General features: G+C 40.0%; 1 protein-coding gene across 1 annotated transcript; it reads right to left on the reverse strand.

Moving 5' to 3' along the window:
- Positions 1–10,517: 10,517 nt before the first annotated feature.
- LOC128734410 (receptor-type guanylate cyclase Gyc76C) lies at positions 10,518–54,491 on the reverse strand. Its single transcript, XM_053828607.1, has 14 exons — positions 54,405–54,491; positions 42,331–42,569; positions 42,092–42,214; positions 41,851–42,037; positions 41,027–41,277; positions 34,663–34,734; positions 31,979–32,124; positions 31,761–31,911; positions 22,830–22,920; positions 22,137–22,324; positions 21,532–21,816; positions 21,226–21,472; positions 19,851–21,159; positions 10,518–10,713 (listed from the first exon to the last, which is right to left on the reverse strand). The coding sequence occupies exons 1-14, from the start codon at positions 54,484–54,486 to the stop codon at positions 10,518–10,520; spliced, it is 3,567 nt and encodes a 1,188-aa protein (XP_053684582.1). The 5' UTR covers positions 54,487–54,491.
- Positions 54,492–72,089: the final 17,598 nt, after the last annotated feature.

Below are 72,089 nucleotides of genomic sequence, written 5' to 3' on the forward strand. Positions count from 1 at the left end.
TGCAATTTCTCTTGTAAACTATGCGCTATCGTTTGTCTTGCCTTTGCCACCGAGGAACGTACATCAGATTGAAATTGAAATCAATGATAACCTTCCAGCTAGACCAAGGCGGCAGAATGCGCCGCCATTCATTGCGACGAAGAAGCATACAATACATATATGTATGATGTGGGCGAAAGATTACCGATACCGCAGTTCGAGCAAAGGGCAGTTCGAAAATTTATTTTGAGCTGATGAATGAAGCACACCGTTCTTCCGCTATTCATACGATAGATAATAATGTGTGAAGCTGACAAATATTCTCATTTTCAGCAATTCTGTGTGTAATCAGTGCAAATACACATGAAGATTTCAATTTTAGCTATTGCGACTGCTAGTTGTTATGAAAAATTATATTTTTGCTTATGGTAGATAACTTAAGTAAAAGTTTTACTAAAACTCATTTCAATCCACATCAAATGGCAGGTAAAATGCAAAAAAGTTTAAATTGTTCAACCACACAGGTTTTTGAGTACTACTAGTACTACTTTTCTACTAGGTACAAATTAACCAAGTTTTGCACAGTTTCTCTGTAATATGTATTGTTTAAATCCTGTAAATTTCGTAGTTATGTATTTTGTTTTTGACAAGATGGAAGCCACGTGGAGGTGCGAAAAAAATTTTGAACGATCATGTGGAAAATCCCATCATGCTTTGGGAATAGCTGAAGATCTGTAATTCAGCCATCTCAAGGGTATTGAAAAGGTTCCAAGATCGATTGGCATAGGATCACAATCCAGAAACTGGAAGGAAATCAGAATCGATCGAGCAACTTGCAAAAAGACGGAGCCCTTACCTTTATTTGTGATGGTACTCTCCGTTTTGATTCAAAATTTAGCGGTCTTTGCGTGTCTCGTCGCCTCTGTAACCTATAGTCTCTGTAGTATTGCCTGAAGCAGCCTACATGGCCGAATATAAAATATCTAAGTATTGCCACTAGAGCGAACCTGGCCAAGTACTGACGAGCTAGGAACAAGTTGACCACGATCCTGAGGAGAAAAAAGCGCCAAAAGGAGGACAGAGATCGTGAAGAATTGGAGCAACTATTCCGAGCTAATGACACGCGCAAGTTTTATGAGAAGGTGAACCAAACTCGGAAGGGCTACATACCGATACCAGACATGTGTAGGGACGAGGGAGGGAATCTAATTACAAACGAGCGCGAGGTGGTCGACCGATGGAAGCAGTTCTTCGATGAACACCTCAATGGCGAAGTCGCAGAAGGAGGCGGAACGGAAATTAACCTAGGAGCGCCCATGGAAGATAGTAATGTCCTAGCACCTGATCTCCAAGAAGTCAAACGAGAAATCGGGCTGCTGAAGACCAATAAAGCCGCTGGGAAGGACCGCCTACCGGCAGAGCTTTATAAACATGGCAGAGAAGCGCTAGCAAAGGCTCTACACTGGGCTACTTCGAAAATTTGGGAGAAGGAAAAGCTACCAGAGGAATGGATGGAAGGAGTGGTTTGTCCCATCTACAAAAAGGGTGATCGGCTAGACTGCTGCAACTATCGTGGTATTACGCCGCCTACAAGGTACTCTCCCAGATCCTGTTACGCCGGTTGTCACCGACAGCACAAGGTTTCGTAGGGAATTATCAAGCGGGTTTCATGGGGGCTCGCACAACTAAGGACCAACGCATCACATCTTTATTGATTTCAAAGCAGCATACGATACAGTCGATCGAGACAAGCTATGGCAGATAATGCACGAATACGGTTTTCCGGACAAACTGACGCGGCTGATCAGAGCTACATTGGATCGAGTGATGTGTTTCGTACGCATCTCTGGGACACTCTCGAGTCCCTTCGAGACGCGGCGAGGGTTGAGACAAGGTGACGGTTTATCCTGTATGCTGTTCAACATCGCTCTTGAGGGGGTGATCCGACGAGCGGGCATCGAAACGAGAGGCACGATTTTTACCGAGGGTAGCCAACTTCTAGGCTTTGCAGATGACTACGATATCATAGCCAGGAACTTTGCGACGGCGGAGGCAATCTACGCCAGACTGAAAGCGTAGTCTAGGAGAATTGGGCTAAAAATAAATGCGTCGAAGACCAAATACATGAAAGGAAGAGGTTCCAAGGAAACAAACGCGCGCCTCCCACGGACGGTAACCGACGGCGACGAACTAGAAGTGGTAGATGAGTTCGTGTATTTGGGATCGCTGGTGACCGCGGACAACAATACTAGTAAGGAGATCCAGCGGTGCATCCAAGCGGGAAATCGAGCCTACTTTGCCCTTCGTAAAACACTACGATCAGGAAGCGTACGCCGCCGCACTAAGCTAACAATGTACAAAACTCTTATTAGACCGGTAGTTCTTTATGGACTTGAAGCCGTGACGCTGCTCACGGAGGACATACGCGCCCTTGCCGTGTTCGAGCGGAAAGTGCTGCGGACGATATTTGGCGGAGTACAAACTGAAAGCGGAGAGTGACGGAGGCGTATGAATCACGAGCTACATGTACTGCTTGGGGAGACTCCCATCGTACATCTAGCGAAAGTTAGCAGGCTACGGTGGGCCGGACACGTCGTAAGGATGCCGGATGGCTCGACCAGGTCGAAAGCGATTTGCGACTTCTGAGACGACTAGGAAATTGGCGACGAGTGGCCCAAGACCGAGTTGAATAGAGACGAGTGCTTGAAACAGCACGAGCCACCCCGGCTGTATGCTGCTGAAGAAGAAGAAGAAGAAGCCATGACCCGACAGAAACTGGGTCAAGTGGAATCCTACTTCTCCATGTTTCCTGTTCAACTAGGTCGACAAAACCGATATGAGTCTGTATATCCATTTACCATTCTCCGCCGTTTCTCGATCTTGCTACCGTTTAGGCAACGATTTCTTTCTCACCAGATTCCGAGCTCGTCTCGTGTTTCTTCGCCCAAAACAGTCGTTGACTTCCTCAAGCATGACAACCATGGGGATAATTCCAATGATAACACATACTGCCTCCTTCGAAATTGTTCTATATGCACAAAGAATCTCACGGCTATTAACCAGAAAGTACTCTTCAGTTCACCTCCCAGTTGGCCTCGAGGTATAATGCTGACATAATAAACCAGTCGTCGTATGTTCGAATCCCGACTGGGAGAGGCTGTTCGAGTCATAGAATCGTAACAACTGACCCTGCAATTGTTCTGCACTATAACAGCTGCGAAATCTGTCGTATAAAAACAGAAGGTTATGTTTCGATAACGGAATGTAGCACCTAGGATTTGCTTTGCTTTTTACTCTTCAGTTTTGGTTCGTAGTGCTGTGATCTAGGCTAGACCTCCGAATCGCAGTATCGACGATGATACATTAGCCAGCAGCAGCCGCTTGCTACTACAAGACCCGTAGCTGTTGTGATGACCGTGATGATTGCCCGCTGTACCGTTGCACAGTTACTGACCAGCAGAACATCCGTTTTGCAGCTTAGCCCCAGCATCCAGTTTTCAATCGCTGCGATTGACTCGATCGCTAGCTTTTCCACCACCCGTAGTATTTCGCTTGTCACCGACGATACGACGTCATCAGCGAAACCCACGATGGTCACCTTTGAACAGCTGGTCTCTCAGCTGGCACTGTTAAATGTGTTTTATGGCGCATAAACGATCTTCTCTTCATTTCTGTTTGGACGCCTTCTCGGCTCGCCCGACTACCACCGTATAACATTCACCGTGGACTTTCCTTTCTAGAATCCGCTTCCTTCTGTGTACCTAGTCAGCCTATTAAAGATAATCGTCTCCAGGAATTTACCACTTGCGCCCTATACCACGCCCGATCTCTGGCTGGTTTTCCTAGCTTCGCCAATAGCCCCTCTTGTCCGGAAAGCTACTATCTACCAGATATTTCTGCAGCACTCTCCTGAACATGTCCGGGAACGCGTGTATCGCTGACCTTCAGCGTTATCCCTCTCTTCTGCACCGTACGGTGGCAGTCGCAGGTCTTTTGATTTTTGTCAACACGATGCGGTACGCATTACCCCAGGGGTTGACGTCAGCTTCTCGGAGCAGCTCACTGAAGCAGTTACGTTTCCCCGGCTTTGTCTCACGTTTTAATGCAGCCCTGGCCACTCTGAACACCGCGCTACGCTCTTCCCGATCTGCTGTAGTTCTAGCGCTCTGGACGTGTCTTCTGGCTCTGAGACAATTAGTGCAAAGGTTGCTGATTTCCTAAATCCAAAAAAAGGCACTGTTACGATACTCGATGTTCACTTTGGTTACAGGTGCGCTACAACATTAACTGCACTACAACGCGGTTGACAACATTCCAGGGATTTTCCTTTCCACACACACACTATGTATGTTGTCGACGCTCAGAGGTGGCATCTCGCTTCGCACCACGTTTTCACATCTTGGACATTCGAAAACACTGAACGTAGCTGTAGTGTTTCTAGCATCACTTTGCATTCCCGTTAGAAAATGGACCAAGAAGAAACCGACAATACCATGGATCTTGTTCAACCAGCAGCGGTATGACTCGGTGTGTCCATCCAAAAGGAGCTTCCGAGCTCCTCTAGTGTTTTTTCTTCCGTAACAGCCATTGTCTTCCACGAGCGTGATAATGATGGAAATTATTCCAACGATAAAATATACTGCCTCCGACGATATTGTTCTATACTTCTCTCCTATTGTGATAACTGCTCGCAATACTACTTTACAGTTACTAACCCTCCGTTTTATAGTGGAAACTTAGCAACTTTGCACACAGCATCCACATCCAGTTCTCGGCCGTTACAATCGCCTCTGTAACCAGCATTTCTACATGTTTCAGTGACGCGCCCATCACCGATAGCACGATGTCATCTCCAAAGCCGACGATCACCGCGCTTCCCAACAAACATTTTTGCTTAAAAGTAGCTTAATCAACTTTGTATAGCTAACACCCGTGGAACAAACGCTTAATAAACTACTGTCTGTCTGTCTGTCGGTATGTTCCTTATAGAATCGAAAACTACTGAATCGATCAACGTGAAAATTTGCATGCAGCGGTTTTTGGGGCTGGGAAAGGTTCCGGTGATAGTTAGAGACCCCTCCCTCTCCTAAGAGGGGGAGCTCCCATACAAATGAAACATGAATTTCTGCATAACTAGAGAACTAATCAAACAAATGGAACCAAATTTGGCTGTGAGGGTTTTAGAAGGCAGAAATTTTTTCTATAGTGAATTATGACTCCTTCCTCTATCTATAATAACACTAGATCATTCAGGGCGAGACGGTCGCGAGTGTTGCCAACGGCGCGCCGTTGCGTTGGAAGCGCCGGTCACTGAAGGAGGGCGGGGGACTATCCTCCCGAGAGGATCACCCCTGCCAAATAATACTTTCCACGAAAAAGTTTTCCGTGAAGTGGTACATTCTGCTTAAGGTTTTTTTTGTGGAATGGTGTTCGGCGAAATGTTATACAATCACGCAGGGATGGTTCGATCACTTTGAATCAATTTTGATTCATTCGACAGTACCGTTTCAGCGGATCTAAATATGACAAAGTTATATATGGGACATTTGTAGAGTAATCTATAATTTTGCTGAATAAAGTTTTGCTGTATCTTTTGTAGTTACGGTGCTACGATGCTAGTATCTTATTAGTAACTAAAAGAACGTTCATTTAGTCACTGATGAGTTACTAGCATTGTAGTTGTAGCACCGTAACTACAAAAAATATATCAACACATTGTTCAGCATACTCTAGGGAAGATTCTAGAGATTTGCAATCTTCTGCAAAAACGTGTATTTTGAGTGCTTCAATAATCGCCTAGAACAATATATTCCTGTAAAATGCAACCAACATAAGCTGAGTATGAAAAACTAATTTTTAAAGAATTTACAAAGAAAATGCTCTATAGCTCTGCACTCGATAGGAATAGAAATGCCATTTCTTTAGCAAAGTTGTTCACCTATATATTTGCTATAACTTTGCCGAAGAACTACTAACTAAAAACAAAGGGACGTGTATCGAGCCTTTAGCGAACGCGAAACACATAAAACGTATGCTTGCCGTACACTCATTTGGGTGGTTGGAGACAAGCGGAGCCCATACAAGTTTATAGTACTCGACTTTAGCTTCAAGATGAAGCGCTGATTTCATAAATCCGCGTGCCCCATTTTACCCCATGGACTCGTGAAGCTATGAAAATTTAAAGCTTGAATATGCGATAACTAAGCAAGTGAAGGTCCAAAAGATTTGCGGTCTTCTGTAAAAACGTGTATTTTGAGAGCTTCGATAATTGCCTAGAACATCATATGCTTGTAAAATGCAACTAACAAAAGCTAAGTATAAAAAAACCATTTTTAAAGAAGTTTTAAAGAATATGCCCTATAGTTCAGCACTCGATAAAGATAGAAATTTTATTTCTGCAGCAAAGTTGCTTGTTTTTACAATATTTACAACTTTACTGAAGAAACTATGTCTATATTTCCTAACACAAAAAAGTTTTTTTTTATTTTCAGCAATGACGAACTTTTGACAGTTTTATATTAGGGGGGATATTCATAAGAACAAAGGTGCTGAAGACCATTAGTGATAAAAAGAAAGCAAAAGACACTAGGAAAAAAGTTCTGCTTTTCGCCCTTTTGGACCACTGTGCAATGGTGATATCCGTTTGTTGTACGATATTTCTCGCCGCCTTAGTGGTGCCAGGATGAATACAAAGATGCCGCTAAAGGACAGAGCTGGTCAGCTACTGACTGACCGTACAGAACAGCTTAAGCGATGGACTGTACATTTTGAACAACTCTTCTGAGTCAGAGACCAATTAAACCAGCAGCGTATGACGCCTACAATTCGTCAAATTATTCGCGTCACCTCGGAGGTGCCATCGCTGGATGAAATTGTAACAGCCATCAAGAGTATGAAATCCAACAGAGCGCCAGGGATTTCAGCTGAAATGCTCACAGCTGACCCATCTTTGTCAGCCTAGATGCATCAGCTTTTCAGCAATATATGGGAGACCTTGAATGCGGTAATTGGCGTGGCATCACGTTGCTCTGTATTACTCTCAAAGTACTCTGTAAGGTAATCCTCAACCGGATCCAGGAGAAGATCGACGCTAATCTCCGGCGGTGGCAAGCTGGATTCCGTACTGGTCGATCATGTGTTGATCATATCAGTGAGTGAGACAGGGCTGCATTTTATCGCCGCTTCTGTTTCTCATCGTTATGGATGAGATATTAGTTGGAGCAATTGACAGTAGACCAAATCGAGGATTGCCTTGGAATCCTATAACTATGGAGCTGCTAAATGACCTCGACCTAGCCGACGACATTGTCTTGCTCACACAACGCCGAAACGATATGCAGAGCAAGTTAGATGACATCTCGCCGAGAACTCTCAGGCAGCAGGTCTCACAGTCAATGTAGCAAAAACTAAATCTATGGTAGTGAACACTGACAATCCCATCAGCTTCACAGTAGCGGGACAACAAGTTGAGCAAGTAGACGCCTTTCAATATCTTGGTAGCCAAACAACGCCCGTTGGTGGTACCAAGACTGATATAGCCACACGGATCAGGAAGGCCAGGGGTGCCTTTGCAGGTCTGCGAAACATTGGGTGCTGAAACCAGATCACCCTACGTACGAAAACCCGAATCTTTAATTCAAACGTTAAGTCCGTACTGCTATATGCCTGCGAAACGCGGTGCGTCTCAGTGGAGACAACGCAAAAACTGCAGGTATTCATTAGCCGGTGTCTGCGATATATCATTCGTGCGTGGTGGCCTGACAACTGAATATCCAATGAGGAACTCCATCGTTGGTGTCATCAACGGCCGATAGCCACAGAAATTCGTGTACGTAGGTGGAACTGGTTCGGACACACCTTGAGTAAAGGAGCGAATGAAGTCTGCAGAGAAGCGCTCGACTGAAATCCACAAGGACAGCGTAGAAGAGGCAGACCCAGAGGCTCATGGCGACGCAGCTTAGCCAATGACATCCGGGCTGTAGACGAGAACCTGTCCTGGCGACAGGTAAAAGCCAAGGTGGGTAACCGTCAGCAGAGGAGATCTCTGATTTCATTCCTTTGTTCTGCCGGACCGGCAGACATGGACATTTAAGTAAGTAAGTAAGTAAGTAAGAAACCTGCCACCATGTACAAACAAAAAAGTTTAGAATTTACTGAGCTCAACATGGCACGTCAGTAGGACACGGTGAAATATTTGTGACTTTGAATTTGAGTTAAATCTGAAATGTGTGCGGGACTGTAGAAAATAGTCACAGTGTAAAATTAAGTGCACAAAGAACTCATTTTAAAACCCCCAATATTCTATTAATAGATTTGAACTTTGAATTCCACATTTATCTGCATAAAAAGATGGTTGATCTTGTTGCTTTTCTTTTTTTGTCAAATGATTCGCCAGTGCACATTGCCAAGTATAACTCAAAAACCACCGATAGCATATTTTTTGTCCAGCTGGTGCACATTAGCGATATGCTGATAAAAATATTTCGCATCTACGGTTGGTGCATGCTGCGAATAATGGTGTCGGTCGGGTGACGCCGAGAACTTATGCGCAAACTTACGCACGCAGCAGCAACAATTGAACCGGGGGGCAATGAAATGGGCACTTCGGTTTGACGTCTGGTTGGTTGCGATTGCAAAATTATGATACGATAAGATGCACTGACGAGCTGAAATTGCCTGTCGAGATATGTCAACTCAACTCGGCAACTCGCGACGGCAACGGCTTCAGCAGGCGGACATTCCGACGACGGACTGACGGACGAGACTCATCTGAGCGAAAGGAGAACAAATCATCATATGAAGCACGCCTGGATTGGGGAAATATGTTTGCATCTTGCACGGAGATGTTAGTCCAGTCTAGCCGGTTGTTACATATCAGTGTTATTATTGCGTACATTATAATATTCTCTTTTTGTTCCTCAAAGCAAGCTTTACTATTCGAGAATATATTTCAAAAAATAGTATCAGGGACCTTTGAAGTTACATAAGTCAATCTGACTAAACGAGTTTACAAAAATCATAAACTACAGTAATACCAGTGGGACTTAAACATTGGTGCGTCGCCATTAATATTTTTTTATATTTCAGATCTGAATTAGATGCTTTTACGATGGTTATCAAACTTGTTCGGAATTTTTGCCTCTTTTACTCAAGTCTTATTACGGCACATAATAGATACTCAAAATATATATTGATACAACCATTTGTAACATGCAAAATAAAATGGCCAACATTAAAATATCTCAGCTAGTTGGCAAACTACCAATCAACGCAACAGCATTGCACTTCATTTTTCTGGATTCTGCGATTGTTTCGATTGTAATCATAAATGCAATTTTCTCGGAAATGCGAGCAATCATTGAATTACTTCTACCCTTCCGTGTTCGTTTCATCTTGCAGTTGCGCGACACGATGATTAACAAATTAGATTTTCTTCCTTGCATTTCTAGCGGCTGCTACCTTCAATGTAGTAACAGTACACTCAACGTCTTCCTCAAATAAAGCTTCTCGGCATCCTTAACGTACAGAATAGTTAAAGGCAACGCAAATGAAATGATGTACTTACTTCAAAACGATCATTTCGTACGTATTTTGCTGCTGAATTTGGATGGATGCCTACAAATAGTGTTTGAGCCCTGAGTTAGAATTTTAACATGGCTAACAAACTGTAGTGCACATGTTAAATCTCATGCAAATTTTAAATTGCTTCAAACTTTATTAGACACGGTTCATATCAGCAGTATTAATTGCTCACAGCAATCGTGCGCGCTTCCAGCAACTACCGCACATATTACAGATTGATGCCAGGCGTTCGTGAGTGCCGTGAGTGCCATTTGCCGCTCACATTACCATCCTTAGAATGGAAACACTGGTGGGTGGTGTTTTAGATCATGGACAAACGCCAAAGCATATACCATGCTAAGCTTTTATGGTTCAAAGCGTATCTTATCTAGATCAGTTTTTCCTAGACGCAAACCACTCGTAAAACCACGGATATTTTAGGTAACGGCTTGAACGAGCATAGAATGGTTCACAAACTTAGAGAAGAAGAGACCCCTGCTGCATTTTATAACGCTGCTTTGATTATAAGAAAGCTAACTGTCTCTAAGCTTACGTTGAAACTTTTCCAATTTCTCAAAACCGAAAATGTCATTCAAATAAAACTAAAACCGTCTTGACACCAAACAGAAAGGTTTATTTTAGCATATCATAGCAAATATACGAACTTCTATCGCTGTCTAATCATCGCAAAGATTATTCTTATAATGTTTACGCCAAATTATCCATCTTCTTTCAACTATCAACACTAGCCTTTGTCAATCTGCTACCAAACACAATCCGATCTTCGTTTCCAACCCACCGTCTATTACCCTATTAAGTGTATTTGATTATGGTTTATCACATCGACTTGAACATGACTATTTTTACACGTAATGACTAGATATAGCTCAGTTTTGTTTTTTTCCTTTTCTTTTTCTTTACGAACATCAAGTTTATCATTCTAATCTAATTTCTTGAGCTTTTTCCGTTTCTCGATGTTAAGTAGCAATGGTGTTGGCGAGCAACGGTGTCGTTACCGTCGGGCAGTTCTGAATTAGGAACCGTTCGGTGTTCAGACCGAGGTTGTCAATGCACGGACAGGACGTGGTGATGTCCTCCATGTCCACCAAACTGTTGTCCGATTTGCGCGTACTGCTGTCGGAAATCACTTCCATCAAGGCGTCGTCGCTGTAGCTGGAGGAAGAAAAATAAATGCGTTACTTATTCAATAACGTTGTCACACTCTTTTTTCACTCTTTACATACTCTTACTAAAAATTTAAACTTCAAAACATTAGTTCCCACCAGGTATAATGGGAAGAAAGTATACTATTTATTCAAGCTGGGAAAAATGTCACTTCAACCGACAATTCCGTTATAGTGTTTTGCGTAAAACTACGTCCTATACGGAAAGATGCTTACTGTCGCATCTTGAAAAATATAAAAGCGTGATTGTCACGAAGCCTTGGTTTAGGCCTTCAAAGCTTAAAACTCATTTTCTAAGTTTTTTTTAAATACTATAATATACAGCGTATTGCAAGTACAGTATCAATCACAGTGCTCTTTTGACCGTTAATAAAAGCCAAGAATAAGCCATCGAAAGGGTGAATACCAGTTGGTATGTATTGCTATCTTACACCTCTGCGCCAAATTTAAAAAGATCGGACTAATTTTTGAGCTTTTTTTTTTGACTACAAATCCCCCCCACTAGAATTTAAAAAATATATCGATGGAAGCTAAATCAACTACCTTGAGCCGTCGATCATATCTGGACATGTTCCAGGGACTCCCGGGGAAGTGGTCAGTTTCGAACATGAGCAAAAACCCACCGTACGATATTTTTAATCACTCTGGAAAAGCTGGATCAATGGAAGCCAAATTTACGATCTAAGATCACGTTGGTTATAAGAGGAAATTCAAAAGACTCCGGGAAGCCTCAGAGAAGTGATCAGTTTCGAGCATGAACAAGAATTCATCATATGACACCTCAAATTACACAAAAACTCTAGAAACAGGTCCATGTAAGTCAAATTATGGCTAGATAATGCGTAATGCAGACCCCATAGTGGTCCTTAGCCTCTTATCCAGCAACTCTTACTCCTACCCAACAAAGCTAATTTAAAATGCTACTGATTTGGTTACAGCTGATTTAACTCTGAATACAGGTGGTAGACGCTGAATAAATTTAAGCAAAGGCTTCTGTATTCTATAAGTGTTTAAGCAGCCAACGAATGCGCTGTAAATCAACTGCATCACATAATAGTGTCACAAGCAGATTAGACGCATCTTCAACCTCTCCACAACCCGTCAATATTCTCAATAATTGTGCTATACTAGCTGAATAAACGATTTGGCATCTTAATAAACAGCCCTCCCACGAAACAGTTATGCGCTGATTAAGCATTTTAGCAGACATTATTAGTCAGCCATGGCTGAATATGCGTCGAATAATATTTATGTAAACAAATCTACAATACTTATTCAGCCGAAATTGGAGAACTTATACTACCTATTTCGTTTGAGGGAGAAAAAATGCTTGTTAAGCAATTATATCGCCCTTTATATAATCTCTGTGCGCCTTGTTTCCAGCTTTGCGTAAATTGGTTATTTAAAAACGCGCAAAAGTCTCTGTTAAGACTCATTGCAGCTTCGAAAGCAGCTATTAGCAAGCCCGAAGCTTGATAAAATCACCAAATTTACATGTTTAATAGCTGAAAAAAGGTTTTTATTTCTAAAACTAAACCATAGTTCAGCCTCAGGTTGAATAAATTCAGCTATAAAAGCGTTTGATCAGCCTGAAATTGTTACTTGGATAGCTGCTTTCAAAGCTGTAATGAAGCTTAATAGAGGCTTTTGCGTGTTTTTAAATAACCAATTTGCGCAATGCCGTCAGTTCTATTTTTAGAACTAGAAATGGTTTTGTAATGCTTTTTCAGTCGCTTAATCAACGTTTCATCAGCCTTTATGCAGTGCAAAAATAATCTATTTTTAAATTGAAAAAAAAAGGAACGCGTCAAATTTATTTTGCTATGGCGTCATAGTAGATCATACGGTGAGTGCTTATGAATCAGAAGATGGCGGTTCAATTCCCGAAAGATGACGACATGCATTTTTAATTAGCTTGCATATACGAATTCAAGTTATTCGAAATTTAAAATATGGCGTACGACGCCATAGCAAAATAAATATGACGCGATCTATTTTTTTTTAATTTAAAAATAGATTATTTTTTGGCTGCATAAAGGTTGATGAGACGTTGATTAAGCGACTGAAAAACAAATTGCCATACTATTTCTCGTTCTAAAAATAGAATTGGCAGTATTGCGCAAATTGGTTATTTAAAACACGCAAAAGCCTCTATTAAGCTCCATTGCAGCTACCCAAGTGACAATTTCAAGCTGATCAAACGTTTTTTAACTGAATTTATTCGACCTGTGGCTGAACTATGGTTTAGTTTTAGAAATAAAAACCTTTGTTCAGGTCTTAAACATCTAAGTTAAGCTTCGGCCTTGCTAATTACTGCTTTGCAGCTGTAATGTAGCTTAATAGAGGATTTTGCGCGTTTTTAAATAACCAATTTGCGCAAAACTGGAAACAAGGCGCCCAGAGGTTATACAAAGGTCATATAACTGCTTAACAAGTGTTTTCTCTGCCTCAAACGAAATAGGTTGTATAAGTTCTCCAATTTCGGCTGAATAAGTATTGTAGAATTGTTTACATAAATTTCATTCGATGCATATTCAGCTATGGCTGAATAATAATGTCTGCTAAAATGTTTAATCAGCGCATAAATGATCATTGGGCAGTTCTTAGTGGTACCAGCCGAAGTACGAGCAACCAAAATGGAGATCGGGTAACCAACCCCGGTGAAAACTGAGGTCGTATACCAACAGGGAAGGAGGCACTGTGTTGTCTCGGCACTATAGGATGGCAGCCCCATCACGAGACTCGGTAGCGTGACCCTAATAAGGCTACCTACCTAAACCCACCTCACTACAAACATTCAAACAAATACGGATTAGAATACTCGGCATCGATCTAGGCGATGAAATAAGGACGACGAATGACTCGAACCTCGCCAACTCGGCATCGTAGCTCTGCAGGAAATCTGTCACAAAGAAGAGAAGGGTTGGAAGATCCGCGGCGAAAAGACCCTGTTCCAACAGAGCGGTGGCACTACCAACGACAAATTGGGATCGGGTTTTGTAGTGATGTGCAGAGTGCAGGATTGCGTGATAGATTGTAAGGCGACCAACGATTTTAATGTGTCTTTCAACCGGTAGTTTGTTCGCCTCAAAACGAGGAAATGTGTCTATTGAGGATAAAAGGCCGTTTCTTCAATTCTACAGCAATATCAACGTGAGCTACGTGCACGAACATTGGTAGACCCGACGACAAGTAGGAAGCGTTCAAAGCGAGGCTGGAGGCAACATTCGACAGCTGTTCGCCACGGAACATCAAGATCGTCATCGGGGATATAAACGCCCAGGTCGGTAGAGAAGAAATGTATAGACCGGTGATAGTATCCCATAGCCTGCACGCCGATACGAACGGTAACAGCCAACCTGACAGACCTCTTGGATCACCAGGCCGATCCGTAATTCCCATGCAAAAATACCCACAACCTGACCTCACCTGACCAACGTACAATGAACTAGATTTACCACGTTCTTATAGAAGGCAGGTTCTTCCCTAATATCACGAATATATGTTCCATACGCGGTGCGGATATTGACTCTGACCATTACCTAGTAGCAGATTATGTGCGCTCCAAACTGTTAATCGTATACCAGACACGTCAAATCTGCCGAGAACTACGCGCGAATACTGGATGAGGCACTGCCTTCTTCCGAGGAGTTAGGTGCATCGAACCTCGGAGACGGTTGGGGCAGAATACGGTTGGCAATCAGATAGATGAAGAGCCGCGGAGAATGCCAAATGATTGGTTTGATGGAGAATGCCAACAAGCGGTGGATTGAAAGGAAATTGCTTAGAAAAATTATCTGAGTAGTGCCATTAGGGAGTACTTGGTCAAATACCGACGAGCAAGGAACCAGCCCAAGAAACGATTCTAGGTTTAATTATGTTCCTATAGTGGTTTTCATGACCAATTTCATGAAACCGCTAATAAAACTCAACCAGAACTTTTTGATGACTGCTATAAAACTGCCTTCTGACCAAGTGGCCCACTCCTCAAAATGTGTTCATAACCTCTGTAAGAATCAGGTTGTAAGCTCAAGTATCCCTATCACGCTCTGCTGAAAGCAGCAATAAAACCGATTAAGCTTTCGCTGCTTGACAGCCACCGCCATAATTTAATAAAGCTTTTCGCTGTTGTTAAAACTAAATCAGTTCGTCAGCTTTGTCAACTTGAAATCCGCGAGCAGAAAAGTTCAAACTTTACTGTCGAAGCATTCTGATCGATTTGGTTTATACCGCATATTAAAATATCCCATAGAATAATTAATAAATTTTGAGCAATATTTGTTCGTTTGCAGCATATGCGTATTAAATTTTGACGTAGGACTACGTCTTACGGCAAGTTTTGAGATAGGGTGTCATTCCAAAAAATCGAAAAATGTGAGCGTCACGAAAAATGAAAGGTTTTGAGCGCTAATAGCTCAGCGGTTTTCCGATCGATTTTCAATATTCTTACACCAATCGATCGGAAAATCTTCTAAGAATTAACCCAAACGAAGAAAAGTATGGATTCTTGATGTTGAACTATTGAAAAATTGAAAATAATGAACCTTTGTTTTACCAGAATTCTCGCTTCGTGATTGGTTGGAAGATTCTTTACGATGATCTAAACCTATACCAATTTGACATCTGTGCTTGGGAAGTAAGCCAAGACAAGTGACAAAGTTCCCTTATTTCAACAAGATTTCTTAACACCGCGGTTAAACCTAGACCATTTTGATGTCCTTGCTTGGGAAGTACGCCAGAAAGAGTGACAAAGCCCCCTCGTGCCAACAGATTTCTTACGAACGCGATTAAACCTAGTCCAATTGGATGTCTGTATTAGGGAAGTGTGCTAGAAAAAATGACACAAGTTCGTTATCCCAACAGATCGCAAATTCTTTACTGCGAGACGATTAAACCTCGGCGAATTTGATATCTGTGTTGGAGAAATGTGCTACAGCTGTAGTGTCCGGTTATAATATGACTCTGTATGAATACGCATGCTTGCCGTTTCATTAGAAATGTAGTGAAAAGATGTGCTGTTGATAAAATAGGATTGAATTGGTAAAATCTTTTCAACGTGGGGAACCATGGGTAATAAAAACAATCTTTAATTTCAGTAAGGTAGCAGGAAAGTAATAGTTTGTGTTCTTGATTTTGTTAAATTGTTTTCAAATGCATAATCTTTTGAGAATTGAACGTATGCAATGTTACTACTTTGATAAATGTTACATACAACGCATGTAGCGTGTATATATGTTGCATATAGCATGTATACATGAGGAATCGAATGATTACAAGCATGGATACATGCTACTATCACTACAAAGAGACTTACGTAGTCCTGCGTCACCTATAAATGCGGTCGTGTCTTGTACACAACCCCTCTGATTTTTTTTCGTGTATTTTGATATGATAGGTGGATAAAATCAACGCGCCATTAAAATTTTGCAATTTTCGAAAACTGGTTGTTTTAACAGAATAAATATATTCAAGTAGTCAGCCTCAATTTCTAGTAAAATCATTTTAGTTGCTTCTAGGACTAAAACCGTCAGGAAACCGATTGATAATAACTTTCTTTCCACAAACCACTTTGCTTTGATGAATTTGGTTTACGAGCTATAACAAAGTACTGAAATATGGCAATATGGCCCCGCGTAGCAAAACGATTTTGGTGTTGAAACATGGCCGAGAAATACTGGCAACAGCTCCACACTGAGTAATTTCCGAGATTTGAAAGGAGGAGAAGCTACTGGAGGAATGGATGGAAAGAGTGGTTTGTCCCATCTGCGAAAAGGGTGATCGGCTCAACTGCTTCCACTATCGTGGCAAAACGCTGGTAAACGACGCCTACAAGGTACTCACCAAGATCCTGTTATGCCGAGGCCGACTATGATCGATAGCACAGGGTTTCATAGGGAATTATTGGGCAGACTTCATGGGGGCTCGCGCCACTATGAACCAAACTTTCACCATTTGACAGATCTTGCAGAAATCAGGAGCACAACGTGCTCACTCATCACAACTTTATTGATTTCAAAGCAGCATATGATACAGACGATCTAGACCTGCTATGACAGAACAGTTATGGCATGAACACGGTTTCCCGGATAAACTGATGAAACGGATCAGAACTACATTTGATCGAGTGATGCGTTTCGAGCGCATCTCGGGGACACTCTCGAGACCTTTGGAGACGTAACGAGGATTTGGATACAAGGTGACGGTTTGTCCTGCATGCTGTTCTTGAGGGGTGATCCGACGAGCGGGCATCGAAACGAAAGGGACGACTTTCACCAAGGGTAGCCAACTCCTAGATTTTGCAGATGATTTGGATATTGTAGCCAGGAACTTTGCGACGGCAGAGGCAATCTACGTCAGATTGAAAGCGGCGTCTGGGACGACTAGGCTAAAAATAGATGCGTCGAAGGCCAAATACATGATTGGAAGAGGCTCAAAGAAAACAAAACACGTGCTTCCCACGGACGGTAACCGTTGCTGGCGACGAACTAGAAGTGATACACGAGTTTATGTATTTGGGATCGCTGCTGACCGCGGACAACACTAGTAAGGAGATCTAGCGGCGCATTCAAGAGGGAAATCTGACCACCTTTGACCTTCGAAAACGCTACAATTAAAGCATACATCGCCATACAAAGCTGACAATGTACAAAACCCTTATCAGACCGGTAGTTCTTTATGAACTCGAACCTGTGACGCTGCTCGCGAAGGACATACGGGCCCCAAGTAGTATACTATAGGTTCATTTGGTTGAAGCAACCGGATTACAACTGAAATTAGTCATCTTTCGGTTACCACAACAACTTTGTCACAACCGTGCTAGCAGGGGCCCTTGCCGCGCTCGAGCGGAAGATACTGCGCATGATATTTGGCGAGTACAAACTGGAAACAGAGAGTAACGGAGTCGTATGAATCACGAGCTACAGGCACTACTTGGAGAGATTCCCATCGCACATCTGACGAAAGTCGGTAGACTACGGCCGGACACGTCGTAAGGATGCCGGATGACAGTGCCACGAAAATAGTTTTGATCAACAAACCGGCGCCAGGAACAGAGGGACTCAACGTGCAAGATGGCCTGACCAAGTCGAAAGTGATTTGCGACTTCTGAGACCATTGGGAAAGTTGGAAGTAGTTGATGAGTTCAAAAATTTAGGATTTAGGATAGTCACCGCCGACAAAAATGCGAGAGAGGAGATTTAACGACGCATTCAAGCTGGAAATTGGGACTACTTTTCCCTCCGTAAAATGTTTCGATCAAGAAGCATGCGCCACGGCAAAAAGCTGATGTACAAAACGATAATTAGACCAGTAGTGCTTTATGGAGAATGTAATTTTGCTTACAGAAGATATACGTGCACTTGCGGCCTATTTTTGCCGGAAATCAAACGGATAGCGGAGGGTGCCGTAGACGTATGAACCACGAGTTGCAGACAGTACTTAAAATGATTTCCATCATACATCCGTCGCAAGGATGCTGGACGACTGTGCAATATCCTTCCGTTGTCTTCAAGAACCGCACTGGCACCAGGAATAGAGGGGCCCAACGTGCTAGACGACTCGACCAGGTTGAAGCCGATTTGCGTGTGTCGAGACGCTCAACAAATTGGCAACAAGTAGCCCAGGACCGAGTACACTGGATAGGAATTCTTGATACGGTTGGAGCCACCCTGGTTCTGTGCTGGTAGAAGTAAGAAATAAGTGCTTTACAGATTTGAGAGTGTAACTTTGCTTACGGAAGATATACGGGAACGAACGAAAGGTGCTGCGGCCTATTTTTGGCGGAGTATAAACGGAAAGCGAAGAGTGGCGTCGACGTTTGAATCTGCAGGAAACAATAAGAGAGATTCTAATCGTACATCTGACGAAAGTCAGGATCAGGAGACTACGGTGAACCGGCCACGTCGCTACGATGCCAGAAAATTGTTTGACGAAATCCGTTCCCTTCGAGAACCTGATCGGCATCAGTGATAGAGGGGCCCAACGTTGCAACGTGCTAGACTGCTCGACCAGGTGAAGGCGAAGAGTGGTCAAGGACTGAATTCTATAGAGACAGGTCTGATATAGTACGTTCTATTCCGGCTGTATGCTGCTAGAGGAAGAAGAGTAGTGGCTGCAAAGTTCCTACTTCCGGAAAGCTAATGCGAGGACTGATGATCGAGACGTACAGACTCCGAACGAAATGCTAGCGTACGGTTTTCGAGAGGGACTCTCCACAATAGACTAAATATTCACTTTGCAACTTACGAGTATTCAATTTGCAGACGCATCTGCTATTCACAGAGATTTTAAGGCGGCGTACGATTCAGTTAAACGAAGTCAGCTGCAGTGAACTATGCTTGAAATGGTTTTGCAACAAAACTGATTACGCAGATACTTAAGTTACCTTTGATAGGTAAAACATCCATCGAATTTGCTGTTCAACATTACGTTGGATGGTGCTATTCGCAGGACATGCTTGGACAGGAACAAAATCTTACATGACCATGTACCATTTACCCAAATGCTCACATATTGGCAAATACATGGCTGCGTAGCAGTCATTTAGATTTAAATCAACGATAAAAGAAAAATTGGAAGATTGTCTGCCAACACACAAAAAGTGGTAAAACGTGGGACCTAAAAGCCAGTCAATTGAGTATTGATGTGAAGCATCCACAGCGATTATCTCGATAGAAAATAGCAAATTTTCTGTATTCGGTACATGGTGAGTACAGTTGTACCCGTACCACTTAGCTAGTGAAGACTGATCCCGCTGAGAAGGAAAGTGACCAATCTGGGAGATAGATCATACCGATCACAGCATAATTTTTGGGCGAGCGTCGGCAAAATATAGATGAACTATTTTGGTAACACGCGTAATCCTGAATCTCCAGCATGTCCAAACACTTTAGACCTATCTTAATACTCAACATCGCTATAGTTTAACTGCGTGTAGAAAATAATGCTTGGTCATCACGAAATCCGTCCCCTGCAAGTCTTAATTACAGTTACACACAACCGAACGATATTCCACACAATACAGATTGAAAGACGAGAGTATTAAAAAACTCCCGTACAAACATTTACAAGGTGGGTTCTAACTTATTCTAAACAGAGAATTAGCTTATCGCACAAAAATATATTTACCGATGATAGCGATGCTGCTCCAGCATCGACCCGCTGGCAAATCTCAGTCTTTTCGGTGACTCTAGACTAGATGAACGTGGCAGTGAATTGCGTTGTATGGCACGATTTTTAAGAGAGCTCCGAACCCCTCCCAAACTGTTTTGACTCTTCAGCATCCCGAGGTATCTGTTCAAATTCCGCGAGCCACGTCTCTCCGAACGTTCCTGGGTTCGTTTGGCTCGCGCTTCAGCGTCCTCTCCAACGAGCCAAAACGTACGCTGCTCGCCCTTTCCTTTCATTGAAATCATTCCCCGGTCCTCGAAGTGGTATCCGTCGAGCGAATCAAGGATTTCTTTGGTTTGTAGACTACAATGGATTTTCAGCGGAAGACCCGTTGATTCCATACGCGATGCCGTATTCACGGTGTCACCGAACAAGCAGTAGCGAGGCATTTTTAATCCAACCACTCCGGCGCATACTGGACCGGAGTGAATTCCGATTCGCAAATAGAGTCGATCGTTTGGTCTGTGCCGTATTTTAAATTCGGAAACAGCTTCCAACAGTTGAAGGGACATGGAAGCAATTTCAGCAGCATGCGTTAATCCGTTGCGAATCGGAAGACCGGATACTACCATGTAGGCATCGCCTATCGTTTCCACCTTGTACACATCATAATGTCCAATAATTGAATCGAAACACGTATATAGATCGTTCAGGAAAGTCACCACTTGAAGTGGAGTGCTTTCCGCTGACATCGATGTGAATCCAACAATGTCGCTAAAATAGATCGTGACTAGATCGTAACTTTCAGCCTCAACTTTATGTCCGCGCTTCAATTGCTCTGCGACTGGCCTTGGAAGCATCTCCAACAGCAAAGCTTCCGTCTTTTTCTTCTCTTCCTGTAACTGATCGGTTCGTTCATCCACCAATTGTTCCAGATTATTGGCGTACTTCTCCATCATGGCCATCATGTTATCCAAAATGTTCGGCTTCATGCCCTTACGCAGTACGCGTAGTTTATAGCTAATAGTCTTAAAATCGGGTCGATCATCCGGCTTTTCCGCCCAGCATTCCTTCAAACAGCTACGGACACAATCGAACGAAGTTTCCAGCGGCTGAATTGCTGGTCGAAAAAGTGTGTTCGGATCCAATGGATTCATAATCCGCTGCAGGCACTCCGTGGCGGTGCATTCAATTTCTCCAAACGGCCCCCGGCGAGTAAATATTTCATATAATACTATGCCAAACGAGTAAATGTCTCCTTTCGGTGTACCCGGAATGCAGTAAGAAGGTCCAGCTCGAAGCAATTCTGGTGCACGGTAGAGAAGCTCTGAAATAAAATGAAACATTTTTAAAGTAAAATCTATGAAAGCGAAAGCGAGTTTTAAGCACCTACTTTCGGACTGTTCCTCGAGTTTTACTTTTTCGCCCGACGATTCGTCTGTTCCTTGTTTAAATGCATATAATCCAAAATCGCTCAATTTAACAGCCCATCTTGTATCGATCAGACAGTTGGAGGTCCGCAAGGAACCATGAAATCGCAACGGTGATTCGTGCAAGTAAGTCATTCCCCGCAGTATGTCGCCCACCAGCGATGCGGTAAACATGTTGTCCAACTTCACCACGTCGTTCTCCAACACATCCTGGAAGATTTTCGGGGAAAAATAGTATCTGCTGATTTATTCAAATTTATTCACCGTACCTTTAAACTTCCCCTAGGGCAATATTCGGTGATAATACAAATATTCGGTGGATCCGTACACGCTCCAATGAAAGCATTCAAATTATCGTGACGCATATCCCGCAGCAGTTTCAACTCCTTCTTCAACTCGCGCGTTATATCAATGCTTTTCTTGCGGACGTTCTTGATTGCATATAGTTGACCTTTGTATATCCCGAGGGGAGCGAAGATGGTCGAGTAGCGGAAGTCGGTGTCCGGATTTGAGCTCAAACTTACTTGACTGGTGCGAATCAATGGGTGAGTTGCCTGCAAAATGAAGTGACCCTGTTAGTATGACCGTAAGTCGTATGACCAAGCAATTTAATAAAATATCCAAAAACAAAACTATTTCTAGACTCATGCTATCAACAGGAAAAACCGAATGTCATCCCATAAATTACACCGAATATCGACGCTTCAGAAACAATAAGCGCCGCAGCGTCGAAAGTTACTGTCCAACTCATAATTCACATTTTTCGTCCGTTATCGAGAGAGACAAATCTGGCCTACATACTGCTACAGCGAGGCTACTCCACCTAAATTCCTGCCACGCACGAAAACGAAACGGTAGCAAAGTTTCCACTTACCCTCGTCAGCTTTTGACCGGTGCCTTCCTTCTCATTTTCATGCATCTTAATGTCCTTAAAATCCACTTTCCAGAGTAAACTGTCCAGCTCCTGCTCGTAGCGCCGGTTTCGGTAGTACACGAGGCAAACTATCACGAGCAGCAGAAGGGCCCCGCCGATGACCCCGCCCGTAATCTCAGCGGTATAACCTACCCCAAGTGGAAAAGTTTTATGAATTAAAGATCAGCTAGCTAGCAGTGAACTATGAATGAATTTCGGTGTGCACTTTGGCCGGTGGAGGCGGTGCGGACGCACCACCGCTTGAGTTGATTTTACTGCTCTACTAATTAATTCACTTAGGACACTTTTCTGGACTGCTGATGAAGACTTTTATATACATCTTGCAACAAAACTAAAATGGTTGGTAATCAAATTTTTTGGAAGGTTTTTCCTGGATCCAGATGGTTACCCAGGAATACTGGTTATGTGTAGATCAATCAGCAACTATAGTCCCTAGCATTTGCATTGTAGATTGCAGTTGTACGGTTTTATTTTGGGACAAACTGTAGTGTAAGAAGGTCCTCATAATTCCAACCAGAATTTATTATTTATAAGTTCATTCAAATGAGATGGTTCAATTTAGATTATTACTTTACTACTATTTATTTCTGATTATGATTGAAACAGTTAACATTTTTAATTCCTAATACTCACTTATACACTTTTCGTCGCGAAACCCACAAAGCGGTTCAGCGATGGGTGGTCCGGAGCCCGCCCATTCGATGGTGTCGAATAGTATGATGTCCTGGAAAAAAAGCAAGCAAAAAAAAGCGGTCAAGAAACAAAACATAGCGCAGCAGCAGCAGTAGTAGTAAACACAGTGAATGATTTAACAAGCCGGCCTGCGACTGCGACACACATTCGGAAACAAAGTCAACATCAGTTAAAGGGCATTCAAGGGGCACGAAAAAACGGAAAAATAATGATCCATCCATCCATTCCAACCGATTAAAGCCAGCAAACGGAACACTACAGTTAGCGGGGTGGACGGACAAAAAAGTTTACAAGGGGATTATAGTAGGGATATAAATAGATAAAAGCTCCCCTCTGCCACTTTGGAATCTGATATGTTTATATATAATGTCGATCCCCGGCAATGAGATTTATGTAACACGTAAATTAAGTAATATTCGTAGATATTGCTGTACGTCAAGTATTGCGTTCTAATCGCACAGTGATTTCGACTGTTTGTCATATGAATATTGCCTAATAATTTTTGTTACTAACCATTTGAAAATAAAGATCAAAAATTTTCAGCAAGTAGCTGTAGAATATCTAAGTAAATCAAATAGCGTTAAAAATATATTTGAAAAATATGTAGAAAACATTTGGTTTTTGTGGGCTAACAACTCAGCGTTTTGCTGATTGATTTTCAATATTTTTGTCCTAAACGATTAGAAAATCAATATCTATCAAAATGAATTTCTGTCTGTCTGTCCCTATAGACTCGGAAACTACTGCACCGATCGGCATGAAAATTTGTGTGCAGGGGTTTATGGAGCCGGGGAAGCTTCTTATGATAGTTAGACACCCCTCCCCTTCTAAGAAGTTCACTTCTGTCTAGGTTTATTTGTTTTCCTAGGTCTATTGACCTCTATTACTTTCCATCAGTTGGGTCCAAACGAGCGATAGCGAGTTAGGAGAAGATCACCCCTGTGAAGTGGTACTTTCCGCTAAAAGGTTTTCCGTAAAATTTTACATTCCGCGTAAGGTTTTTCACGAAATGATATTCGGCGAAATGTTATACAATCACGACGAGTATTTAAATGCTATCCGCTTTATTTTATCTGGCTAAGCAAAGGGAAAATTGCAAATTTGTATATTAAACTACCCATGGTTTCATAGTTACTATGTGCCAAAGTATTAGTATTAACTTACAAAATCAATCTTCTAAGGTTGAACTCCTCAGATACCGCCATCCGGGGTGAGATTGTGCCACAGGGGTGAGATTGTGCCAAAAACCAAAAATGTTTATTTGTGAAAATTTATTATATCTACCATATTTAGTCATAACTAACAATAACATATTTAGTCATAACTTAGAATGGAACACAGATAATATTAGCAAACTATTTAGTCTAAACAGGGTTTCAAAGTTCGCGATCAAAAATACTCGGAAATATCGCTTGTAAAAAATGTCCCCCATTAACTAACCCAAACAAGAAAACGCATCAACTTGCTATTTTGAACTGTTATAAACTAATCATTTACAATGTATTGAAAGGTTATTATGCGTTGGATAGGTTTTGATTACCAAAATAATATTTTTCGTAACTTTGTAATTTTCGAGCTTCACGGGGGTGAGATTGTGCCAACCCATAATGATCGACCCAATTTGTGGCTTTCACATACACAACAAAAATACGTCAGTATACACCAATACACTCACATCCTTTACTATTGAGCACAATATTTTGACAGATTAGATTGCATCATCTATTTTGGAGCAAACAGAATCATAGGTCGCTAAATAATTTAAACTAGTTTTTACTTTTTCTCTGGAAATTTCAAACGCTTTGAATACACACTCTAATATAAGACGAATATATTATACCGTGTATAAACTGCCAGTTTTAAGGAGGGGGGAGAGGGGTGAGATGGGCTACATGTTATGCGGCCGCGGCTTCTCGAACGAAGTAATGGTTACTTTTGTTAAATGATAGGTCAAATAGGTATGCCCCTTAGGATACACGCCCTTCATGTATCTCCCCCTTGTTAACCCTAGAAACGCTACTGGCTATGTAAAGGCTGTCAAATTGACTTTTTGCATGATGCGTTGTTTTTGGCCGACCCTGTCCCTAATAGTCCACTTAGTTCATGGACGGCCCCATATGAACTACTTTATACTGATATTTATATGTATTGTTTATAAACATGCTAATGTTCACTGTTTAGGTTTTTAGCTCAACTTTATGTTTTTGTTCATGCACTTCCAATAAAATTTGGTTTCATTGTAACTAAACCATCTCTACGGTAGTTGTTAATTGAACAATTTAGTATATAATGACAGATTTGAAATCAACTTAGTTCCTAAATTGTATGTATACTAACTAAAGATCCAAAACATATGCTATTTTGGCACAATCTCGCCCCGGATTACGGTACTTGCTAAACAAATTGATTGTAACAAAGGTCAGAGACTCACGAATTATGTACAACATTATATAATATGTGACAATATGGAGTTTGTCGGGTCAGCTAGTAACACTATAAAACTAACAGATTTATTGTGGTTTGACAAGTAACCGCAATAAGATCAGTTATGTATAGATACGTCATATCCTATTGCTATGCCCCACTGCACTGATAGAAAGTTTATGAGAGATGTGACACAGTCAATTAGTTTTATTGTGGTAATATAATGGTAATGATTATAATCCGGTTATAATCTCAGATTACAGCTTGGTTCGACTCATGCACCTTCCAGCATTGGACAAAAGGTAGGAGTCAAAATGACTACTTGTCAAGCATAGCTACCAATACCCCCCCCCCCACCCCCTTCCTTTCCGCACTTCCCCTCCTTCACCAAAAAAAAATTTTTCATTTCTTTCCCCTACCGTCCCTTCATCAATTGTAGAACCATCGTTTCAAAAAAAAATATTAATATACGTGTATGACCGCATTTCAAGGTCAAGACTAAAAACTTGAGATTAGTCTCCAATGGTAATTGTTTTATTACATTTATATAGCTAGTTTTAAATATGTTTTTGACTTGTATCATCTTGGTATTGAATAATTCCATAAAAAGCAGAAGTAATAACTAATACCGCAATAACAGCTTTATAAAATTTAAATAAAACCAAATGACCTTAGAATTGTTACTTGGTATCATCTTATGTACGCCGATGACCTTAAAATGTATCGAATCATTCATCGATTGCGCTGCTTTACAGCAAGACATTGACAACGTAGACAGTTGGTATACCTTAACCCATTAAGCCCACACTTTTTCCAGCAGAGATAAAAAGCTGAAACTTTCAGCAAAGTTTTGTTTCAAATCAACTAAGAAAAAACCACAGAGATGTATTTTTAATTTTGTTCCTATGTCCCGCAACAGCACGCTGAAAAAATGCAAACGCAGGAACTTACAGAGGGGTAGGGGGGTGTTATGCAGTTTTTACATAGCTTTGTCGTTCCGAAGAAGATAGAACATTAGATTGGAATCCAGAAATTTTGTTATATGTAACATCTAAGCTTTGAGCAGAAACAGGTCGATTAGATTTTTTCCCAGTCTTTCTTTGTTTCTTAGGATACAAGTTCATATCTCAAACCTAGCCTTCTCTAGAATCGAGAGAAGGGTGCATTGCGTTTTCGCAACGCTGGGAGGAAAGGGGTAAATGGCATTGAGATGAACGTAACGAACTGCAAGTTATTACCTTTGACTAAAGCACGGACGATTTATTTGCTCAAATTCTGCCTATACGGTGCTCTCCCGTTCTTTATACTGAGACCGTTAGCAGAGACCTTCATCGGGAGGGGCTATAGCCCCTGGCATTTTTCGACCATTTTTTCATCGGTATATTGAAATAAAAGCACATTAATTCATGGGATGTTATAACTGTGATGCATATAAAAATTACTCTTAAGTTTTAATTATCTAAACTTATCTAACTATAGTTTTTTATTAAATTTAAAATATCAAGTCAATTTTTCTAGAGGGGGCTAAATTTCTCCTTAGGCTTAGGCTTAGCTCTCCTGCCCCCTCCCCACCACCCCCATTCACCCTAGTTACGCCAATGGTTTTGGTGGACGGAACGGATGTATACTCCACGTCAGCCACTAGACAAGATCCGAGAGTACAACTTGCAGATTTATCATCTGTTTGTGGACTATAAGGCGGTGTACAATTCGGTCAAACGAAATGAGCTGTGAAAGATAATGCTAGAACATGGTTTTCCAACGAAATTGATTAAACTGACTCGTACGACGCTGGATGGATGAAAATCACTCGTCAGAATTGCCGGAGAAACCACAGCCGCTTTCGTGACGTCGGATGATCTGAAGCAAGGGATGCACTATCTAACCTGCTAATCAACATTGCTTTGAAAAGTGCGATACCGAGGGCAAACGTGGAAGGGAATGGGACTATTACGAAAACTCGCATGCTCCTTGGATTTGCAGATGATGTCGATAGCATCGGAATCAACCGTAGAGCATTGGATGAAGCCTTTTAAATGGAAAGCAGCGAGATGGGGATTTACCATGATGTAAGCAAATACTAGGGGGTTTTGAACGTAAAAACCTGTGATCTATACTTAATGGCAAAATGGAAACTGGATGGGAAATGCACCACGAACTGCATCAAGTATACAAATGTGCGAATATAGAGAAAGTAGCACAATGTGACATGCTGCAGTGGGTTGGGTACATGGCCAGAAAGCCCGACGAAAGAGAAGCCAAAACTGTTTTCATATGAGAGCGAAGAAAAGGTTGTAGAATTCGGGGCAGACCCGCACCCAATGGATGTGCGTTATCGAGGACGATGTACGTTTAGCTGGTGTTCGAGGGGATTGGAGAACGACAGCCCAGGACCAACCGTACTGGAGGACCATAATTCGTTCAAGTTCGATAACGGACCGTCGCCAATAAAGTAAGTAACTAAGTAAAGCACGAGCGCAGTTAGCCTACGTTTACAGAGTACACGGTTTCAGTCAGAATCTTGTTACATCGATAAAAGACTTGAAGGTGATAATAAACTGCAAACTTTTTTCCATCGACTACATCAGTATAACACCTTCGAAGGCTTTTGCCATGCTTGGATTCATCCGCCATAACACATGTGAATTCCGTGACGTGTACGCTTTGAAGACGCTCTATTGCTCACTCGTACGAAATGTTCTCGAATATGCTGTTCAGACTTGGCATGCTCTTTTCGCATCGAATTTGCTCTTTTGATTACTAAACCTAAGCCAAGTAGAATTTGAAAAAGTGCTGTTTAGGGCATTTGTAAAGCTAGTAATCATATACAATATTGCTGAAGAGAGTAAAGTTTTATCATTTGTATTTACGGCGTTATAGGGCTGCAATGCCGCTGGTATCAAAAAGAGCGCTCTTTTTGCTACCAACGGGATCCCAGCTTTATAACACCATCAATACAATATCGTAGATAATAACTGGTTCTATAAATGCCCAACCACTACCTTTTCAAATTCTGCGCAGCTGAGGTGCAGCAATCAAAATCAAAACAGCAAAATCAAAGCGAAAAGAGCGTGCCAAGCCTGATGCTGTTTAAATCTGGGCACCTTACCTTCTACCTTAGATCGCTCGTATTAGAGAAATACATTACGTTGATTGCCTTGGAATGAACCACAAAGTTTACGGTCTTACGAACAGAGACGCCTACTGAAGCTTTTGCAGCAACGACGCATATACCTCCAACGAATGCTTGCTTTTAACGTATACTGAGTAACCGGACTGCCTAGACTTCCTGCGACTAGCAATCGCAGCCCGTCGATCTTATATTTCGATGTACGATGGGACGATGGGAATCTCTCTAAGTAGTACCTGTAACTCGTGATGCATATGCCTTCATTCTAGGAATTCCTCAGCCACTTGAATTTCATCTCGGTCACTAGCCACTGTCCATGGGAAAAAGCTAAACCAAAGCTTTGGGCTTGAACGTCTTTCAAAGACTTGACCCTTCTTTATCGACAGACTTCGCAGCCGGCTATTAGAGTACAGGAAAATTACGGGGGTAGTGCAACGATCCTTCTGACTCTATCTAGCAGTACCGCCCAGCCAAGATTTGAACATACATGATTAGACCAGCAGCGTATCTCGTAGCTAACTAGGCCACCAAAACGTTATTTTCTCTTGATCGTTTACTAATCATGGATTTCGTTACCGAATTATAGATTTGTTGCCCAATCCTCCTAGTCTGTAGTCCTGGACTTGTAGTCTGACATAGATTGTCTCCACCATTCCAAGATTTCTAGTAATTCAACGTGCCTCGCGATAGTCCCCAAAACATGCACATAGTACAACACATATTCCATAGTAGGTTCGATCAACCACATCTGTTTATCCAGAAATCGAACTCGTGTATCATCTATCAAAGTTATTCCCGTTCGATTGTATCGTATGCTGTCCTGAAATCTCCCAAGATTTCTGAAGAAGTGCGAAAATCTGACCCATTGTAGCGCGGGTCCCAGTAAAGCCTTCCTGGTACTGGTCTTGAATTCCCCTACTATTGGGGATAGAGGACGTAACAAAGTCTGAAAGAGCACATTGTAGGCAGTGTTGAACAGCTTAATCACCCTTTTTGTATTTTGTAGATAGGACAAACCACTCTTTCCATTTACGCCTCCTGCACTTCTCCTCATCCAAAACGCTGGAAATTATTAAATAGAGTGCCGTTACTAGTCGTTCCTTACCATGTTTGAAGTGTTCTGCGGAGAATCGATCCTTTCCGGTGATCCTATAAGTCTTCAACTGTCGTATTTCTCACTGGATTTCCTCGAGATCGGAAGCCGGAATGCAACTATCGCTATTTCCAGTCTCGAGGTTGTAATACCTAGCACTTTGGAAAAAGGCATTGTCTCATCTACCATTAGCTCGTAGTTCGCAGATTATGAGTTTTTAGCTGCCTGATATTCAATCGAGTGGTTTAGAGTTGATAGTTTTAGTCGCACGAGCGACGGTCAATTTGGTTCGTTGTGCGTTGGTCATGTGATCTCCAGATGGCTGTGAGGATATTTTTGCGGGAAAAAAGGTACTACCGACCACCAAGGCTCTGGAAACCGCGAACTTTACACATCGTTGACCGTTACGGTTCGTGTCAGTGAGCAGACTATGGACTTCTATCAATGATCAAGACAAAGCTTCCCTGACGATCTTGTCATTCATATCCCCAACGACAATCTTGAGCTCTTGTGGCGAACAGCTGTCGTACATTGCATGAAGAAATGCATGTTGATGATGTTGCAATTGAAGAAACAACCTTTTATATTTTAACAAATACGTCTACTGCCTAACACTACAAGATCCATTCTCAGCGCAATGGAGGCTTTATCATTCTGATAAAATTGGGACTAGCTGCCATGAATCTTCCACGTCTTCTCGATTTTTGCAACAGATCTCTTGCAGTGCCACAATTCCCAACTTTCGCAGTTCTAACTGTGCAAACAGCACCCTGTCGCCATCCAAGAAATTCAGTGATTGGCAGTTCCAGGTACCAAGATTGTTCCGAGTCGAATTCTCTAGGTTGTTTGTAGTCGTTATATTTTGGTAGGTTATTGCCTTACTAAGGCCACACTGTTCAAGGGCCCCAACAAGGAAAAAAAGGCCACACTGCCGAGTCTCGTGGTGGGACTACCATTTGGTTTTAGTGTTCGAGAAAACATGTGCTCAATAGGTTGGGGAAGTAGAGATTGAAGTGAAAACACCATAATAGGGTTACAACTTTTCTGCCTTGGAACAACGCTTAAGACCATCTTGCGGAATGCAAAAAAATTATTAATAGCTAAAGAGATTTGCAATATTATCTTTGCATTAACCCCGAAAGCGGATCTAACAAGGTATCGATGAGCACGAAGCTTGGAGAAAAACGCCAATAGAGAAAATAAAACCGCTAGAAATTAGAATAGCTTTTTGCACATCCCCACATGCTATGCCTATAGGCCTCTACTAGTTCGTCCGCGAACGTCAGCTGGCCTGAAAGATCGAACGTCTAAAAACAAGGAATCATTTTTGTGTTTGGTTAGCTTTATTTCTTCCGTTCAAATGTAGGTAAGCCTTCAAACGAATCATCTTGTGAATTTATAATCTAACAATATAAGACTTTTAGAATGGACAGGACGATTTTCATCATTATTCTGCAATCCAAGAGAAATTGCAGAGGGTGTTGAATAGAATGCATACAAAAATTTTAATATAGCTATTTCTGAAACGATGATGTTCTGTGGAACCGTAAATCGATATGGACCATTCCATTTGAAATGATTTGCTTGTTAGACCAGTACTGTCGTATACTTCGCAATTTATATTAAGTTAATATAATATCCGTCAAGCAAGATTCAAGAACAAACTACAAATTCACATTCAACTACTACTTAATAATATACCATAAGGATCAACTTACAAAATTTCGAACATATTAAAACATACACAAAATCAAATATATGGAATGTGCATAATTTTTCATAAGGTTAGAGTAAGGTACCAATTTTTGGCATATAAAAAGCATTGATTTTACACGTTCCTTAAGAGATTTGAATTTTTTCTCTGCATACTGTACAGCCAATTGGTAATTTTTGGAAGGAGTTCAGGATACTTTTGAACTTTTGCGTATTTTCCAAATTCGAAATTCCCAGATTCAATATGAAGAATTGTCGAAACAGAAATTTATTCCTATCAGGAACATGAATAATCAGAATATTCGCGTGCAGTAACGATCAATGAGAGAAAGTATCAGCGTGCAAATAATTCCGCTAACAATAGATCAATTGTGTTTTCACACTTACCTGAATACGAAACTAGATGTACAGTGCAATAACAAAAGAAACCAAATACCTATTAGTATAGAAGCTTCTAACCGAATGGTTTTTACAATAATAAAGTTAACTTTTAAAACCCCTCTGAACTTACCGTGGCTTGATGAGATTCCGGCGTACTGAAGCGTCCAACCGGAAACAGTCCGTATTCTCTCTCCGACGTAGATGAATTTTTGAACGCTTTTCTGGCCAAAATAGTATAATTTCCTGTGGCATCACCGTTTTCATCTATATGTATCAAATATCTGCAAAGAAGAGGAACAAATCAATACTCATCCGCTGCATCGCAACATCGGACCGGACATCGCTTACCCCATCGCACTCATGTATGCTCGACCTTTGATTGCTTCGATAATTGCGGTGCCGTTTTTAGGGTTTCCCCCGTCCAGCAAGACCCGCAGTAAAGCATTAGCATACAAATGGACTGCATCGTAAAGATAGGCTGCCTCCGCGCGAATCTGTCGATGGAAGCAAACAGAGGACAAAGGTGAAAAAGTGATTCACTTTATATATTGCCGCCGAAGGGGATGCGTGCGTGGTCACAGCTTTCTTCAAGCCACACGCAGTAAATCATCGACACACAGGATCATCGCAACCATGTCCTATGCCATCAAACGTATTTAGTGGAAATTATGAATTGTTGGGTTCCAACTTTGGCTTTGTCATGAAGGTTGACTCGGAAGATATACACTAATGATGTCTTTTAAGTCGTTCGAATCCTTTTTAATCGTCAAAAGAGTTGAGACCAGGCCCAAACACACAATGTATGTGCATTAAAATTAAAAATTACATAATTAAAATATAGAGCCCAACATTCTCCCTTGAGGAACCCCTAAAGTTTTCTAGATTAAAATGATTATGAACCATAAGAACCAGATACACAAACATGCATCGCGACATTATTTCGAAACTAACCTGTTGAGCAATATAGATTCGCTCAAATAGCATGTTATCAAACTTTCAATATAGATTGATGTCCGTGAAAAACAAGTAAAAGCAATATAAATCGCTCAATTTTCCAACAAAATGGTTACATGGAAGCAAAATTCCACACAATTCTAGCAGCAAATCCATAAATCTTTTGCATTGAATTGAGCGCGCTCGTTCCGGAAGAAACTCGATGCTGCAATATTCCAGCACAAGCAGTCCATTTCTCACTTTCGCATTAATTTTCCCACACCTACGCCATCATGAATTCCCACCATATACATTACTTAAGGAGATTGAAAAGTTGTTGATTACAGATTGACTGCCCCACCCGGCCAAACCATGATGGTTGCAATAGAAAACGCATCGATGATGGCAGAGTCTAACAGCAACATCACAGAGTCCGTTCTCTTGCTCTATCTTCTCCATTCGTAAAATGCAGAACGTTCCGCTGCAAGCAGAGATGCCAACATTTTTTCTCAGAACTCAGTATGCAAAGGAGATAAAAATCAGGATATTTCAGGATTTTTTTAGGAAAGCCATATGTCCAAATTTTCATACTAAAAATTCTCTCACATTGCTGCTTATGCATTGACTATCTACCACAGTCGCAATTACACGAAATTTGGAATGAAAATGGACATCCTTGACCTTTCGTTACTCGCGGCAACATCGATTCATAGGCAAGGTAAAACAGAACGAAATTCACTTGAATACTAACACCACATGGCGAAAAACTTATGAAACCTTGTCTACCGATCAAAAGCTATTGGTCTGCAGATGAACCTGGCTGAATAGTGATTTTCTGTATTTCCACAGTTCCGAGATATACCGAGTTTAAGTTAACGTTCCACAGGTGTTGTACAAAATTTCAACATCGCGAGTAATCGTGGGGTAAGACGGCATTGACGTGTCTAGTTTCATCTTCGCAGGGTTCAATTTCAGCAGAGTAAGCGCTAAACGAAAGTGACCACAAAGTAATGAGCTATAGAAAAATAGAGATAGCCTCTTCTAGCGCATAACGCTGGAGAGTAGAAAAATGAGGGTTATGTTTCTACAGGTTTTTAGTTCAAATATATAAAAATCAGGAGAAATCAGGATTTTTTTTCCAAAATCAGGATAAAAGAGCGACTTGTCAGGATATCAGGAAATAGACCAAAAAATCTGGATAATCCTGAAAAATCAGGAACATTGGCATCTCTGGCTGCAAGTGCAAGGTACGTAGGACTTCGCTTTGCTATTGGCAGGCAGGCAGTGCAGTGTACCGAACGAGCTTTCAACGGTCTGCAAAGCATCAACCGCAGAGCAATGCAATATACAGTCCACTGAATGGAAACGAACGATACGAGCAAGTGCCGTGCAACTCTTGTGCTTTACCTCATTGTGGTTTGAATGACATATTATGTCTAGCATGCACGGTACGTGCAGGGTTTCTTCCGAAGACGTAGCGTTGATAACCATTAGTCATTCATGAGATTTTCTTCTCTAATTTTAGATTCCCAATCAGAATTGAACTACAATGTCATAAAAATGAATTCAGTCAATTATGTTAAAAAAAATCTTCAATTAAATATTGAAGCCCTCAACATGGAGTTTCCAAATTAGCAACTATTATGTCAATATTGACACCTCGAATTCCACAAGAAATGACCACAAGACTGCAATAAAATGCAGTCGACACCGTGTCAATGGATGTGACCATTCACAGAAACGGCAAGCAATCTGTTCAATCTTCTGGACAATTCTCGACTTGATGTGCCAAGTCTGTGAACAAGACGATAAACATGAGCGTAAATTATTTTACTACGCTACCTGTCTAGGATCCGGTGGCGGGCGGTCGCTTCTTGCCATCATGTTGCGATTTCGAACCGAGTGACCAACTGTCGAGTAACGAATCGGCTAATATTCGCGCTTAGCGCGCTTAACTCACCTGGCTAGGTGTGCTTGTTAGCAATCTGGTAACTTTATTCGAGCTGAAGACAGCTCTGCCTCTGCGTACCGTCAAGATAACATTCTGCTTGTGTTCAATATACCTACTAATAAATGATTTGTAGCTGATAAATATTTACCTGTTTAACGCCTCCGAAATAAACCAACGGATTGCGAAAGTGGAACGGTGGACGCTCCAGGTATTGGTTTATCTGTCGATGAGAAACATACATAAATAAATTAGTTTGCAATGCTACATTGAATCATGCATCACGCGTGAATTATAGAGGGTCATTCACGTCAAAAAAGTTGTCGCATTTTCCTTAGAATTCTTATGAATTAATGCTTTGTCATCATAAACTTTTAATAAAATTCCAGGTGGCCAGTATTGCTAAAAGTACAATGTAATAGTCTAAAACAGATCAATCTTTTGGACCATCCATCTTCGATTGGTGATAAGTTCTGCGGTCTCTAGACCAACTTTTGGAAAGGGCTCAATTTTTTTCTCTTTTTTTATTAAAAAATATGACCCGAAAATTGAAGGACATTCAAAAAAATGATCTATGGTGACTTTTAGAACATACCCTGAATTTTCATGAAAAAATACTGAAAAATAAAAATTAATTGAGTAATTTGCGTTGAGCCGCGGCCACTACAGACACGGGGTCTTCAAGTATTAGAACTTTTGTACTTGAATGATTGAAAATGCTTAAAAAATGAAAATTACACTTTTAATACCTCGAAACAGTGGACTCCTCGTTCGCTATGGGGCCCGACAGTTTAAAATAAACTTGAATTTTTTGCAAACCTTAAGATTTGCATCATATGACATTTCCTAAATTTTTCAGAGAATCGGCACATTGGGCGCAGAGTGTGCGCGAATGACAGCCCTGCATGCAAGGCTTTGAGAGAGCAAAACTTAAAAACCTAATAAATTTGTGTAAAGAAATCCGTAGAATCGAATTGGGTTTATCCCATTTTGTTTAGAGCACATTAATTTTATTGGTAGAGTTCCCGTTACCAAATCGACGTACAGTTTTTCGCATTTGTATCTTCATGATAGATTCTTGGTTTTTGAAGTAATTTTTTGTTGTTCCAAAAAAATGCATTAAGGGGGTGATCAAATAATAATCAATTGAACTTTTTTATTTGAAGACAAAAATAAATAATTCTAAGAAAAACTAGTACAAAATCGTTTTTAAGGAGTTTTTGTCGATGAAAGTAAACTTCTATCTCTTAAGGGAAATAAGTTGTAGTGCTACAAAATAATGTATCCCCTTAATACCAGTTGTTCTATTGTTTTTTGGTTATTTTCATTTCTACTCAATTTTGATGTTCCACAAAGTTTAACATGCTCTGAAAATACACCTATGTAGCTCTACCCTTTTGGGTTTTAGAGCTATTGCAGTTTTCGTCTAATACTCAAACAACTATTAAAGGGCTTATTTTTAAAAGACGCAGGAATGCGCAGTCAATCTCTGCTACTTTAGGTACTGCAATGTACTATGTTTCATTTCATATGTATGTCACGTTATCCACCGTGTTATTTCCCGTTTGCTTTCTTCGACAAAAACTTCTTAAAAACAATTTTGAACTACTATTTCATAGGCATTATTGATTTTTGGCTTCAAATAAAAAAGTTAAACTGAACCAGCCGCTAATGCAATTTTTTTGGTATAATAAAAGTACTTCAAAAACCAAGAATCTTTCTTGAAGACACAAATGCGAAAAACTTAGTAGTTTCCGTATCTTAATTACGTCCGACGTCCGTTTTTTTGTTTGCTCGTTTTTGCCCATTGAGTAATGGTTAATATGTATGTCAAAAAATAAACATAAATTACAGAAACTAATATGAGTTAGAAAATTTTATTTATTAATCAAAATAATTATTTCAGAGCAACAATCTTTTGATTTTGCGATGATATTATACACTGAAAATAGAATTACCCTTTTTTCAGTATGGATATGAAAAAGCTTTTATTAGAAAAACTTTTTTTTCCTAAATATGTGCATGTGTAGGCCATATAATTACCTGTCTTCAAAAAACAAATCATCAATTTCTGAGAAAGTCTTTTTGGCAAATCGATTTTTAGTTTTTAAAATCCTTAATGATAAACATCTCTTTTATTAGCATGAACAGTGTTCAACAATGTCACCTTTTAGTGCAAATCATCACTCAACGTTGAAGTAATGATGTCTTATGTTTAAGCGGCTTTAATTCGCATCAAAACTGGTTTCCATAAGCGGCAGTAGAGTAGGTTTCAATACATCGTGGAGATCGCTTTTGAAGTTTTCACCATATATTGGGTAGAAGGCTAGCAATCTTTAATGGAAACAAATTTCTTACAATGTAACGCATGTAACTGTATGCACTAACATTTCTAGACTTAAACAGAAGCTGGAGCACTGACCTTTCAAAAGCATGTTTTGGCTTATGAAAGCAAATAATCTAAAAATAGTAGCTTTATTTTTAATCAAGAAATTGTGAGACACGTAGGTACCTCGATATAAATTTGATATATGAACTTTGAAGTTTTATTAGAAATTACTAATTACTAATTTCAAATTAGGCATCCGATTTAATTAGAAATTTAACTGAACTTTAACCTCAAATAGATCTTGAAATTAGACAAGAAATACAGTGGTTTATCGATTATACAGTGACGGACAAAACAATAAGACAACAGCCTAATCAAATCTTCAATCAAAGTTTACTAACCGTCAATTTGAATACTGTGTCCGCGATATATAGTCACTGAAACAAGAATCATGGTAATTGTTACCATATTAAAGGGTAAAATTAAGAGGACACACCAGTGAATTTTTGCAGAAAAGATTTCTGTTTAGCTTAAGCAGCGTTCTGGTCAAAATTACTATGCGTTACCTTCGGCATTACCCGGATACATAACGAAAATAACAGAATCGTAGTCAAAATTACTAGACATGACCATGAAAGGTGGTAAAATTATCTGAGAACATATTACTTGTACAAGAATCATGGTAAATTTCAATAGCTTTCCCATGGTACTTACAAAAAGCATGCGTTTTCTGCAAAATTGTGCGAGATACCATGGTTTTTGTTTCAGAGGTGGTGACGTGGCAGTTAAATATCCGTATATTTCGGCAAAATAGCATTTAAGTAGCAATTAAGGCGACTTAAATGCTTATTGGCTTGCATGTAAATAGCATTGGTATTGCTTATTGGTAGTCTCCTATTAATATCCTATTAATTAATAATACCTTAAAAGAACATTAGGTAGGAAATTATATGAACTGAACGATTTGCTCTGTGATCTTGAGAGATTGCATTTGGTAGTGCTCCGGCAGAGAAGAAAGATAAAACAAAACTGACGCTCATTTGAAGGCAGAGCCAAATAACAAAGCACTGCAGAAACAAAAAATCTTGTGGCGTGTCAGAGAAGATAACGTCCAACAGAGAAAGTAGATCGATTCGGCTTCTGCGCTTTGCCAGTAAAACACTGAGAATTGAGATTATTTTCAGAGCATGGGATAAGCTCGTTCTCAATAGCCGCCTCTGAGTTGTTAACTCATTGATAAGTTCAGCTCATCGCTTTTCTACGATACTACCTTGAACGGATCAATATTGGACAACCGTCATCATTATCCTTAGCTGTGGTTTTTCAGGGATGTCCAATTGCTAGACGAGGTTTAGGGTTACAGAAAGCATCGAAAACTAATGTTTTTGATCTACCAAGAACGGCTGCGAGCCTTGTTTGACCATTTGACGGATAATTGCCCGCCCATTCCGGCCCATTATGTTTGAAATTATACTTGAGATTTACGATCAAGTAGGGCGATTTATGTATTTTGGACAGGCGTTACTTGTACGCTAGTTTGGACATTTCCATTTGATCACAGACAAACAGACATAACTCTTGGAACAAAAATCAACAAAAATTATCGTACCTCACATTTAGCCTGAACACTAGCACCATCTATGATCGACATTCCCAAATAACAAATAGCAACAGGAGTATCCCTCGAAGGGGAATTCCCCTTCTTTCGTCAAAAAGCGCCACTTTGACCAAAACGGACTTCCCAACTAAGCCCTAATTTGAAATGACGGTTTAATCGGTACGAAGAATGGAAAACGAGTGTTATGTCTGTTTGTCTGGGATTTGATTTTGCTGTAAATCACCCTACTCGTTTTTGGCCGCTCACATTACTAAATGTATTAAAATTCGAAAAAGGACTTACTTTAGGAATAATATGATTATAATCACAAAATCAGGTAAAAATCAAGACTGGTCTTATTCCTTTGTCGCATGATTTTTGAACCATGTGCGGCTTTTGATGCGTCGAGATCGAGATGCTTGTTACTGGCGGTTCAAAGTGTGCGTAACTTTTTGTCATTATAGTACGTGTGCTCACCATGCCACCCCCTTGCTGATAATGCTTGTTACAGCTGATTACCGACAAGAAGATTTAGAATAGAATTTTGCATGCCAATTTACGCAGTCAAAAAGCTAATATACAGCAACGTGCTGTATAAAACGGCAGATATGCTAATAAGCGATTGATTTACAGCTTGTGGTAATGCTTATTGGTTATCTGGGTATTAATACTTTGTGTGAAGAAAGCTCTGCTTGGTGTTCTGCTCTTTCTGAGTAAGATGGGTGGTTGTGAGAAAGAAAAATACCTATTCATACATCATTCGGAGGTAGAGTAAACGGTTGAACAGAAAACAACAACACTTGGTCGCTGTGAGAAACGGATACATCCTTGTCTTTATGATTAAGATGAGCAAAAACAAGTCTGGTTGAAAAGCAACTCGTAGAAATTCAAGAAAAGTAACTATGCTCACGCGGAAGCAGCTCCAAGCTCGACTACAACTCGCTAAGAAACATCTAGACTGGATTGGACCCGAAAAGGGTTGGAAAACGCGAAATATTCTACGGTCTGATGAAACAAAAGTGAACCTGGTTGGATCCAATGGAAAACGCTGGGTTCGCCGTCCTATAGACTCTACTTTCAAACCTCTGTACACAATAAAAACATTTAAATATGAAGGACATATCAGGGTCTGGGATAGTTTCTCCTGGTCCGGGGTTGGTCCAAGTTTCTGGATAAAATCAATAATGAAGCTACCATATGAGGAATGGGAAATGCCGTTGAAATGGCATTTCATGCTTGATAATGACCCTAAACATACTGCTCGACCGATCAAGAAATGGTTTGAAGATATCAAAATTAATCTTATGGAATGGCGAGCACAGTTGCCTTATCTGAATCTAATAGGGAACCTATGGCAGATCATTAAATAGTCAGTTCAACCTGTGAAATCAATGACAAAGAGGAGCTGTGGGTCAAAATCCAGGAAACATGGAACGCTATCCCTATCAACACATGTCGAAACCATGTTGAGTTAATGCCGCGCAGAGTACCTGAAGTTATTCGGAACAACGGTTATAAATACCACCAAATATTTATGACTGCGGTCAAGCGAAACAGTTTGCCAAAGAAAATTTCTCTTTTTTGGTTAAGGTCAAACGTCAAAATTCAAAATGCAAAAGCCAAAAATCAAAAGTCAAAGGTGGAAATTCAAAAGTCCGAAGTATCAAAGTGTCACGAAAAAGTCAATTAGAAATTAAAATGCTGTTGTGAGCATCATACCTCAAAGCTAACTGGAAGATCAATCTTGTCTTGAAAAATATAAAATATGTTATTGCAGTAACAAATTGATCTTATGGATCGTTGCATTCAAGGATTAAAAATACATCGCTTTGAGTGTATCTACATTTACGGCTCGAGCAGCACGTCTCTCGTTTTCAGTGGGAGACTATTGAAATTGGAGGAAAACACTGGATATTAGACAACACTGATTAAGCAGTTTCAAAAAAAAAACTAAAAAGAGTTTGTGAATACTTGTGATTTGCACGATATTCGTATTAAGCGACTAACAACTTCATGTTTTAATCTAATACAAGACAGGAATAGTTCCAATATTAAATTTATACACTAAGTTGAACCTTCTAAACAATTTAACTTTCTGAAAAGTCTAGTGAGTTGTAATATTATGAGCTTATTAAAAACTGACCAATATTTTTTAACAATTCAAACAGTAATTCTGGCATTCACAGATTTCCAGCAAACGCCAAATATGTTGAAAAATAGAACTTAACAGCTTATTAGAATTGATCTCCGTTCCATTTTTTGTTTTGTTATCCAGTGTAACATTAATATTAACGCAACTAAATGCTATATGTCCAAATTCTCATATTTTAATATTATACTCTAAGACTAAGGTTGCACCTTTCCCACAATTTCACGTTATAAGAAAACTGGAAGTTCATGACTGCCACAACAATGACTGATTTATTTATATTATCATGCAACAGAGATGTCACCATCTATAAGCACGTGTTTATTGCTAAATCAAATTGGTTAGAGACTTTGTTTTAAAGATAATTAGGGATAAATTAATTTCCATCACAATTTTTCTTCAGCCCTACGGATGGTTGTACCAGACTGCACGTATCTCACCTTAAGAGCAAATTCCTCAAACTTGATAGGAGCTGATGGGACTACGCTGAGATAGTGCTGCAGCGCTTGCACGGCATTCTGGTCCGGTTTGGTCTGCAGCAGCCCGTGCAGATATTTCTGTGGTAGCGTAGCATCGTACTGTTCGAGATCGACTCCGACCACAAAGTAGTCCCCACCGGCTAGTAGGTCCTTCAGCCATAAGCTCACCAGCAGTCCGATGTGCTCATCGTGGTTACCGAGAACTAGATAGACTGCGAAAGACAGAGAAATACCGACGAAAACGGAGCAAAATTAACGACACTGGCTCTGTTGTCAATGAAATGATTAATGATGATAATGGCTTCAGCACGCGTACGAAGCAATCGGAGGAAAAAATGAGCTTCACTGTCCAGTGCCGCACTGAACAGCTCAAGAGCTTTTCGCTAAGGATCTAAATTTTAACTAAAATTTCTAGCTGATTAAGTAAATAGTTGTTTTTATTCTAAAATAATTCATTTAACGATTTGGACAATACCCAAGTCATTAAATTAATTTAAGATGTACTAACTAAAGACGTCTCTGGAAAACCTCTGACCAGCATCAGTACGTTGCCGTGGCAGGTTTCAACATAAATAATCTGTGAAACGTGCCCAAGTGAGTAGTTCTCTGTTCAAGTGGTGCTAATCCTTCATGGTAAATCAAGATAAAAAGAGTCCGGTAGGACTTTCATCACAACTTCCACATTCATATTCTTTCACAAAAAAAAACTAATTAATAGTTTTCTATTGACAGTACGGACCAATTTGCTGGCAATTGTCTGCGAAAGGTGTCAAATCAATGCTTACTTCTTGTATCGCTAAACGTTTCCTCTACCAGGCGATCAAAGGGATTCGGTGAATAACCGTGATGATAGATTGAGCTCCACGTTCGCACTGACCTAATCCGTATGCCGTTGTGGCGAAGGGTGGATTTCAGTGTTTCTGCGACCGCATCGTACTCCAAATCGTCCGAAGCACGATAAAAAAATGTAACCTGCAATGAACGTGTAATTATAGTTGACAAATGACCTACAATGAGTGAGCATACCTGAGTCCAATTGTACGCCAACAGTAGGGACACAACCGACTTGGAAATTTGAAGGTCAGGCGGTCTCGTTCTGGCGAAGGTAGGAAAATACTTTTTGTTCGATGTTTCATTGTGAGTGCAAAACTGCAAGTAATATATTCCCGTTTTTACCGAAAATGTTAGATCGAGTTTTTCCAGAGATAATCAATAACCGACAAATGGTTCAAATCAAAATGGAAAATCTAATCATACTTACTTACATAAGAAATCATTGGTAAGTTGAAAGCAGCTGCCATTCTGCCCTCGTGAACACAGGTTTCCTGCGGCCCTATGTAGCCTATCACATCTTTCGTCCAGAGATCTGCGGTCTCCCTAATACTAGTTACCTCCTCGCCGTACGTTTCCGCAACCTCGAACCGCAACGTATGGCCATGCCGGTTAAAGAACAGCTCGTTCACTTCCTCCATTGCCAGCGTGATTGCGCCTGATATTTGCAACCCTGTTGAGATGCCATTAAAAGCAAACGACAGAAAAAGGAAAACGTTATCAACAACAAATCTAGAGAACCGGCCGGCTTCGAACGGCTGCTCGAGAGCGCTGCGGAAAATCGAACAGAATCAATGAATGGCTAAAGAATACGCTGCGGCATAACGTGCCTTGATTAGGTGGCGACGGAGGTACAGTGGCGCGGTGCTTGCTGGAAGCTTCTCCTAATTGAATTAAATGGAAGCTTTAACGAAACGGAACGCATTTTTTTCGGCGAACATTGCACCGATAGTGAAACCTCGGGAATATATATTCGATCAAAATACACGTACTTAACAAGATAACACAACGAGAGATATGGTTTGCTGCATTTAGCCGTTATCTTTTTGCACCATCAAAATAAACAGTGTTATCGAGTGTTTTGATTCGTTCGTTGGAAAAAAAAACTGGGACAGTCTTTAGAGGGGTCGCAGACAATCTGAACCAAACATTTAAGTAGGGTTGCTGACGTCTCCGGTACAATAATCTATTGTTGCATATTTCATATTTCATTATTAAATGAAACTATTAACGTTTATTTTTTCAAACGGTTTGAAATTCAATTAGTCATAGCTCATATTATATTAAAAGAATATATTAATAAAATGCCGAACAGATACCCTGGCTGAAGGTGTCATCTACTCTATGTGTACATATGCAGAGATATGCTTTGCGACATGGCATTGTAAGCTCCACCAAAAATAATTTTATCAAATTACGAAAAAATCAACCTTGATCTACTTAATTGATTAGTGTATGCCTTCCTGATTCAAACAAATTCCACTGTCGTCAATTTGCAGCTGTTTTGTTCCGAGCGAAGCCCTTGTGCGTTATTCGTATTTCGAATCTAATTCGTTGTTTGGTACCTAAAGAAGACTTATTGCATGACTTATATCGTATTTATGTAACCAAATTCTTTTGTCTTCAATCTAGTATCTAGTTGCCTTCAACCTAGCTAAAACCTTCGATGTTCCTCAAGGCAGCAAATCGGGCCCAATGGTTTTCGGCAATATTTTTATTTCTTAGATAAATAGACTTCAGATCAGAACTAACAACCCTTATTTGTAATTGTGAGATTCTCACTCTATAGAAATCAATTCGAACAAAGCACAAGAGCAAACGATGCTAAATACCGGTACCAAAAATCCAGTATTTTTTCGCATTTGTCTTTATTTGCACTGCGATCTAAAGCATGTTCAGAGGATTGCATAACACTATTAAGTATTGTATTAAATTTGTCTACCATTTACGATTAAAGATGAAAGCACTAAAAGCAATAATTTAGGATAATCAAAACTCAGAACTGTCCTCTTCAGCCCCGAATTCGATTGACAGAGGTTCATGACCAGATTGCATATAACGATTGCATAAAAAGACATACGGTTGAAACTACAAAATCGATTAAAAAGCATCCAATAAGAGGCGAACCAGTCGCAGGCTCAAAACCTCTCAAATATAGAATAACAAAAGCATCCAACTGCCTGCGATAGCTGTGGAGCAGAAAAGTTACCAGATGCACTAGCCTGAGTGTAAAACAAAACCAACAAACAAAGTGTCAAATGTAGAAAGAAAACTCCCAACTCATTCTTAATAAAGCATAGCAAAACCTTGGTGCTACACTCCGCATTCGGAACTTGACCTACTTTTTATTCGACAGATTTCCACAGCCAGCTGTTAGTATACAGGATAATTTCCGACTTAATCGATTTAGCTCTATTAGTTTAGTTTGACATATGTAGCATAATTTGATGAAATGGGTGAAAATCGAACTATGACTCGGTTGACTAACATCATGTACCCTTTTATCGATTTTGCTAGAGAAAATGTTTACATCCACCACACCACTGAGGATCGATCTGCATTGATCCATTTTACCAGTTCTATTTTTATTTCCACTGACCCAAAATTTTAACTAACTCTGATCTAATAATAGATCACCGATGAAGATGCCCTAGGTGGCATATTTTAGACATTGAAACCCGAACTTTCACAACAGTTGGACCCATTAACATATGTGGTATTGTGCTTTAATGGTTTTAATAATTTGAGGTACTAAAACCATAAAACAGATGGTATTTTGGTTTATTACAATTTTTGACATGTGAAGATTTTAATTTCACCTAGTATAGCGCCCTGAACATAATTTAAAAACCAAAAATTTGAGACAACTCACAGTGAAAGCACATGCCCAAGGTAGGATAAACTGGTGAAAGCACAAGATGTGATACAGAAAACTTTTCCAGACGTTTGAAAACATTAGCAGTGGAAAACAGCAAAGAACATTCGGAAAAACTGTGTTACACTTCGCGGGCATTTATTATCGTAATGTATTACCGTAATTATCGTAAAAAAATGAGCCGAAGGGTCTCAGAATTTCAACATTGCATACGGGCATAAATGAAAACAATATGTATTTAAAAAATTCGAGCTGTGCCATTTTTCCAAAAACTCCAAGGCAGGCTTGGCATACACTTTTCGCTTTGATTTTGCTCTTCTGATTACTGCTCCTCAGTCAAGCAGAATTTGAAAAAGTGGTGTATGGGGCATTTGTAGAGCTAGTAATTATCTATAATATCGCTGAAGAAAGTGAAGTTTTATCTTTAGTATTTACGGCGCTGTAGGGCAGCAACGTCGTTGGTAGCAAAAAGAGCGCTCTTTTTGCTACCAAGAAGGTAGCAGCCTTATAGCGCCATAAATACAAAATGCACAGTAATGCTTACTTCAGCAATATTGTAGATAATAAAAAATTCTACAAACTCCCCATACATCACTTTTTCAAATTTTGCTTGGCTGAGATGCAGTAATCAAAAGAGCAAAATCGAAGCGAAAAGTGTATACCAAGCCTCCTCCAAGGGAAATATTCCGATTTGCTCGGTCATCGCTTATTTTAAAAATTCATAGCTCTTGCATCGTTGAAAATGTAAGCAAATTTTCTCAACAATCTGGGAAAAATATAAGTTGGAATAAATTTTTCGCAAAATTTTCCACGGCGGTGGAAAACTAGCGAAAAGTATGAAAAACAGCAAATCTTTAAAATATTTATATATTATATATTACTACTACTACTACTACTACTACTACTACTACTACTACTACTACTACTACTACTACTACTACTACTACTACTACTACTACTACTACTACTACTACTACTACTACTACTACTACTACTACTACTACTACTACTACTACTACTACTACTACTACTACTACTACTACTACTACTACTACTACTACTACTACTACTACTACTACTACTACTACTACTACTACTACTACTACTACTACTACTACTACTACTACTACTACTACTACTACTACTACTACTACTACTACTACTACTACTACTACTACTACTACTACTACTACTACTACTACTACTACTACTACTACTACTACTACTACTACTACTACTACTACTACTACTACTACTACTACTACTACTACTACTACTACTACTACTACTACTACTACTACTACTACTACTACTACTACTACTACTACTACTACTACTACTACTACTACTACTACTACTACTACTACTACTACTACTACTACTACTACTACTACTACTACTACTACTACTACTACTACTACTACTACTACTACTACTACTACTACTACTACTACTACTACTACTACTACTACTACTACTACTACTACTACTACTACTACTACTACTACTACTACTACTACTACTACTACTACTACTACTACTACTACTACTACTACTACTACTACTACTACTACTACTACTACTACTACTACTACTACTACTACTACTACTACTACTACTACTACTACTACTACTACTACTACTACTACTACTACTACTACTACTACTACTACTACTACTACTACTACTACTACTACTACTACTACTACTACTACTACTACTACTACTACTACTACTACTACTACTACTACTACTACTACTACTACTACTACTACTACTACTACTACTACTACTACTACTACTACTACTACTACTACTACTACTACTACTACTACTACTACTACTACTACTACTACTACTACTACTACTACTACTACTACTACTACTACTACTACTACTACTACTACTACTACTACTACTACTACTACTACTACTACTACTACTACTACTACTACTACTACTACTACTACTACTACTACTACTACTACTACTACTACTACTACTACTACTACTACTACTACTACTACTACTACTACTACTACTACTACTACTACTACTACTACTACTACTACTACTACTACTACTACTACTACTACTACTACTACTACTACTACTACTACTACTACTACTACATTAAATGGTCCATGCAGGTAGTTAACAAAAGGAGGGGCGGTCCCTAAAAAGAGGGGGGGGGGTCTAATAAGTAACAGGAGCTCCCTTACTCTTGCATTTAAACTAGTTGCAGTTGTGCAAGTGACTGAGAGACCAGCAGAGCAGGGATATTTGGATATGGAGGGATATTTGGAAAAAAAAGCTTTGTTTCACTTCCGTTAATGGAAAATTCAGAGAGCAAACAGATGCATAATAGGCTACGTGACAGAAAGAGGAGCTGATTGGGTAGGTGCCGGCATGGGGGGGGCGGTAACGTGAGTATGAATGTTTGTTTCACTGTAACTACGGAATGGATGGACGGTTCTTCATTAAACTTAACATATGTTTTTGATACACAAGAATCAGCGCAGAGAAGTTGACAAAAGGGGAGATGGTCTCTTACAAGGGGGTGTATCAAAAGTGTAAAGGGATGCGTTTCTATTGCATTTGTCAGTTGTACCCAAGTAACCAGTGAGCACTTAAAGAAGCAGAAATCTAGCTTTTTATTAGCCTATGGTGCACACCATATCGTGCAGCATAGTTCAATATGCCAATAAAAAGCTGCTAGAAAGCCGGTTTTGGCGAAATATTCGGCTACATTAGTGCTTGGAGATTTACAAATGTCATAAAACGTAACGCCTGTTGCGTAACGGTAAAACGTCAAACATAAAAAAAAACGAAAAATAATATTGTACATCCTTTCTTTATCTTCCTTCTCTGTTATGCTTATATAGCGTACTTTGTTGACGTTTCAAGATTGCTTTTTTGTTATTTTCTTTTTCGGTTAGAATTGAACCGCCAGCCAATCTATCGATTACGTGACTTGAAGTGGAAGAGTAGGGCAACGCCTTTACCAGTTGATCTGTTAACGGTAGTTGCGAGTCAGCTGCCAATAGCTCTACTTAAATTACCGAAATTCCTAACTCGAATGTTTGATTTGCTTATCAAGGCGGAATGGAGGGAAAGATTTTGTTTTTCACATTTCTTCCATAAGTTGCACTTTGGGAGAATTACCTACCTTTTATTTTCTTTTTATGTGATGGTATACATGTATAGAAATATTTCTTGTATATTATCAGTATGCATATGCCCTACAGATTCGTGTTGATGTTTAGTCAATCGGCGGTGCAGGATTTTGCGTAAGATAAAAAGAGAGGGAAGCATTTTTTCTGTTATCACACGTACGTTCGCAAGGAGATTTCCTGCAAGTGTGAGCAGTGTTCAAAATCTCTTTTGATGCCGGCCTAATCAGCTTTTCATAGTGCTTCAAGTAAATTTTAATTCAGCATTGAGAATGCCATTTTAAAGCTGCTACGCTTTGACAATACTGAATTATATCTGGCAGCATGTAACTTGCAAATATAGAGCAGCTTTCAAGCTTAATTCAGTGCTTAGCGGTTACCTGGGTACGAGTGGCTGGACGTGGAAATGTCTATCTCACAACTTCCAAAGGAAGAACTCAACGGTACGTACGTTCAGAGGTGGACATATCATCTACCAAAGCTGCAGCAACACACACGAACTAGGTACACCCTTAATAGTGATGGGCGAGATGCGAAAACAAGTGATTGGATGGCGGCCAATCAATCCTCGAATCAATCAAGAGCCGGTTCTTCAACATAAGCATCATGAACCTGTACAGCCATCACCTCAGAAGTACCGATGACTACAAGGATGTGTTCTACGCGTAGTTGAATATAAATACGTAGGTGAATACGACCTGAAGAATAATACAGGCGCCGGAAAGGACCGACTCCCAACAGAACTCTACAAAAATGGCCAAGAACCGCTAGCAACGGCACTTCACTGGCTGATTTCGAGGATTTAGGAAAAAGAGGAACTACCGGAGGAGTGGATGAAAGGCGTAGTTTGTCCCATCTACAAAAAGGGCTACCGGCTAGACTGCTGTAACTACCGCGGTATTACGCTGGACAACGCCGCCTACAAGGTGCTCTCCCAGATTTTCTTCTATCCCCAATAGCAAGAGAATTCGTAGGGCAGTATCAGGCGGGCTTTATGGGAGCCCGTGCTACTACGGTTCAAAAATCTTTACTCTCCGACAACTCCTCCAGAAATGTCGACAGTACAACGTGCCCACGCATTATATTTTCGTGGATTTCAGAGCACGATGCACGACTACGGTTTTCCGGACAAACTGACGTGGCTGATCAAAGCTACTCTGGAACGAGTGATGTGCTACGTGCGCGTTTCGAGGACACTCTCAAGTCCTTTCGAATCGCGCAGGGGGTTACGGCAAGGAGATGGACTGTCCTGTATGTTATTCAATATCACTATTGAAGGTGTGATCCGGCGAGCGGCATCGAAATGCGAGGAACGATTTTCAGCAAGAGTAGCCAACTCCTAGCCTTTGCAGACGACCTCGACATCATTACCAGAAACCGTGGGACGGCGGAGGCAATCTACGCCGGACTTAAAACGGAGGCTAGAAGGATAGGGTTACAAATTAATGCGTAGAAAACCAAATATATGGTAGGAAGAGGCTCCCGAGGAAGTAACGTTAGCCTCCAACGGACAGTGACTATTGACGGCGATGAACTGGAAGTGGTTGATGAGTTCGTATATTTGGGATCTCTAGTCACCACTGACAATAATACGAGTAAGGAAATTCAACGACGCATTCAAGCTAGAAATCGAGCCTACTTTTCCCTCCGCAAGACGCTTCGATCCAGGAGCATACGCCGCCGCACAAAGCTGATGATGTACAAAACGCTAATAAGACCGGTAGTCCTCTACGGACTTGAGACAGTAACTTTGCTTACGGAAGACATACGTGCACTTGCCGTCTTTGAACGAAAGGTGTTGCGGACTATTTCTGGCGGAGTACAAACGGAAAGCGGAGAGTGGCGGAGGCGTATGAATCACGAGCTTCAGGCGCTGCTTGGAGAGATTCCCATGGCGAAAGTTGGGAGACTACGGTGGGCCGGCCACGTCGCAAGGATGCCGGACGACTGTGTTGTGAAATCCGTTCTCTTCAAGAACCCCACCGGCACCAGGAATAGAGGGGCTCGACGTGCTAGATGGTTCGACCAGGTTGAAGCTGACTTGCGTGTGTCGAGACGCGCAACGAATTGGCGACGAGTAGCCCAGGACCGAGTACAATGGAGAGGAATTCTTGATACGGCAAGAGCCACCCCGGCTCTCGGCTGAATAAGTAAAGTAAGTAAGGTGAATACGACCGGTGCCCAGGACATCAAGATCAACATCAACATCACCATGACATCAACATGATATCAAGATCGTCATCAGGGATTTCAATGCTCAAGTCGGCCAGGAGGAAGAGCACAAACCGGTGATTGGAGGGTTCAGCGCACACCAGCTGACCAATGAAATAGGTCTAAGACCTTCTAGTACCTTCTTCCACCATTGACTCCTCACAAGTACACGTGGAGGTCACCCTGGACAGAACGTGGACAGAAACACAGATCGACCACGTTTTGATCGAACCAATATCTAGTGATAGTTAAAATGCACCCAAAACTCTCCGTTATGAACAACATTCGGTACCCACGCCAGTTTGTATGCAAAAAGCCTAATTGTTAGAAATTGGGATACGGAACAGCTACCGGCGAAGTGGAAAAATGGAGTTATCCGCCCGATCTACAAAAAGGGCGACAAGTTGGACTGTGAGAACTATCGAGCGATCACAGTTCTCAATGCCGCCTACAAAGTACTGTCCCAAAATTACTCTGACTATCATGAATTGCGAACAGAATCGTGGGAACTTATCAAGCCGTCGAAGGTCGGTTTACAACGGATCAAATGCGACAGATCCTCCGAAAGAGCCGTGAATACAGCTTCTCCAGGAATCTGATCAAACTGATTCAATCGATGGAATGGTACACAGTGCTGTGTTCGGATTTCCTGTGGATTGTCAAGTTCATTCGAATCACACAGAGGGTCTCTCATGTCTGCTGTTTAACATAACGCAACAAGGTGTTTTGAACCGAGCGGATATCAACACGTGGGGTACGATCTTCAACAAATCTAGTAAATTCATCCACTTTGTCGATGACATGGATATTATCGGCAGAACATCTCTGGCGGAGGCTGAACAGTACACCAGATTAAAGCGCGTAGCAGAAAAGATTGGGTTAAAGGTAAATACGTCTAAAACAAAGTACATGCTGACCAGCTGAACCGAGACAGATCGAAGCCGTTTGAGCAGTAGTATAATGATCATCGGCGATGAGTTTGAGGTAGTAGACGAATTGATCTACCTCGGCTCACTGGTAATGGTGGACAATGGACGTGAGATTCGAAGGTGTGTTATGTATCAGCGAAAGTCGTGCTTACTATGGACTTCACAAGCAATTGCGGTCGAGCAGACTACGTCCCCGTACAAAGTGCACCCTGTACAGGACGCTTATTAGACCGATTGTTCTCTACGGGCATGAAACATGGACAATGTTCGAGGAGGACCTGCGAGGGCTCGGGGGTTTCGAAAGACGAGTGCCCAGAGCCTATGGCTGATCTTCGGTGGCTTACAGGAAAATGGAGTATGGAAGCGGAGGATGAACCATGAACTCGCACAGCTCAATGGCGAACCCAGTATCCAAGAGGTGGCTAAAGCTGGACGGATACGATGGGCAGAGTATGTTGCAAGAATGCCGGACAACAACCCTGCAAAGATGGTGTTCACCTCAAATCCGGTAGGAACAACACAACCAAGAGCGCAGCGAGCAAGATGGTTAGACCAGATGGAGCGAGATCTGGCGGAGAGTACTCGGTGTCTAAGGAATTGGAGTGCGGCAGCCTACAACCGAGTTGACTGGAGAAACCTTGTTCAATAGGCTTTGTCTTTAAACGACAAGCCACTTCAGTAGCTAGACGAGAAGAGGAGAATTTTTGAAGGGTGAGGAATAGTGTGACCATTGACAAGTAGGGAGGTTCAACAACGTAAAAAAATTGTATCTCGCTTTATTGAGATTCCCGAAAAAAGACAGATTTACAAGTGGCTTGGGGACAACAGGAGGGAGGAGTTGGCTAAGGGTAGACATATTCAAATGAAAAAAAGAGTTTTGTTTCTTGCATTATGAGAATTTTCGTTACAATAATAAATGTACAAGTGGCTGCGAGACAAAGGGGCCCCGAGCAAGATCGGGCAATTAGCTAGTTTATTAACTGTAAGCGAATGCTCAAACAAATAAATTGAAATACAGCAAATCAAGCCAAATTGCATTTACGACAAGCATCTATAACGTAGTAGATGCATCTTATTGAGTTGCGTAACGTTAGAGGTACATTTAGAAGTTTTGGTCATACATTCCGGTTATCTCCGTTATAATGAATCTAGAATATCACATTATAAAATATTTTTTCGCCAAAATAATAGAAAATTAGGTAGGGTACCTCAGATTCGCTCGGAATTAGACGCAAGGCAACGCACGCGGGCTACAGCAAGTAATTTATATTTACATGATTTTCTGTGACTTGACCCTGCTTTATCGACAGACTTCGTAGCTAGTACAACAATCCTACTAACTCCATCTAGCAGCACCGTCTAGCCGAGATTCTAACAAACGACGACTTGCTTTTCAGACCAGGGGTGACATTGTGATTCTTGTTTCGAGGGATGTTGGTTCGTTTCGCCCACGTTGATCACTCGAAACAAGAATCACAATGTTACCCCAGCATCGTACCTCGAAACTAACTGGGCGGTTAAATAAAAACATCAACTAGAATTAAAACTTTGTGAAGTTTTTCAGGATTACTTTTTAATGAAGACATTTCCAATATGAGACCAAACTTAGTTCACACAAGTTTTGACATTGTTTGTCTAAGTTAAAAATGATTTTATTGTATTTGTACCACTTCTCGTACAACTATCTGTGTTATATGACCTTAGCAGCAGCATCGAGTGCCACCGAACATTGTTATGTAAATCCAGCAGTTCTGATATTTATTGTGTCACATATTTTATTTCGACAACGTGCACTATCATCTCCTTTGTTTAGTCGTTTCATTTGACAAAACACAGCAGACAATAGTGGCCGATGGGAAAGGAGCAGTATAAAAACCTTCCAACTGTTGATAAATGGATCTGGAGCCCTGCTGGGTGCTGCGGCTTTTATGACACTTATTTTCACATCTACTATCGCGAACACACAGGGAACTGTTTATTCATGCTCACACTATGTGCCCTTTGTTTTACATACAGAGAAGAACTATACGGCATTCGTTTACATCTAGCTGATCAAATCGATTCGAACAGAATTCCATCAACGACTAGCAGGGTTTTAAAGTAAATTTATCAGCTGCATAAATTTGTAGAGTCTAACCGAAGCATAATGTGTCTAATACTACTACTGCTACTAAGTGGCCAAACTTAGGTGTGAAGTGTTGACGGGAATGTGATAAATTGCCTGCACGTGCTGCTGGTGCTAATTGCCGAACATATTCCGTGGTTGACTTTAGCGATCTTTCGATTCCTGATATCATCCATGAAACAGCAAGCTGAGAAAGTTTTGGTATTTGCTTAAAACCTGCTTGAAAGCTTCAATGACTATACAATACCAACTTCGAGGTCCAGAAAAAATATGCATTATGCAACAATGTGCATTTTACTTTTTCCCTATTTTGTTGTATCATTTAAAACTGTCGCAAGATAAACAATATTCGTTTCAATGATTGAAATTAAATTAAAATTTACTTTTTTATCAAAATATTTATTCTTCTTTTATTAAATTACTTGCTTCAAGCAATTATGATGCAAGAAAAATACAGAACCAACCAATATCACGGTGCATTATTCATCATTTTAGAAATTACTCCATCTCATAACAATTCGCGTCCATCATCAGCTGCTAGTGACCGAGACAATTAGCGGCAGTAACCCTTCAGTAAAGATAAATAAGACTCCCATCAGGCAACGTAATGGGCCCACTAATGAATTAATCAACTTCATCTGTCTTCTGGCGGTTGGATCTGTCTGCCGGGCTCGGGAGTCTGCGGGTTTCCAGCCAAAGTAAAGCGAATCATAGAATATAGAAACGAAGTTCTCGGTTCACACTCTGCCCGGTCGGTGGTGTTGACAAAGGCACTTTAGGTGATAACGCAGCGACCCAAAAACTACCTCCACAACCGACGCAGCGAAAACAAACGCTTCGGGGCTACTTGTGAATCCCGAAAGCGGAAACGGAAGCTGGGGGCACATTTCTCTTTCCGTTCATGCTCGTTCGCATAACAAAGCCATATTATCGCCGCATGAAATGAGTCTCGGTATTCTGTATCTCATGGTTGAAACAACAACTGAACTAAACTGCACATTAAAGTTGGCGAAAAAATAAAGCGCAGGGCGCTCAACTGTTTAGCACAATCCTTGAGAAAATTAAAAGCAGTCACTATCCAGCTATTTACCAGGTTGAGCTTTTCAACGCATTCAGATTGATTGACAAAAAAATATGCAACAAGTGATTGACTATAGCAAAGTTGTATCTCACACACAATAAATCATACACGCACCTGGTCTTGCATATTCCTGATCCCCGGATCTCCTTAGTGAACCGGTGATATATCCAACGGTGAACACATCACCACCAATCATCACAGTAAAACTGGTCAGAACGATTACAACGATTGCTACCAACATCGATTCACATCCAGCACTGGGATTAGAGCACCTCCTGCACCTATGCCGCTTACAGTGGATACGCCAACTGGTTGCGTTACGGTGTTTAGTGTCCGGTGGAAACTGCTGTTGCTGCTGCTGCTGTAGTTGATAATTCGTTGAAGGATGACTCCACTCTGTTGCCGCTACTGCACTACTTACTTCTTCGGTGGCCTTCAGAGCGGTATTTCCGAACGTCATGCTACTCGACTGTTACGTTTTATCGCACATCCACCCACGACGGTGGCGGTTAACCTTCCAAAGCAACGATACTTGAAAAATTTCACAACGAGCCCATTCACTGCCAGAAATGTGCACTAGATTTAACATTTTAAAACAACGTAGCATTTTTCGCGTATTTCATGCCACCGCAGCACTCTTCTTCCCCTTCACCACTTTTCGCGACTGTTGGGCGCACTGATAGAAACTGCTTCCGTTTAACATTCGATGCCAGCGCAACGGTCGAAGGCGCGACAGCAATGACATGGGACCTTCGTTTGCCGCAATTCGGTCGCACCTGTAGTTACTGCATTTTCCATTAACCACCAATCATTCACATTTACACGTAATTATGAACTTCGTTTGATTTGATATATATTATTCAATTAATTTATAGCAAACTACGCTGACATACGCAGCATGAGTGTTGACACAGAATCGGTGCAGTTTGTAATTGCAACAACTCCGCCCGCTATACTCCCCGCTAACGTTTGGGTTGGGCTACAGTTCGGTAGCCTCGTTGTAGCTCATGTGAACTGCTGCTCTATGTCCCGCAAGCAATGTCGCTCGGCGTCACTGGAAGGTGAAAAAATGAAAACGAGGAAAAAGAATAATTAGTTTCATAATTTATTATTTTCAGTCCAAGCTGCTCGTTTCTTGTACGAACGATTAAATTACAGTTTATGGCAATAATGTATCAAGTGACCAAACTGATCGTGGTTGTAGAGTGGAAATCATACAGATAATCACTGGTTAGTATGAGCCGTGTAGGAATAACAGGATTATTTAATTTCGCTTAGAAAAGATGGAAAAAATATACGTTAAAACTGATGAGATTTTATAAAAAGTTTTATAAAACGTTTTATAAAAAGTTTTTTCACAGTAATCACTTAACCTTCCGCAATACCGCAACTTTCTAGATAGTCAGCAGCGCAGGATACAGGTTGTATAAGAATGCTACATAAACACTAGCGCCACGTAGTGAGACAATTCTGTGCTATTTTCCATACCATCTTAAAGGTGGTAGTCATTTGAGTAACCTTCCCGAAGAGCGCAACTTTCTAGATAGCCAGCAGCGCAAGATACAGCCTATATAATAATACTTCATATATATTAGCCCCACGTAGTGAGACAATTCCGAAATACTATAATCCAATGAAAATCCGTTGATCTACTGAACAACTTTGTCGAAGACACCAACGTTCCATACGGTCAGGATCACGAGCTATGCCATATTGGAACCAATTGTCTATTCCCACATCCCATATGCTACGTAGACTCCAATAAGGACGTTCGACCGCCTTGATGGTTTCACCCGAGATCGTCCTTATTGGAAACGTTTTTATTCGAAACCGCCTTATAAGGTTTTGCAAGGTGACATCACGAATGAACGCGATTCACTCATTTGACATCCACTCGTGGTTTGTTTACTACTTGTTAGTCGAATTTTGCAAACGCGAAATGCATAAATTGGAGTTAAACGCCTTAAAAGCGTATTGTCCAGCAGCCAAACTTCTTGTAATGGCAGATTTTGAGCTTTTCTGACTTGCCGTTAAAGCCATTCACTTATATCATGTTAACAAACATTCTAAGTCCATGTAAACAAACCACCGATAGACGTCAAAGAAGCGAGGTTATGTTCGCCCGTGCAAAACTCTATCCGGCTGCTGTACAACTTAAGATTATGTGTATAAAGCTAATACAATCAAGTCGCTTTTTTCGCGAAGGATACATCCCGCGTAAATCAAAACCGCGTAAATTCAGAAATTCGCGTAAAAAAACAAAATTTCGCGTAAAAAAAACTTTGTGGACTTCAACACTACGCGAAAAAATAGACGTTCTGAGCACATCCGCGTAAATTCCGAAAATCGCGTAAAAAACCGCGAGAATTCCGAAATTCGCGTAAAAAAACCGCGTAAATTCCGAAATTCGAGTAAAAATAGTCGCGTAAAAAACTGCGTAAAAAGCGACTTCAGTGTATTTAGTAGCATCATTGAGAAATATCAGAAAGGCTTAGGAAACAAATTACTGGCTAATGAATTATGTATTGACATTTGAATAAAAATCATTGTTGTACAAACAAGGCGTTAATTTTTTTTGCGATCAAGTAAAAATAGAGCGAAATTTAAAATGGCCCCGATTTTGTTCAAACTTGGGTACTCAATACTTTTCGAAAAATTTAAAAACCGTATTTAAGAACCACCTTTCCACAGTTCTTTAACGTCTATTTGACATTTACCCAATATTTTTCAATTGAGCAAAATCAAAAGCAGTCAGGGTGGATTGATGTTCTTTGCGAAGAAATGCACCCCGTTATCTACATACCACTATAGTACATCTCCGGCTCCGCTGTAATGGCAGCTGGTCACATTAGGCCAAAACTTTACAGGTCCACAGTGAGCTTTAATGTACGAAAGATACGTAATTTTCAGGCACTCCAACTTGTACATTTTGGAATACATAGTCTTCTTTTGAGATTCAACAACGCATTCAAGCTGGTAGTCGAGCCTACTTTACCCTCCGCAAGACGCTTCGATCAAGGAGCATACGCCGTTTATGCGGCTTTGCTTGTTGAAGACATACAAAAGGTATTTTTGACGGAGTACAAAGGCAATGTAGAGAACGGCGTAGTCGTATGATCCACGAGTTGCAGACACTACTTGGAGAGATTCCCATCGTACATCTGGCAAAAGTTGTGAGACTACGGTGAGCCGACCACTTCGCAAGAATGTCGGACGACTGTGCAATAAAATTCGTTCTTTTCAAAACCGGTACCAGGAATAGAGGTGCCCAACGTACTAGATGGCTCAACCAGGCTGAAGTCGACTTGCATGTGTCGAGATGCTAAAAGAATTGACGACAACAAGCCAAGGATCGAATACCGAAGGAAATCAAGAGAAAAGAAGGAAATACAATAAAACAAACGAGGATAACGGGAAAGTAAACGAGGATTATTTGGTCAGAAAAGAAGAAAAAGATAACAAAAATGTAAAAAATGGGACAGAAAAGTAAGAATGGAAACGAATAAAATACGGGAGTAGCAAAATTGAGAAACGAGAACAGAAAAGAGAAAAATAGAGAGAAAAAATTGAAGCGAAAGACAAATGAGATGAAATGAAAAACAGACTGTGATAGAATATGAAGAAATGCAGAACATAATTAGAGGAACTGAATAGACGAAAACAAACTAATAGAAAAAGAGTTAATGTAACAGAAAACAAAAGACCAGATTGACAAAGAGGAAAAACCGGCATGAAAATATAAGAAAAATGGCACAAAAAAGGGAAAAAAAGGAAAATCAGGATTGAAAAGGGCGATAAACGGAACAAGAAGACAAGAGAAACAGCGGGCAGAAAAAGGAAGTATAAAAAGGAGGGGAAACGAGACAAACAGAGAGTAGACTGAATAGAAAAAAAAACAAATGTGATAGAAGAGATGGGAAAACAGAAAAGAAAAAGAGTAGAAAACTAGAGAAAATTTCAAAGGGAATAGAAGAATAGCGCACGTGCGCGACAGAGAGAGAGAGAGAGAGAGAGAGAGAGAGAGAGAGAGAGAGAGAGAGAGAGAGAGAGAGAGCAATAGGACAAACGGAAAATGGGACCGGAAATTGGACAGAAAAGAAAGAGCAGAAAACAGGAAATTAAAAGACGAAAAACGGGAGTTGAAAAAGGAAAACCGAAGAGCAAAACGAAAGGAGGGAGCCCAAAGCAGATAAAAAAACGTGACAGAAAAGAGGAAAAAGGAAACGAACGAAGACGAAAATCGACAAGGAGGAAAATTAAAAAGACGAAAACTAGAAAAAGAAATAATGGCATAGAAAAAAATAATAATGAGAGAAAATGAAGAGAATGGAAGGAATAAGAAAAAATAAGAGCAAAAATCAACAACGAACCCCTGAATGGCACCCAGGCGGAGAGCCATGGCGGAAACGGTTTCGACGGAGCAAAAACGGGGAATACGTGCCAGCCCCAACGATAGGCGAAGTTACGGAGGTCATCATGCAGCTAAAGCACAACAAATCAGCTGAAAAAGATGGCATCGAAGCGGAGCCTATTAAAATGGGGCCAGAAAAGTTGGCCATTTGCATGCACCGGCTAATTGTTGGAATTTGGGATACGGAGCAGCTACTGGAGGAGTGGAAAGATGAGGTTATCTGCCCGATCTTTAAAAAGAGCAACAAGTTGGACTGAGAGAACTATCGAGCGATCAAAGCCGCCTATAAACAGCTATCGCAAATCATTTTCTGCTGACTATCACCAATTGCGAACAGATTTGTGGGAACTTATCAAGCCGGCCTCGTCAAAGATCGGTCTACAACGGCAGATCCTCCTCGTGAATACAGAGTTCCCACGCACCATTTGTTCGTTGACTTCAAAGCCGCATATGATACTATGGACCGGAAGGTGCCATGGAAAATCATTGACGAGAATAGCTTCCCCAGAAAGTTTATCAAACCGATTCAATTGCGATTCACCGATTCACAAGCAATTGCAGTCGAGCAGACTAAGCCCCCGTACAAAGTGTACCCTGTACAAGACGCTCATTAGACCGGTACGAAGTATGGAGGCGGAGGATCAACCATGAACTCACACAGCTTTATGGCGAACCCAGTATCCAAAAGATCGCTACAGCTGGACGGATATGATGGGCAGGGCATGTTGCAAGAATGTCGAACAACTACCCTGTGAAGATGGTGTTTGCCTCAAATTCGGTAGGAAAAAGATGACCAGGAGCGCAGCGAACAAAATGGTTAGACTAGGTGGAGCGAGTAATTGGAGAGCGGTAGCCCACAACCGAGTCAATTGGAGAAACCTTGTTCAACAGACTTAGTCTTAGGACAGCAAGCCTCTTAAGTGAGTAACTACTTTCTTATGAGGGAGTAAATTTTTACTTATCGTTTTAGATTTAGATAACAATGGTAACATTGGAGATTGGACATCATTGGCTTTAACGAAACTTCCTTGGTTAACTGTATGGTATCATACAGTTACAAATTGATCAGAGGAAATCTGGTAGGTGTAATGGCATTATTTCCGCTCTCAGCGAATGATGAGTAGCAATTAATTTCATACTTTTGAAGCTTTAGAAAACTTTCGAGAGATTTCCACTGAACATCGTTTATAATTTTATTGCCTTTAATCTTGTCATGTTCTAGTTTCTGATGAAAGTGCTAGATAAGCGACAAAGTAAATAGATAGAAATAGTACGTGTCTTTGTGATAAATATTTAATTCTCTTCAATTCCTACACGAATAAAACAATAAACCGATTGAACATGATGCTAAGCTGTGCCACGGTGTGTCTGATATTTATAAGCACCACTTACTGTGGTCTGATTTCTCCTATCAACTATGTTTCTTGACTGACACCAATGACAACGTTATCAGCAAAACAAATAACTATTTTGTTACTGAAATTATGCCACTCGTGAAGCCATCCAGGTCGGACACCAGAATATGTTTTTAAATATTATTTGTAAGCGAAGCGGGAAGCTATTTCCGCATTATCATTAGTGTAATGAATCATCACAGTACCGACCCCATTTAGCACGCATCAGTGCGGAGTAATTGGTCGGATAGAATTATGTTCGAATTGGCGAAAAGTTAATTCCTCATTACAACCAATTTAAATTGTTCTTCTCTATTCCGCACCACATTACATGTCAATTAGGGTATATTTCCCTACATAGCACAGCATCCGGGGATATGGAGAATTAATGTCAACCATCGAATCGCAAATTTCCCTCATCAGCAACGTTCGCGTTTGCTGCTTACTTACTGCACCGTATTCATCGTCTCGGCACAAGCGGCTACCCAGCGACGTAGCTAGATCGAGTTTTATTGGCCTTATTGCTCCCATTGCACAGTGGTCCAGCAGCGAAAATTAAGTGGAAAGTTTTTTGTGGTTCAAAATAGCTCCCCACAATGTTCAGCAAAGTTGTACAACTCTAATAGACAATTAATGCGAAATCAACGACTAAATTCCAGTTTGGCTTGTGAACACATAATCCATAATAACTTTTTATAAGAAAGAGATAGTAGGATAACTTCTTTGACAAAGTTGTAGCTAAAGATTATATAAGTAACTTTGCCAAAGATATAGTAGACGTATTTCTAGGCGTTTCTAACTTACATAGTGTTTTATAAAAAGACCTCTCAAAAATCACTTTTTCGCTGATTTCTTCAAATTCAATGGTTTTATTGCATCATAATGTCTTACAAAGTTGGTTATCTTATCAAGAGACATATTTTTGTAGAACATTGTATGTTGAAAACTCATACGTATAACGAGTTCTAACGTTTTTCCTGTGTTTTTTTAGTCTTTTTTGGAATAGAATATCTCAAAAAGGGGCAAACAAAAAAAATCAAACTTGGCCGTTTCTGAAAGCTTGGAGTTTTATCTCAAACATATGTGAAAATAAAAAACTGGTTTTTTCTCTAACTCGAGTAATTTCAGTTTAATTATTTCATGTTTGACCATTTTCTACTATGCAGTATTTTCTAATATCTTTTTGAAGACGATTAAAGTCAACATGTAAATAGTAAAAAAGAAATTTGTCGTACCATGACACAATTTCTTCTGATTGCCACGTAAAATAGTCTTCGAACTCCGGATAAGTTAAGAGATCTAGTTTTTTGACCTTGTGCTAGTTGTATTGTTTATTGTCAAGATATATGGACTTCGCCCGTCATCCAATCCATACATATAAATATAAATTATAATACCAAATACAAAATAATATAAAATGCAGTGGTATTAGTGTACATGTAATTGACCTCTCAGAAATAGTCAGAAAGTTTTTTCTTAATAGTATCAGTTGACATGTTTAAGTTTAGTATGTTTCTAAAATTGTTCATTAGCTGCATACAGCGGCAGGCTTGTTCATTGCGCGCGTAGTTAGTTCGACGGTGATTTAGAGTGAAGAGCCGTGGTCTCCATAGAACTACTGTACTCTGGTTAGCAGTTATCCTGGATTTCAAATAATCACTGTCGTATCGTCCTCTCTGCAAATGGAGCTCAGCACCAGCTGTTTTTGATAAATATCTATCTTACAATTTTCATTAATTTACAAATAGTCATGGAAATCTTCACTTGGATATATGCACATGCAATTAAATTTTATATTGATATTTCTGATTCTAGTCTAAAGTAATCTTTTAAATTACTTTAGTGTGAGAAAGCTGAGAAGTCTTCAAAATTGATTTCTTATACGTATTCAGGAACAGGAACATGACTATGATCGTAGTAAAAAAGGAGGAACATTTTCAAGCAAATCCTATTAGAGTCCTGGAGTTTTTTGTCAAAAGATTTGAGGGTACCGTTACTGTTATTTTGTTCGTGATGTCGTGAAAGTAATTCGGTAGTTTAGGAGATTATTTCCCATTCAATTCCATATTAGCTATATCGCCAACCGTTAATAAAATGCTAGTACACGGCGCAGATATTTTTAAGGCCACGGCACAACTCATAGGGTTATTAAGCGAAGAGGTACAGGAAACGCTAAATAAATGTATTTGTAAGTTCAGGGAATTTCACGTCAGAAAATTTAACCGGATTGGCAATTTGGAGGATGTGTTCAAACGCCTCCTGCTGTCGTCCGATCCAGTCATTGCAATACAGAATCGTTCGTATTGTACACGTACTCTGGAGCTTCCACCAAGCGCAAACCAATTATTAATATAATAAATTATTATATTGCTAACAATGATAAAATATTTCGAAAACAAAACATTTATTGAATCTCTCAAATAAATGACTACCCTTTTTGTTTTCCAAATCAAATCAAATCCAAATACTGATATAAGGTGGTTGAAGTTCGAAAAGGATCTATAGGTTTTTTTCTCTTTTACCTCTTTGCCTGTTTTGATATACTTGCCTGCGATTAAAAAATGACATAAAACTAAAATAACAGTTAACAATATTACGTATGAAATAACCAATATTTTTTGCTTTTTTATTGAAAATTAATTTTAAAACATTATTGATAGTAGATTGAGCATATTTGCAAAATAATGAAAATTGACAGATAGATATTTATCAAAAACAGCTGGTGCTGATAGAAAACTGATGTTATATCTGGAGTTCGAAGACTATTTTACGTGACAATCAGAAGAAATTGTGTCAAGATACGACAAATTTCTTTTTTACTATTGACATGTTGACTTTAATCGTCTTCAAGAAGATATTGGAAAATACTGCATAGTAGAAAATGGTCAAACATGAAATAATTAAATTGAAATTACTCGAGTTAGAGAAAAAACCAGTTTTTTATTTTCACATATGCTTGAGATAAAACTCCAAACTTTCAGAAACGGCCAAGTTTGATTTTTTTCGTTTGCCCCTTTTTGAGATATTCTATTCCAAAAAAGACTAAAAAAACACAGGAAAAACGTTAGAACTCGTTATACGAATGAGTTTTCAACATACAATGTTCTACAAAAATATGTCTTTTGATAAGATAACCAACTTTGTAAGACATTATGATGCAATAAAACCACTGCATTTGAAGAAATCAGCGAAAAAGTGATTTTTGAGAGGTCTTGTTGTAAAACACCCTGTAAGTTAGAAACGCCTAAAAATACGCCTACTATGTCTTTGGCAAAGTTACTTATATAATCTTTAGCTACAACTTTGTCTAAGAAATTATTCTTCTATCTCTTTTTTATAAAAAGTTATTATGGATTATGTGTTTACAAGCCAAACTGGAACTTAGTCGTTGATTTCGCATTAATTGTCTTTTAGAGTTGAACAACTTTGCTGAACATTGTAGGGAGCTATTATAAAACGCTTAGCCGCAAAAGTAAGTTTCCACTTAACTTTCGTTCCTGGACCACTGTGCATTGGGAGTTGCAACTTTAAACATCCAATTGATTTGCGTTGCTTCAGCACAGCTACGAGAGCTGTACTGTTCCGCTTCACGTTTTTTACCTTTTCTGGCAACGCTCCTGTCGAGGCGAAGCCCGAATATGTAAAAGCAGGGATTTAGAGAATGAGCTTGCCCGGGTTTTGAATATCAACCCCGCAAGAACGTAAATTTCAATTCGACGATTTGACACGAAATTTACTGCTCCTTTCACTGCTTTAGACCAATCGAGTGAACGCGACGATTGAGGGGAAACTTTGTGGCACACTGCGTAGTATTGTGCTGACAGTCGAACTTTCACTTATCTCAAACGGACATGTTTTGAGCTGTCGGGACCTTCAATGACGGGAAAGTTTTTATCTATACTAGTTTATTATGCTACAATTCTAAATCATACATACAGAAATCGAGATTACTATAAATTTAAATGTTAAACCTATATAAATTACTGAGCTATATGGAATTAAAAAGCAAATTTCATTTCAGTTTACTATTCGTTGTCCTAATTCCGTCCTATTTAGTTTCGTGCAAATGAAATGTTAGTAATATTATTGATATGCATAAACATTGATAACCAATTTTGATCGCAACAAAATAAACTCTATATTTGCCCCTTAATAAAATAAAGCGTAACAAATATAAACTTTTTGTTTGTTATTTTCGCTTCCACACAAATAGTTTTCATGGAAAGTGGCAATCCGCGCTTCTGCGCTTCAAAATCAACAAACAAATTTAATTTTCTCAGTTTCTTGATAAACAGAATGCAATTCGCTGCCGGTGCTGCTGCTGTTTTCCTCTCGTCAAAACAACAAGATAAGTAGTGCACAATTTATGGAACACTATTAACACACATTTGCTTCACCACGAATCGCACCGGATGGCGGATATTTCTTGAGATTATCCATCGCCTGTTCGATAGGGTTCGTTGGGAGAGATGTTAACTTACATAAATTATTTCCCACCGATGAGACCTTCTTCACTGCAAATGTACATATTGAAAAAGGAACTTTGGGTACGGTTTTCATTTTCAGGGAAAGATAACAACGTTACGGTAAAGTGGATTGCCCTGATCCACAAAGTAAACAGCAAAACAGCTGGATTTGTTTAGAGAAGATTTGTAATTTATTGGTACTTTGCGCTTCCGAAATGAGGTTGATCCGTTGTAAGCTGGTTAATTTCAGCGTAGTTTGCTGGTTCAATAACATCGTCTTTAGAATGCTCTAAATTAGAGCAAATCTTGAAAAAATGTAGTACACAGTAAGTACACAATACGAACGCTAATTATCAATGGTGCTTAGAATTATAGATTGAAGTGTAGGTAGATGATTTCTATATCGCTAGTATTTTTCTTTCCATCATTTTCGCAATTGCAAGCTATATTGAGAGAAATAATTTGCAAAATCCGTTAACCTTCCGTCCGGCACAATCCGTCTCCAAAATCACAACAAATATAAATTTAAAATCTTCTGCGAGGCAATCTGCGGATGCTATTTTGCGCTTATTTGTATTTACGAAACATTTCCGCACCTCATGCACATGATTTACGGTGCGTTTACGATCGTGAGTTGTTTGCCATTTCGGCTGAGCCGTAAAATTCTTTAATTTCCTCGCTTATGGCGAAAATAAAGTTACAGCGTGACAAACTGCAGTGTTACTACGACACCATGCAACGGCCGAAACGTGCTCATTTCGCTTTCCTTTCTTTTAATCTATCCAGTTTATTTTGTGCGGCTTAATTCTGAGAGCAGATCAATATTTTGGTTTTGTTTCGCAGGTTGGTAGAATTCCATTGAAAGCGTGGTTTCGACCAGCTATTTCAAATTTGACAATCAAATAATGTTCCAAAAAAACAAACATTTTCAGCTGACTTCAACTCAGTCTCGCCTAGAGAAATGAGATGAAAACAAACGATGATTGTTTCCAATTTATGATTCATCATTATTTTGGCACCAAATTTGTGGCTTGTAGCCATTCAACATACAATCATTATTTATACTGTCGCTCTCAATTAGTCACGTACTATATACAAACGAGTTCCTGTCAGGTTGTTTTTGCATAAAAAGTAGGAACGTACGGGGACTGTTGAAAGGCTATTCGGAGGGTTCTTCAGAAAAATGTTTCACGTTAGACTGTATGTAAAACCCAGTTATGGGGATGAAAAAGATGTCGCCGTAAATAGAATTTCACTGACTCCGGATTGCTTTCAGGTTCCGGTCAAAAGAGTCAACAAAAATAATGTTTTTTATCTGTTAGGCACTGTATTGCTAGAAAATATTTATTATACAGTGTATAAGGTAGCTTAGTGCAGATATTTCAGGGGGTAAAAGAGGATCACATTTGATGAAAAAATCCTTCTACGCATGTGGTCAAATCTCAGTCGTTACAGAGTTATTAAACATTTTTAGTTTTCGGTTCTGTTTGCCTTAAATTAGTTCTGGTACAACAACTATGCCCGCTAGCTTAATTCTGTTACTTTCATTCGAAATCTGTGAAAATTTTGTATTGAAAATTGCTCTTAAACATTGAACTCATTTTTCAGAAACAAAAAGCTTTGAAACAAGTGATTCTCAAAGCGTTTTAATCGAATTTCTCCTAAAAAGGTACGTGATAAAACAGATTGCTTTTATCCACAAATGAAAAGCTCTGGTACCGGTCTCCAAATCGTTCTTTAACGTAAAACGCCTATCTCTTTTAGTTTCGTGGCAATTTAATTTTAAACCTGTTAGGTGTTGAATTAGTACCGTAAAACATTGATCATCGGGAGCAACATTGATCACTCCAGCAAAGAGTGCAGAAGTTGGTTATTTCACTTATTTGTGAGATTGGTCTAACTGATCAATGTTACCCCGGTGATCAATTTTACCCCGTTTTACAGTACCTGAAAACTGCAAGAATTCATACATCACGCATAGCACACTAGATGACCGCTTGCGACGAACACAGTCTGACACGTATGTGAAACAGCAACAGCAACATTGCTTGCATATTCTTACAAAACTCAAGCCGCTTAGGTTTATTCACGGGCAGCAGCTCTTAAACCTGTAGTGTGGAAAGGACGTATTTTTACCCGGTTCAGCACGCTCCGCACCTCCAGGGTGACATGGAGCTATGCCACAATTTGCCTTGACTGAGATAATGATCTCAATGGGAAATGTCCCAGGATCCGCAAAATTTTATGGTCAATCGCTGACGCCACTTGCTGATGATGCTTTCCTCGAAGCCTCGTTGAAAACTACGTTCCTTCTAGAAAGCAACGGTGCGTTGTCATAGTGTCCCTGAATTATAATCATTGTCTAACAAAACGAACACTTCTGGATATGTGTTCACTTACTTGCATTAGGTAGCCGACGACCAGAAAATCTACAACCATACTCTTGCCGGGTTGTCGTTGCTACACAATTAGCGAAGCCATAACAAAGGAGAATGTCCGCGCGTCCTTCCGGAGAATACATTTTAATACTGTAATCGTTTTCGGGAACGTCCTAGAGAGTTTCGTTACTGTTTTCCATATGCGTCTAACCGTGTCCGTCGCATGCGGTTATCTAGCGTGCTATGCGTGATGTATGAGTTCGTGAATTTTTTCCGATATTAATTCAACAACCAAAAATTAAACGTATGGTAATTAAATTGCCACGAAACTAAAAGCGATTGGCGTTTCACGTCAAAGAGCGAATCGTAGCATGGGACTAGAGCTTTAAATTGATGAAGAAAAGCAATCAGATTTATCACACCTTTTTAGGAGAAATTTGATAAAAATGCCTTGAGAAACACTTATTTCAAAACTTTTTTCTTCTAAAACGTTACTAAACTTCATAAAGTTGGAGGTTTAAGAACAACTTTCAATACAGAATTTTATCAACATTCGAATGAAAGTAACAGTTTTTGTACTAGAGCTAACTTAAACCGAAAACTAAAACTGTTTAATAATTCTGTAACGATTGAGACTTGGCCATATGCGTAGAAGGATTTTTTTCGTCAAATGTGATCCTCTGTTACCCCCTGAAATATCTAAACTAAGCTACCTAACAGCCTGTATAATCAGAAGTATGGCCTTCTCTTATTATTCAACAGATCAGTCATAATCAGTGGTTAGAGTGCAGGACAATTGTGGAGCCATTCCTATAATTCTATTAACTTAAAAGAACACAGTCCCGTTATTCAAACATGCTGACTGAATAAATTTGAAGGGAATGTGAAAGCAATAAAAAAAATCTTGTGCTAAGTTATTGAGCAGAATTCATAAACAAGTCATTACATTTGGCGACCAGTAAGAGATAGATAGTTACTAAAAGCAAAACCATGGGTTTAAACGTCCTTCAGAACTTGACCCTTCTTTATCGACAGACTGCGAGTTTAATAACTGATTTTGTTATCATATCTTATTTTGACCTTAAATTGACATTCGATATATTTCATAAAATTTATTTTTATTAATTAAAGAGATTTTAGATTATAAATATTTTATAAAATGATTTTTTAATATCTCATATGCTACTGCATTTGTTATTCAGTACCCGGGATGGAAAAAAATCGCTTCTTGCGAACAAGATCATAGAAGCGATCAGATTCAGATTCGTTGACATCACTACTTGTAAGCGACAAACACTTTGTCGCGATCTGTACAGATTATGACAAACCTCATGTCAGATCATGTTCATTGCATGATTGCGTTGAGAAATATTACAGAGACAGACGATTGATTGTGTGCATCGTATGAATCACAATACAAACAACATGTGTGGCCTTTTTTCTCGCACCTAGGTAAGATGTAACACTGTGATCGACTGCTGAGACTGTTTAGAAAACAAAATCTTGTGATCAACGCTAAAGATTCCCTGTGTGTCATGATCTGTACGGATCGTGATCTGTGCGTGTGGCGATAACTCACAGATTTTATCAAAATCACTGAACTTCCATCCCTGTTCAGTACCTTAATAATACTAAAATATGTTATTCTAAACTCTTAATACAGTCATGTTATTGCTTTGTTATTCAAATAACACAAGTAGTTATTCTTTTGGCCTAAAAGGAGCAAAATTTTGATATAATTTTTTGTTATTTTACCAGCTATGTCAACCAAAACAAGACCAAATTTTGATACGAGTTATTCGATTTCCATAACACATTTTGATATCATTTTGCTCTTAGCTCCTGCTCGGGTATTGAGCAAAATAACCCATTTTCGTGCACTATAAAAAATGAGAATTACCTATGTTTTCACATAAACTTGTCATGTCGAGTGTGTGTTCGACAGTATTTCTAAAAAATAAGTTGAAGTTTGATACACTACCGCTACGTTAACGTAGGACCACGCAAAGTTAATTTTATACAGTTAAGAACTTATTTGCCACAAACACAAATGCCCTATTTTTAAAACAGAACATCGACTCGAATGTAAAAACTATCGAGACATTACATTACTCAATTCTGCCTACTTATAAGGTGCTTTCCTGTATTTTGTTCTGTAGACTGAGACCGTTAGCGGAGTTCTTTGTCGGCGAGTACCGGTGAGGATAGACAAAATTAGATATGATGAGATTATTTAACAGAAGGGTGCGACGGTAGTTTGATTGCAAAAACACTTGGGTACCAATCGAGAGAGTGTGGGTTGGAGTATCACGTGTCATTGACCCAAACATTGTTTGGTCTCACATCGAAATTTTCTAGTTTCATCCAGTTTATCACCCTCTCACCAATCTGTCCTTCACTTTACAAAGAAATTGGTTCGTGCTGGGAATAATTTCTAGACCGAAAAAGTGGCTCAAAGGTCCTACGTCATCGGAATGTGTTCGTACTACCTTTAAATATCAACCAACTGGTTGGCTGTTCGTTCATGCTGAGAGGATGTTCATAAAAAATACTACATCGCCTATCTTAGTTCTCATGCGGGCTTTATCAATATCTACCAATTAATCTCTTCGTTCCAACTTGCCTGAGTTCCAGATTCCTGAGATCGAATCTTACCAACTTTTTCCGCATCCCTTTGCAAAGCAAAGCAAAGCCTTGCTGCTATAGCATTCCTTTATCAAAACTTGACCTTCTGTTTTTATACTACCGACTTCGCTGTTAGAGTACATGATAATACAAATATGAATATGATATAAGTAAATATAAATATATATATGAATATAATTGCAGGGCCAGTTGCTACGATCCTATTGACTCTAGCAGCCTCTCCTAACCGAGATTCGAACATACGACAACTGGCTCATTAGGCCAGCATCATACCTCGAGGACAACTGGGAGATGTTGGAGGCATCCCTTTGATGTGCATTATATATTGTGAACGCCAAATAATGCTAGCGAAATTGAGTTTTCTTCTAACAAAGTCTTTATAGATCGTTAGTATCGCATGAGGGTTATTGAGATCACGGTCAAATCTCCTGATAAGTGCATTAAGCTACATTAGTCATGTTGTTTATGTACCTTTTAAAGGAATGCGAGCGATCCAAAGATACTTCCAGGTCACGAACATATTCAACACGCGACATCATCTGCGTAAATCAGTATAATTACATAGAAGATAGCATTAGGCTAGTTGTTCATCAGAAGCACGACCAGCAATGGTCCTAAGTGACTGCCTTGTGGCACTCTTGAGTGCACGTAAACGAACAAAATTTGTAGCTATGAAATTTTACGAATTGTACTCTATTCTTGGCATATGATTTTAACTAGTTGTTCAGTTGTACAGCAAGGTTTTTAACAACTGATTTTTTTTAAGAATCCGTGTTACGCAAGAGAGATACGGCTAGCTTAGGCTGACCAGACGTCTCGGATTATGCGGGACTGTCTCGGATTTGGATGGTTTGTCCCTGGTTACTAAGCGTCCCGGAAAATGTCCCGCATTGATTATTTTTTAACTGAAATAGTTTCTAAGGATGAAACATGAGAAATTATGTTACATTACAGGAAAAACCCTACTGCTAACACCGCTCGTCAGGCGGTGCACACCCTCCCCAGTATAGATGGGCGAACGCTCACGAGCCGTTCAAATTCATCAGTGCACAAGAAAGAGCGTTCATATGAACGACTCTTGAATAAGAATCATGGTTCTTCGAACAGACCCGAAGGTAATACGAAGTTTGATTCGTGGATCGTAATATACCGACCTGTCAACTTAGCGAACAAACTGAACGAACGAACCGTGAACCATGAGCCACTGATTTGAATCGGTTCGCAGCAGAAACTGAACGGTTAGAGCTGCTCACACGAATGAGCCATTTGCCCAGCACTACTCCCCAGTCACGGCCCCGGCCTGCCGGCGCCTCGAACTCCTCATCAGACTAATGTTGCTGGTGACTGTTCTTTTCATCTTCAGCTTTCGCTTCATTATCCCCCAGTATTTCAATACTGGACGAACCCGGGGACAATTTGGTGCACTCAGCACTTCTGAAATGAACTGAGGTCCATTGTTCAGTTTATTCGCCAAAGCACAATCTGTGATGCTGAGATCAGTCATGACTTTCCGAATGACCCTCAACCGCAGTTGACGATCCAGAGTTCAACTCCAACATCTGACCTGCGCTTTGCGGACAGCCCCGAGAATTTCCTTGCACCCCTCAATAACTCACACCACAGCTCTTTTAGGATAATCGGTCAGTCCCGCCAGCTCCTGAGCCGACGCTGCAGGTGACCGCACACAATTACTTTCATTTCTCCTCCTGCATGATTAATATCTCGAAACCACGATTGGCCTTGCCAGCGTTGAGATTTCGTAGGCCGCTCGCACTTTTAGGAAATCTCGTGCCAAACAGTCAACGCGTGAGTGTTGACAAAAGCAAAAATACTTCCCTTTCTTTTTTTTTCTTACGCAAAACCCTGAACAATATCAGCAACGCTGGCAAGGCCAATACCTTTAAACTGCGAAAAAATATAGCAGAACTGTTTAAAAATAACACAACACTACCAAAAGCCAGCATCCACGGCCACTGGGAGCGCCCCTATCGCCAAAATGAAGTACCCAATTTCTAAATGATCCCATCTTTACTACCGAACCGATTTAGCAAATAAGCCATTCAATATATCCCGCATTTATCCAAAAAAAAATCTGGTCACTTTAGGCTGGCTACGTTATCGTAAAGGCTAGTGTAAACTAACAACACGGAAATCTTCCGAATAGCCGATTGGAAAGCAAATCCGCGACCGCGATAATTTTCTACTTCACCTCTAGCTCCTTTTTTATGCCTAAAAATAAAAAAGAAGAAAACTTATCCAATTTAATTCTACTATGTATATTTCATTCACGACAGATACATATTTCGCCTACGACTTGCAGATTTTCTCAGTGTCTGAATTAAATTGGATAAGTTTTCTTCTTTTTTAATTTTAGGTTTCGTATTCTACTAAGACGCTCCAAAAACTTCAGCCTTTTTTATGTCTCGGAGAGATGTGTGAGATCTTCCAGATCCTCGGAAAATGACCGATAACCAGTGACACATTGAACAAGCACGTAAGAGGCG

This window comes from Sabethes cyaneus, chromosome 2 (assembly GCF_943734655.1).
Source record: "Sabethes cyaneus chromosome 2, idSabCyanKW18_F2, whole genome shotgun sequence".
Lineage (NCBI taxonomy): Eukaryota > Metazoa > Arthropoda > Insecta > Diptera > Culicidae > Sabethes > Sabethes cyaneus.

Excerpts from the sequence above, each read along its gene's own strand:
- LOC128734410 (XM_053828607.1), bottom strand. The coding sequence starts at position 54,486 with ATGATTGGTGGTGATGTGTTCACCGTTGGATATATCACCGGTTCACTA. Across the intron at positions 42,038-42,091 it reads TGGCGTACAATTGGACTCAG|GTTACATTTTTTTATCGTGC; the intron begins GTATGCTCACTC and ends CGTTCATTGCAG. Across the intron at positions 21,160-21,225 it reads ACTCGAGGAACAGTCCGAAA|AGCTTCTCTACCGTGCACCA; the intron begins GTAGGTGCTTAA and ends ATTTTATTTCAG.